This window comes from Xenopus laevis, chromosome 7S, assembly GCF_017654675.1.
Source record: "Xenopus laevis strain J_2021 chromosome 7S, Xenopus_laevis_v10.1, whole genome shotgun sequence".
Lineage (NCBI taxonomy): Eukaryota > Metazoa > Chordata > Amphibia > Anura > Pipidae > Xenopus > Xenopus laevis.
The window spans coordinates 101498588-101570676 of record NC_054384.1 but is presented as its reverse complement, the minus strand read 5'-3'; the positions used below and the strand labels follow the sequence as shown (position 1 = coordinate 101570676).

At 41.1% G+C, this 72089-nt stretch overlaps 1 protein-coding gene across 1 annotated transcript; it reads left to right on the top strand.

Moving 5' to 3' along the window:
* The first annotated feature begins 46782 nt into the window (after nucleotides 1-46782).
* Nucleotides 46783-71661, top strand: emp3.S (epithelial membrane protein 3 S homeolog). The gene is given in 5 exon segments (NM_001095047.2): nucleotides 46783-46901; nucleotides 68444-68529; nucleotides 69108-69210; nucleotides 69835-69975; nucleotides 70790-71661. Coding segments are annotated over 4 exon segments (492 nt in total). The 5' UTR covers nucleotides 46783-46901; nucleotides 68444-68451; the 3' UTR covers nucleotides 70960-71661.
* The last annotated feature ends 428 nt before the right edge of the window (nucleotides 71662-72089 follow it).

Genomic DNA, 72089 nt, shown 5'->3' with positions numbered 1-72089 from the left:
ATACCATGACCTGGATGAATGAGAATCTTCACAAACATACCTAATGTAATGAGACAACTGTGAAGCACAGTACTACCTTTGCTGGCCTATCAAGTAGGATGAAAACTTCAGGAGACTCCATCAACAGAAGGTTTTCCATTGAAGAACAAATAACTATATATCAATATATAAAAGTAGGCCTCTTTTTAGGGTGGCTAAGCCCTCCATAAATCTCCACTATCCTCTGCTGATCTCATATATTGCACAGAGACTTTCTAACAAAAACTGCAGGAACTTTTACATCTCAATGCGTTTTTTCCCTTCTTTGAGAGCAACAAACATCAGAGTGAGCACAAAGAAAAGCAAAAATACAGTATGAAAGAGATAGCTATCAAGAAATGTTAATGAGATCTCTGCAGGTCACTGTGCTCTAAAGAAGAAAAGGTTCCACACTTTGTTGTTTTCCTTTTCTAGACACTACCAATGTAGCCATGAGCAGGCTTCTCCTTCATATCCTTCAATCAAATAACAACTGTCTGCTGTGTGTGCCGGGGCATGGTATATGATCCTGATTTTATTTTGTAGGACCAGTAACACCAAGAAATAAGAGTTTCCTGGCAAACTTCTATACTACGCCACCTGTGAATTTTTTTGGGAAACTGCGGCAAAAATTTGCCACGGAAAAATATACCGCAACAGAAAAGTTGTGTGTGTAAAAATTGTTGCACATAAAAAAAAAAAAATCTGATGCCCATTGACTTTAATGCATTTGGACAAAAATGTTGCCGAGACAAAAAAGTCACCAAGACTAAATTGTCGTTGAGAAAATGTTTTTTGACGCCCCTTGATCTTGAGTGGGAAAAAATTAATTTGATGCCCAATACGCTTCGAGAATTTCGGAGTTTCATAAATTTTTCAGAGAAGCAAACGGGACAGATTAGCTCATCGCTACACCTGGGGGCCCATTCACTAAGTTCGAGTGAAGGAATAGAGGAAAAATAGTTAGGATTTCAAATGGTTTTTTTTTGGCTACTTCGACCATCGAATTGGCTACTTCGACCTTCGACTATGACCTTTGACTTCGAATCGAACGATTCAAACTAAAAAATCATTCGACTATTCGATAGTCGAAGTACTGTCTCTTTAAAAATTTCTTCGACCCCCTAGTTCGCCACCTAAAACCTACCAAGGCCAATGTTAGCCTATGGGGAAGGTCCCCATACATTTGCTAACAATTTTCTGATCGAATGATAATCATTCGATCGATGGATTAAAATCCTTCGAATCGTTCGATCGAACGAATTGCGCAAAATCCTTCGACTTCGATATTCGAAGTCGAAGGATTTTAATTCGGCAGTCGAATATCGAGGGTTAATTAACCCTCGATATTCGACCCATAATACATCTGCCCCCTGTAGTGTTATTGTTTGGTGCCTGCTATCTTAATATTTAAAACAAATTCCTCCATTACTCAGTTGTGCTGCTCCTGTGACAGATACACATACTGTCACACATCAGCTGTTCAACCTCAGCTAGTTGTCTCATGCTGCTCTGGAAAATCAGATTTAAAAAAAAAACAAAAAAAAAACTCCACAATCCATTTTTTAAACAAAATATTATTTCTAATGCAATTAATATCAGAACTGAAAGCCATTCTTCATGTTTCTGTGCGGCACAGACAACTCATTTGTCAGCAGTAAAGTAACGACAATAAAAAGAAATCGGTCAGAAAACAGAAAACTTTGGAGAACTTTATGTTCTTAGTTAATATGAATGCTGGAAAGAGTCAGAAGAGGAAGGCAAATAATTCAAAATCGACAAAAAATCAAAAAAATCAAAGGCAGCTGAAAGTTGCTAAGAATGAGCTATTCTATAGTATATTATACATTAAAATATAGGTGAACCGTCCACTTAATTATGCCAGTAAGCCAATTTAATTGGCAATACCCATTACATGAAGTAATTCAGAGCTTTGCAAATTAGATTTTTTTCCTTTTGAGGGGTCATCAAAGGAGTGGTTCACTTTTAGTATGTTATAGAATGGCTATTTCCAAGCAACTTTTCAATTGGCCTTTCATTTTTAATAGTTTTTGAATTGTCTCCCTTCTTCTTCTTTTGACTCTTTCCAGCTTTCCAATGACCCATAAAAAACAAATGCTCAGGATTCAGTTTGGGATTCGGCCAGGATTTGGCCTTTTTCAGCAGGATTCGGATTCGGCTGAATACTTTTGCCTGGCAGAACCGAATCCTAATTGGCATATGTAAATTAGGGATGGGTAGGGAAATCACCTGACTTTTTCCTTTCCTGCCCCTAATTTGCATATGCATATTAGGATTCGGATTCGGTTCCGTATTCCATATTCGAGCGAATCTTTCACCAAAGTTCGGCTGCATCCCAATTAATGGATTCAGTGCATCCCTACTACAAATTATTCTTATTGCTTCTTTGTATAATGTCCTATTCAGGCCCTCTCATATTCATATTCCAGTCTCTCATTCAACTCAGTGATTGGTTGCTAAGACAATTTGGGCCCTAGCTACCATACTGCTGAACTTGCAAACTGGAGAGCTGCTGAATAAAAATATGGAGGCAGAGACTTATGCAGGTCCATGTCAGATGAAGACATATTGGCCGATGTGGTCATTGGGGAGTCTGAATCTCTATTTTAGACTGGTGTGATCACCGTACAAATACTTGGGGAGCCAACGCGTGGACAAATAATCAGACATTTAAATTGAAAAATAATAAAATGATTGGTCGGTGCATCTCCATCTCAAAGCAGACTGAAATTAGACCAAGGTCTGGTCTCAAAGCAGAGGATGAATTATTTTCCCACCACAGGAAAGGTAAATCCATTGAAGATACAACTGGTAACTACTAATAGCAGCTATTTTTAAAGACATACATAAATCTGTTTCATCTTTAGCAGCCCATGAATTGTGTGTGTGAGTTACTGTGACCTCTGAGGACAGTCTACACATTTTAGTAAAGCCTGTAGTCATTAAAGCGCTTCACTTCCAAATCTAAATAAGGAAATATTACATTATCTAGTTATTGAGGTTTGCTTTTATCTCCAGAGCGTGAGCCATCCTGGTGGAAGGAGTAGATTCATCATTTTTTTACACTTGTACTGTCTGACGTTCAACCCAATACACGTACATCTTGGGTTCCACTCACCTACAAAAACAATGCTGATCATCTGAAACGTCAGAGTAATGTTTGTAAGCTGCCAAAGAGGTTTACTTTCCTCCAAAGGGAATTATTTAAAGGAGGACTAAAGCCTAACTAAAGAAGTAGCTAGAAATGTTGTACATTATGGTTTGTGCTTCTGTACCAGCCCAAGGCAACCACAGCCCTTTAGCAGTAAAGATCTGTGTCTACAAAGATGCCCCAGTAGCTCCCCATCTTCTTTTCTGCTGATTCACTGCACATGCTCTGTGCTGCTGTCACTTACTGAGCTTAGGAAGCCACTCACAATATACAGTACACATAGAATAGAAATGTCACAATATAAGGCTGATTAGTAATTAATACATATAATTACTACATGGCAGCACAGAAACCAGTGCAAATAGCATCAGAATTTAATACTCAGCAAACCTGTAGCATCAGCTTATATTACAGCCAGGGAAGCTCATTTTCTGCTGGATAATTAGTGACGAGCCCTAAGCTTAGCTTCTCAACAGCCAATCAGAGCCCACGGAGCATGTGAGTGTCACAGACACTTTCCAAGATGGTGACCCCCTGTGACAATTTTGAAGTCCTGGATCATTGCTGCTATTGACAAGCTGAAACTTTAGCCTCGTGCAATACTTTCAGTATATAAAATATGGCATTATTGGCCATATTCATTTTTAGGAGGTTTAGTTCTCCTTTATATAATGTATTATACAGGAGTTTAAACTGCTGTCCTGTATCCCTTTTTATTATGACCTTCACAGCCCACCACATGGTTTCTCTTCTATAATCTATGGTCAGAGACCCTTTCTGGTCGGTATATTCAATTTCATCACTTTTGCATGACCCCCTTCTGGATCAGCGCAGTCCGTTCATGTCCAGTTCAGATTAATTTGACACGACAAAGAAATCCCTCTGCTAGCTTTCACTTGGAAACTGTGAATTAGAAACTGAAATGTGATGGAAAGGGAAGGTCTGCGGGTTACTGAATGTAGTTTTATATGATAGTGCACCAAGATACTGTAATTATTAGAGCTAGTCATACTGTATGGGTTAAACACAAGAACTGGGTGTTTTATAAAATCAATGAAATGGCAGTTTAGATTGCAAAAGCGGAATGTTTCTGCCTACTGTCATGTTGTGTAATACTGAAATGATATTAAGAAAAATGAAAATGCATTTACAATTCACCCTAATTCTATGATTTCAAAAAGTTCTTATCATTTTTTTTTTTTAGAAATGATGATCTTATTTAATACCTTTTACTGACAGTTAGCATTTTTCCATGATGATCATGGACCTTGTGTATGGAGTTATGGCATAATGATGTGCTGAGGTGCAACTTGGTACCAAATTCAAAATAAAAAGATGCCCCCCCCACCCCAAGATTCTTACAGGCTCTTACACAAGGGTGTTTGCTTCTGCATCTTTCAAACACACGCTGAGCGCGAAAAAATGCATATGTTCCATTTAAACGGGTACTTTCTTTATGCAGCTAAGCACGTCTTTTTCCGTTCCAAAAGTAACCCTCTATTCTATTGATAGCTGAACATGCGTCAAGCGCAAGAAAAGGCAGCATGCTGTGTCTCCACCTGCGTTTTAACCTGTGTGTCAAACACATTAAAATGCAGGTGTATAATAGTTCTTCTAATTATCTGTTTTGCTGACTTCTTGCCTGTTTCTGATATTCCAGATTGCTGACAGCCTCAGTATAGACCGTACACCGCCTCAGTATAAATCATACACCGCCTCAGTATATAGACTGTACACCGCCTCAGTATAGACCGAACACCATCTCAGTATATAGACTGTACACCGCCTCAGTATAGACCGAACACCGCCTCAGTATAGACTGTACACCGCCTCAGTATAAATCGTACACCGCCTCAGTATATAGACTGTACACCGCCTCAGTATAGACCGAACACCATCTCAGTATATAGACTGTACACCGCCTCAGTATAGACCGAACACCGCCTCAGTATAGACTGTACACCGCCTCAGTATAGACCGAACACCATCTCAGTATAGACCGAACACCATCTCAGTATAGACTGTACACCGCCTCAGTATAAATCGTACACCGCCTCAGTATAGACCGTACACCCCCTCAGTATAGACCATACACCGCCCCAGTATAGACTATACACCACCTCAGTATACACCATACGCCGCCTCAGTATAGACCAAACACCGCCTCAGTATAGACCGTACACCGCCTCAATATAGACCATACACCCCCTCAGTATAGACCGTACAACGCCCCAGTATAGACCGAACACCGCCTCAGTATAGACTGTACACCGCCTGAGTATAGACCGTACAACGCCTCAGTATAGACCGAACACCGCCTCAGTATAGACCATACACCGCCTCAGTATAGACTGTACAACGCCTCAGTATAGACTGTACACCGCCTCAGTATAGACCGAACACCGCCTCAGTATAGACCATACACCGCCTCAGTATAGACTGTACACCGCCTCAGTATAGACCATACACCGCCTCAGTATAGGCTGTACACCGCCTCAGTATAGACCGAACACCGCCTCAGTATAGACCGAACACCGCCTCAGTATAGACTGTACAATGCGTCAGCATAGACTGTAAGCCTATTTATCCCCTTGGATACCATGCTATTGCATTTAGGCCTGTTCCTCAGTGTCATTATGGAAGAGTTGCTGGTCTCCCCTCCCCTGCGGTTTCAGGGCGCTGTTCCCGGACCACTGACTTGGAGTGGTGAGTGACCCATATGAATGAGAAGTCACTAGAAGTTGAAGTAACTGATTTGTTTCAAGCGAGAGGTTTGGGCATGGGCACCTGAAAATTTGGAGCAATTTGGTCAGCACAATTATATATTAAGGGTGCATGAAAATTAACTGCATGAATGTGACTTATAGCAACTGAAAATTTTAAATTAGGATTGGAGCATCTTTGTACTCTGTATGTATTAAGTGATTGTGCATTTAAAGGGCATGTAAAGGCAAAACATTAAAATCCCATTTTTACTTTCTTTAATGAAAAAGAAACCTCCAATATACTTCAATTAAAAAATATGTATAGTTATTATAAGAAACCTGACTGTATGCGGTAAAATTCTCCCTTCATTTACTGCTGTGGATAGGATTTGTCAGACGGTCCCTAACTGTTGAGCAGGGAAACAATCATACTTATGAACAGCAGGGGGAGCCCCCGCCTTACTTCCCAGCCATGCACAACTCAAGCAGCTTTGTTTGTTTCCCTGTAGAGCAGTCGGCGACTGTGCAGAGATTTGTATTGGATTTTATTTTTACCTTTACATCCCCTTTACTGTTTCCAACTCCAGCTGCAGGGACAAAGATCATGGAGCCAGATTAAAACAGATAAACTGGGATTCTATTTGGAGGATTATTTTGCTGCAGCCGCTGGTTCTGCAGAGTTGGAGAAGGTTTGTATTGAACAATACAAAAACTATAAAAGACACATTAGATTACATGACAACACAGGACCCAGTTCAATCTGTATATTCTGATTATTAATCAGTCTTACTGTATCGGCTTCTGGCAGATATTATTTGACTTGTCCTGATTTGATTATGATGATCCCTAAGCAGCCCAGACCACACTGAGCATGTGCACAGTCTTAGTCTTGCAAAGATGTATAACAAAGTTACAAGATGGTGACCCCCTGTGGCCAACTTTGAAAGCATAAATTATTTGTTTGATTAGGCTTGTGGTGCAGTAAGTTCATGTTTATGTTTAGTATACAAAATACAGCATTTCTAGCCATATTATATTCTAGACTTTACTTCCCCTTTAAGTTTGCCACATTTACAGCTTCCATTGCTTTACTGAAACACCGTTTTCTAAAAGCAAACACACATTGAAATGCTCATGAAATATATTACAGCGATAGTAGCTCGGAGCAAATGCTTTCTAACCAAATATTTAATAGGGAGAAATACAAAGCCTGCAACAAATCTGTCAGTTGCAGAAACCACCTGGCACTTCCATTACAACACAGTTTCCATTAAAACTGGCTAATATTTATTGCATGTGAATGATCTGAGATTTATTTAGATGGGATCAGAGATGGCAGCTACAGTATTAAACCCATCATTGCTTGAGTACAAACTGTTTTGTTTATTGCCTTGTAACATGTCAATAAAAGTGAATGGTTGCGGGCAGACAATTTCGGTAGATCCTCCCACGGAATACAGATATCAGAAGTATGTTTTTCAATTCACAGTACGTATTGCTGAAGGTCAGATTGCTTTGTATGCCAGGATTATTCCTCTGGAAGTGTTTCTGTATGAATGCAAATCTATTACCTTACCGCAAAGATGATGTATGAATATTTTTCTTTCAAACACAAATGGCATGTTGACGATCTAATCTTGTCTTTGTGTTGAGTAACAAACATATAGTTATCCCAGGAAGAAACTAACAAAGCACCGGTGCTCTGGGAATCTGCCAACTCTGTTGCTAGTGCTGGACGTTGCTTGGCCATAGACAAGCCAAGAAGATGCCCCAGCTTTTTCCTGAAGAAGCTCAATAAACTCTAGGCTTTAAAGGAGAAGTAATGTCTAACTAAAGAAGTAGCTAGAAATGCTGTACATGATGTTTTGTGCTTCTGTACCAGCCCAAGGCAACCACAGCCCTTTAGCAGTAAAGATCTGTGTCTCCAAAGATGCCCCAGTAGCTCCCCATCTTCTTTTCTGCTGATTCACTGCACATGCTCTGTGCTGCTGTCACTTACTGAGCTTAGGGAGCCACTCACAATATACAGTACACATAGAATAGAAATGTCACAATATAAGGCTGATTAGTAATTAATACAGATAATTACTACATGGCAGCACAGAAACCAGTGCAATTAGCATCAGAATTTAGTTATCAGCAAACCTGTAGCATCAGCTTATATTACAGCCAGGGAAGCTCATTTTCTGCTGGATAATTAGTGACGAGCCCTAAGCTTAGCTTCTCAACAGCCAATCAGAGCCCACTGAGCATGTGAGCGTCACAGACACTTTCCAAGATGGTGACCCCCTGTGACAAGTTTGAAGTCCTGGATCATTGCTGCTATTGACAAGCTGAAACTTTAGGCTGGTGCAGTAAGTTCACTATATAAAATATGCCATTTTTAGCCATATTAATTGTTAGGGTTTAGCTCTACTTTAAATCTCATTTTACAAAGGAAGGATGGTATATATTTTTACTTTACATCAAACATCCTAACTTTTGCTATGCAGATTTTTCTGAATGCCAGTGCTGTTCTAGTTCAGAAACTGGAACAGATGCCTTTTACTTTTCACACAACATGGTAGGGGGGTTAGATAAGCTGTACTGTGATCAAGGCAATATAGAAAACGATTTCTTTTTCTTTTTATACAATTTTATATAAATGGCAATCAAAGCCCTGAAAAAACCCAGGACACAGGGTGGCAGTGTCGCATTACATGGCCAAGAGAATGTTCCTCTTACAAATAAAAAGTATGCAACAGGGATGTTCTAACACAGGGGTGTCCAAACTTTTGGCTTCCCAGGGCCACATTGGAAGAAGAAAAATGTTCTGGGGCCACACTCGAAATACACACAAACAGTAACGCTAGCCTTTGATTTATTTTATTGTAAAAGTAAAAGAAAAGAGGGTATCATAAACCTAGTGGCATTTTTGACATTATGTTTGAGAAACTAATGTATCAATATCTGGTTCAATGGAAGTAGTTGCAATTCTCAGTGAATTCTCAAGGTGCTCATCAGATAATTTGGTTCTAATTTTACTCTTAGGGGTTATTTATAAAAGTCCTAATTTATCTCAATATTTTCTGCTACAAACTTCAATCAAATCTGCTCAGGTTTTTTGCGATTATTTGTGATTATATTTTCCCAAAATTTAGCTTTGTGGGAAAAAATCAGATTTTCACAATTTTTTCTGATTTCGGATTTTATTGCACGAAACCCAGCTCACATCAAAAAAATTGGACTTCTCCCACTGACTTATATGCAACCTCGACAGGTTTAATAGATTCCAAAAATTTGTGATTTTTTAAAAGTCGGATTTCATAAGAAAATTTGGAGTTTAGTAAATAACCCCCAATGTGTGTTCATTCTTGAAAAAAGTTGCTCACAAATGTAGGTGCTGCATATATCCCGATGCCGCTAAAGAATGCTTACCTGCCTTTGTAATTAACCGAACGCTCACTTGTTCACCGCTTTTCCTGCTCTAGGAAGCCAGACACACCGCACACCCCATGTAAAATTTAAAGCACACATGCACACAATTAGCGACCGTGTACATACGCTCTCTGTGCGTGACATTGCATCATGACCTTTCCTGGATTGGCAGAAGTTCAAACTGGGCCGCATTCATATCCATCCTGGGCCGCATGCGGCCCTCGGGCTGCGGGTTGGACACCCCTGTTCTAACATAATCTCTATTCTAAAGGTGATCATAAACTATAAGATCCGCTTGTTTGGCAAGGTCACCAAACGAGCCCCCCCCAATATGCCCACCAACGGCAGGGCGATATCGGGTTAATCCGAACGTTAAGCCTAGGGCCAAACGAACGGATTATATGAAGGAAATGGTAGCCGATGGATTGCTGGAGTGCATCAATTAGCCAATGCGGAAAAATCAAACCTGCCCCATCTACATAAATCCATTTTTGGGCCAGATATCAATCGGGGAGACCCCACACATGGGAAGATAAGATGCCGAATCAGTCTAAAGGACCAATATCAGCAGCTTTAATCTGCCACTTTAACAGGGATGTGCCAATACGTCTCAGGCAATTTTGTGTTTTAAAACTGTGACCCCCTGTTTCCCGGCAACCCCCTAGTTACCCTAACAACCAGACAGGGGTTTGACTAACAGACTGGAAGATGAATAAGGACCCAAAATTAAAGATGCTAAAATTAATTATAACAAATAAAAATACAGCTTCTGCGTGACTTAACAAACTTTATTGGCATTTTCCTCCTGCTCTAATCTCCTGGTTTACTAAATATGTACCTTGCACCCTGGGGCAACACACTGCTCTTCAGTTAAAGGAGAACTAAACCTTAAAAATTAATGTGGCTAAAAAATTCATATTTTATATATTGAACTTGTTGCACGAGGCTAAAGTGTCAGCTTGTCAATAGCAGCAATGATCCAGGACTTCAAACTTGTCACAGGGGGTCACCATCTTGGAAAGTGTCTGTGACACTCACATGCTCAGTGGGCTCTGAGCTGTTGAGAAACTAAGGGGGTTATTTACTAAACTCCGAATGCAAAAATCATAACTTTTAAAAAATCACGAATTTTTGGGAATTTATTAAACGCCCGAGGATGGAAAATTCTGAATCTGTAAATCCGACATCTTAGACCTGTAGAGATTGCATATAAGTCAATGGTAGGAGTCCCAATGATTTTTTGATGTGTGCCGGGTTTTGGGCAATACCCCAAAGTTTTCGGAGTTTTCGGGTGACAATTACAAAAAAATCGTGAAAATTGGATGAAAAAGTCAGAAAAATTTGTGAAAATCTGATTTTTTCCCGCAAGGCAAATTTTCGTGAAAATTTAATAATAAATAAGAGTAAAAAACCCGAGCGGATTTAATCTGAGTTTGTAGCGGAAAATATTCAGATAAATTTGCACTTTGATAAATAACCCCCTAAGCTTAGGGCTCGTCACTAATTATCCAGCAGAAAATTAGGTTGGTCTGTAATATAAGCTGATGCTACAGGTTTGCTGATTATTAAATTCTGATGCTAATTGCACTCGTTTCTGTGCTGCCATGTAGTAATTATGTGTATTAATTACTAATCAGCCTTATATTGTGACATTTCTATTCTATGTGTACTGTATATTGTGAGTGGGTCCCTAAGCTCAGTAAGTGACAGCAGCACAGAGCATGTGCAGTGAATCAGCAGAAAAGAAGATGGGGAGCTACTGGGGCATCTTTGGAGACACAGATCTTTACTGCTAAAGGGCTGTGGTTGCCTTGGGCTGGTACAGAAGCACAAAACATCATGTACAACATTTCTAGCTACTTCTTTATTTAGGCTTTACTTCTCCTTTAAGCCCATTAAAAAAGGAGGGCAATGCAAGAGCAAATCAGAAGGATGGCATTTTGGAGTCTCTATCCTAAGAGGCATAAGGCTGGTGATCATGGGGATAGGCTAAGAATAAACCCTGTTAAACACTGTATTATGTATATTGTTTGGAGAACAATGAAAGTTTGGTGAAGCTCATCTTACCTGCTGGATACAAAGCATTTAAGTACTTTAAAATGACATTTCCCTGAAGCTGTGCTCCCCATAGGGGCCTTTTAAACTGCGTACAAGACTCACTGAAATGTACAAAATTATCTCGTGCTTCCTGGGTGGTTTTAGTCTCTGCATCTATTCTGTAAGGAGTTTTCTTCCCTTTTCATATTTTATAGTAATTGCGTCTGTTGCCAAAACTGCTGCAAGCTGTGTCTTAAAAAGCGCAGAGACAGAACCCTCATGAAGACGGACTATTATGACCCCGTTTAACATTTATGCCATGTGCTTCAGCATCTGAGCCGCAGTTACGCCGGCCAAATACACATGAATTTTTCACACATCTCCACTGAACTGAACGGCTGTCTGTCTGTCTGTGTCTGCTTGATGGAACAACAGGTGATCAGACAAAAGCAGCAGTGAGTTGTCGACTTGATTTTGGTTGGATTTTTATAAAAGCGGCCTTATTGTATTTAATAACTCTCCCCTAGGCCTGTGTGTAACCAGCTAAAGAATGCACAAGGAATGAGTGTTACATTATTTATAACACTTACGGTATACCTATCCTCTTCTGTTAATTCCCACATTCTTACCTGTTTTTAATTGGTCTAATATTTTCATGACACTCTTTAGTTGTTGCTGGCAGCAATCTGCTCGCTGCACGGATTCTTCCTGCTTGTCTTCTATGCTCTTTATTTGCCTGGTGTTCTTTGCCCACTCCTTGAGCTTAGAATTCTTCAATGTCTTTGTTGATCTTTAAAGGAAATGGAAATGTATTGATTTGCTAAATATTAAAAGTGGGCGCAAATCAACCTGCCCAGATACAGACATTTAAGGGAGAAAATACCGGTTTATTTGCAGATATTCTCACCTCTATGTGTTCGATTAGCTTTTCTACTTTGTTATTTTTTTGATTGACGAAATTGAATAAAGCAAAATTAGGGATGCACCCAATCCACTATTTTGGATTCAGCCGAACACCCGAATACTTTGTGAAAGATTCGGCCGAATACCGAACCAAATCCGAATCCTAATTTGCATATACAAATTAGGGGTGGGAAGGGGGAAACATTTGCATATGCAAATTAGGATTCAAATTTGGTTCGGCCAGGCAAAAGGATTCGGCCTGAATCCTGCTAAAAAAGGCCGAATTCTGGATTCGGTGCATCCCCAAAAAAAAATAGATATAGATATTATGGGGGTTATTTATCATTCTGAATTTTTCTGATTATTTATTTAAAAATAGTCAGATCAAACTAGAATTCATGATGTGACCTAATTTATTATTAAAAAGAAGTTAGATTTATTTGGATCGGGGACAAACTCGATAAAATCTGGTGAAAATCAGTGTCTGCGCTGATGTCCGTACCAATATCAGATGAGTTTGTGGTTTCTGCACATAAAAATCCAAAATACAACAAAAAAATCTTAGTTTTTGGGGAAAGCTCCGAAGTTTGCCCGATCCTATGTTTTCGGGCTTTTTTCTTAATAAATAAGGTCCATTCGGGCATTTGGAGTTGATCAGATTTTTATGTTTGAAATACTTAGAAAAATTCAGATCTTGATAACTAACCCCTAAATATTGAATATTTTGAGTTTTTTTGGATTGTATAGTAAAATAACTCGATTTTTTCGAGTTTGTGGCATTCAGACTTTAATAAATAACCCCCCTAAATGTTGCCAAATTGTTTGTTAGTTCGTTAAATTGACGGTTAGTCAGTAGTTTCCTGATACCCCTCCAAAGCTGCACATAACTGAATAACTCAATAACTGAAATGCCCAGAAGCTGTTAGAAGTAGAAGACTCATGGAGAGGCGATGACAAGATGAAAAATCGTTTCTCCGCCGTAGTTATGTCATCTTAACCTATTCTTAGATAAAAAGTCCTTTAATTGCGTGTTCTTGAGTCTACATTTGAGTAGGAAATGGCTGTGGAGACTCTTGTAACGGCGTGACCTGACAGCCTATTGAATTAGAAGAGTCTATGCAAAGCAAAGTTTAGAATGAATGATGATGATTGTGCCATGCCTAAGTTGTTGCAGGTCAGCAGCAAGATGTCCTTGACTGAGCAATGTTCATTTATCAGAGAATGAAATGACATTCACTGTCTGGCACGCTGATAATGTTTCCAGACAAAAAAGCTTGCAATCATTGACAGCTTGCCTTAAAAACCTATTGATCCCAACACATCTTTTCAAATGCTAATGTGTTAAAAAGAAAGACAAATGACAAATCCAATGAAATATTGCCTAAATAATAAAAAATTCTGGTTAAGTATATTTCATGTGTGTTCTTGGAAAAAAAAATAACATTTAAAAGAAAAACCCTTTCAGCCCCTTTTCTTCTTTTCAGGTATGGAATCCGTTATCCGGAAACCCAGTATCCAGAAAACTCCAAATTACAGAAAGGCCGTATCTCATAGACTCCATTTTATCCAAATAATCTAAATGTTTAAAAATAATTTCCCTTTTCTCTGTAATAATAAAACAGTAGCTTGTACATGATCCCAACTAAGATATCATTAATCCTTATAGGAAGCAGAACCAGCCTATTGGGTTTATTTAATGTTTACGTGATTTTATAGTAGACTAATGGTGTGAAGATCCAAATTACAGAAAGATCCGTTATCTGGACAGTTCCAGGTCCCAAGCATTCTGGATACCAGGTCCCATACCTGTATTTGTAAAAAATGAATATTTCTATAGGAAGCTGGTTATGTCTCAGTTGGTAGGAGCATGCTGTGACATCATCAGTGAAGGTGTGAGGACAGAGGCTCCAGTAAAACAGGCAGGCAGACAGCAACAGATTCTCTCCCTGCTTTCTCATAGCTCAGGGTTCAGATGACAGCAAGGAGGGGAGGAGGGAGGGAGAGAGAGAGGAGCAAACTGAGCATGCTCAAGCCCTAGCCCTGGAGGTTTAAGATGAAAACAGGAAGTCTGATACAGAAGCCCATGAGTACACAATAGAAGGAAAGAAATGTTGTGTTTCTTTTGACAGAGGACTCAGAGCAGCATTACTTTGAGGATTTACTGCTTTATTTATATAGACCTTTCTGATAAAGCTTACTTAGTTTTAGCCTTTCCTTCTCCTTTAAAGGGATTATTCATCTTTCAAACATTTTTTTTCAGCTCAATTGTTTTCAGATTGTTTCCCAGAAATATAGACTTTTTCAATGACTTTCCATTATTTATTTTTTACTGTTTTCCCAAAATCTAAGTTTAAAGTTGAATGTTCCTGTCCCTGGTGTTTGAGTCTGTCAGCTCAGTAATTCAGGCGCAGACTCTATACCAGGGGTAGGCAACCTGCGGCTCCGGAGCCTCATGCGGCTCTTCATCCTGCTTGCTGCGGCTCAGTCTTGCGGCTTTGCCCGTCACATTGTCTATGCAGCCCTCGCACCTGCTGGCGGCTTCTTGAGTGGGTGACTGCGGTAAGTTAACGGCTAGTTTACCGCGGTCGCACAATCAGGGAGCCACCAGCAGGTGCGAGGGCTGCATAGACGTCCCAGGAGTGACAGGCAAGACCGAGCCGCAACAAGATGATTTATCATGGTCCTTACTGTGGTCACACACTCAAGACTAGAGATGTCGCGAACTGTTCGCGCGAACATCGGGTGTTCGCGCTCGCCGGAAGTTCGCGAACGTCGCGCGACGTTCGCCATTTTGGGTTCGCCATTGTTGGCGCTTTTTTTTGCCCTCTCACCCCAGACCAGCAGGTACATGGCAGCCAATCAGGAAGCTCTCCCCTGGACCACTCCCCTTCCCTATAAAAACCGAAGCCCTGCAGCGTTTTTTCACTCTGCCTGTGTGTGCTGAAGAGATAGTGTAGGGAGAGAGCTGCTGCCTGTTAGTGATTTCAGGGACAGTTGAAAGTTTGCTGGCTAGTAATCGTTTTGATACTGCTCTGTTATTGGAGGGACAGAAGTCTGCAGGGGTTTGAGGGACATTTAAGCTTAGGTAGCTTTGCTGGCTAGTAATCTACCTTCTACTGCAGTGCTCTGTATGTAGCTGCAGTGGGCAGCTGTCCTGCTTCTGATCTCATCTGCTGACTGCTGCAATAACAGTAGTCCTTGTAAGGACTGCTTTTATTTATTTTTTTGTTGTTTTACTACTACTACTACTACTACTACTACTATAAGAGCCCAGTGCTATTAGTCTAGCAGTGTTGGGGAGTGGGACTGGTGTGCTAATCTGCTGCTCCTAGTAGTTCAGCAGCACCAACTTTAATTTTTTTTTTTTAATATTCATTTTTTTTTTATTTTACTTTTTTTTATTTTACTACCGCTGTAGTAGTGTATAAGTTGACCTTTTAGGCATTATTTGCCCTGTAGGCATTTTTTGCCCAGTGTGTTATTCAACCAACTGCCATCTAGCTGTGTGACCTTGTTCACATTCTGTCTAAATATCCATAATATTACCGTCTCCAGAAAAAACACCGGAGTGACTTTTTTCAAGCAGCCATAATATATTTTACGTAATCCGTATCCATCGCTGTAGTAGTGTATAAATTGACCTTTTAGGCATTATTTGCCCTGTAGGCATTTTTTGCCCAGTGTGTTATTCAACCAACTGCCATCTAGCTGTGTGACCTTGTTCACATTCTGTCTAAATATCCATAATATTACCGTCTCCAGAAAAAACACCGGAGTGACTTTTTTCAAGCAGCCATAATATATTTTACGTAATCCGTATCCATCGCTGTAGTAGTGTATAAGTTGACCTTTTAGGCATTATTTGCCCTGTAGGCATTTTTTGCCCAGTGTGTTATTCAACCAACTGCCATCTAGCTGTGTGACCTTGTTCACATTCTGTCTAAATATCCATAATATTACCGTCTCCAGAAAAAACACCGGAGTGACTTTTTTCAAGCAGCCATAATAAATTTTACGAGATCCGTATCCACCGCTGTAGTAGTGTATACGTTGATCTTGTGGGCAGTATTTGCACAGTGTTTTCTTCAACCCGCCATCTAGCTGTGTGAGCTTGTTCACATTTTGTCTAAATATTGATAATATTATCGTCTCTAGAAAAACCACTTGAGTTACTTTTTTTCAAGCAGCATTCATATATTTTACGTAATCTGTATCCACCGCTGTAGTAGTGTATACGTTGACCTTGTAGGCATTATTTGCACAGTGTTTTCTTCAACCCGCCATCTAGCTGTGTGAGCTTGTTCACATTTTGTCTAAATATTGATAATATTATCGTCTCTAGAAAAACCACTTGAGTTACTTTTTTTCAAGCAGCATTCATATATTTTACGTAATCCGTATCCACCGCTGTAGTAGTGTATACGTTGACCTTGTAGGCATTATTTGCACAGTGTTTTCTTCAACCCGCCATCTAGCTGTGTGAGCTTGTTCACATTTTGTCTAAATATTGATAATATTATCGTCTCTAGAAAAACCACTTGAGTTACTTTTTTTCAAGCAGCATTCATATATTTTACGTAATCCGTATCCACCGCTGTAGTAGTGTATACGTTGACCTTGTAGGCATTATTTGCACAGTGTTTTCTTCAACCCGCCATCTAGCTGTGTGAGCTTGTTCACATTTTGTCTAAATATTGATAATATTATCGTCTCTAGAAAAACCACTTGAGTTACTTTTTTTCAAGCAGCATTCATATATTTTACGTAATCCGTATCCACTGCTGTAGTAGTGTATACGTTGACCTTGTAGGCATTATTTGCACAGTGTTTTCTTCAACCCGCCATCTAGCTGTGTGAGCTTGTTCACATTTTGTCTAAATATTGATAATATTATCGTCTCTAGAAAAACCACTTGAGTTACTTTTTTTCAAGCAGCATTCATATATTTTACGTGATCCGTATCCACCGCTGTAGTAGTGTATACGTTGACCTTGTAGGCATTATTTGCACACTGTTTTCTTCAACCCGCCATCTAGCTGTGTGAGCTTGTTCACATTTTGTCTAAATATTGATAATATTATCGTCTCTAGAAAAACCACTTGAGTTACTTTTTTTCAAGCAGCATTCATATATTTTACGTAATCCGTATCCACCGCTGTAGTAGTGTATACGTTGATCTTGTAGGCATTATTTGCACACTGTTTTCTTCAAACTGCCATCTAGCTGTGTGTATTATCGTTTCCAGAAAAACCAACTGAGTTTTTGTTGTTGTTGTTTTTTAAAAATAATGCCAGGCAAAGGCAGGCCGCCACGCAGAGGCCGTGCTAGGGGCCGTGCTGCTATGCAATCCTGTGGCCCTAGCAAATTGCCCAGTTTTAAAAAGCCAATGACCCTGAACTCCCAAAATGCTGAAGAGGTAGTTGACTGGCTTACACAGCACACCCCATCCTCTACCGTTTCTAACTTTACCACAACATCCTCCTCATCCTCCACTGCTATGGCCACCCCACGTAACACTTCCTCCACCACCGGTGCCCCTTCTTCACTGGAGTCAGAGGAGTTATTTTCCCATGAGTTTCTTGAACTGAGTAATGCGCAACCATTATTGCCAGAAGAAGATGAAGGAGATGAGGACCTTACACCAGATTTAATTCTGGCAGAGAACACGATAGAGATGGACATAATGAGTGATGAGGAGGAGGTCCCCGCTGCTGCTTCCTTCTGTGATGTGTCAGAAGAAATTGATGCATCTGAGGAGAATGATGATGAGGAGATTGATGTTTTGTGGGTGCCTAGTAGAAGAGAGCAAGAGGAGGGTAGTTCAGATGGAGAGACGGAGAGTCAGAGAGGCAGTAGGAGAATAAGACTTAGAAGAAGCAGGGAGGACAGCCCGCAGGGATCAGTAGGGCAACAACATGTATCGGCACCTGTGTTCAGCCGGCCAACGCACCCGCCATTGCCGCCAATGCCGCCAACTTCTACTGTTACCGCCAGATCGCACACTTCCAAAAAGTCAGCAGTGTGGGATTTTTTTAATGTGTGTGCCTCTGACAAAAGCATTGTAATTTGCAATGAGTGCAGTCAGAAACTGAGCCTTGGTAAGCCCAACAGCCACATAGGTACAACTTCTATGCGAAGGCACATGAGCGGCAAGCACAAAGCACTTTGGGAGCAACACCTCAAAGGCAACAGGCAAACTAAAAGCCACACTCCTTCTGGTCCAGCATCTTACTGCTCTACCTCTGCTCTCCTTGACCCGTCTGAACCACCCTCCACTCCGCCTTCCACCTTGACCACCTGTTCCCATTCCCAGTCATCTGCCACCAGCCAAGTTTCTGTGAAGGCCATGTTTGAGCGTAAGAAGCCAATGTCTGACTGTCACCCCCTTGCCCGGCGTCTGACAGCTGGCTTGTCTGCACTCTTAGCCCGCCAGCTTTTACCATACCAGCTGGTGGACTCTGAGGCCTTCCGCAAATTTGTAGCAATTGGGACACCGCAGTGGAAGGTACCCAGCCGCAATTTTTTTTCTAAAAAGGGAATACCACACCTGTACCAACATGTGCAGAGCCAAGTTACCGCATCTCTGTCACTTAGTGTTGGGCCAAAGGTCCATATGACTACTGACGCATGGTCCTCCAAGCATGGTCAGGGCAGGTATGTCACCTACACTGCCCACTGGGTGAACTTGGTAATGGCTGGGAAGCAGGGAATGGGTAGCTCAACAACAACAGTAGAGTTGGTGTCACCGCCACGGATTGCACGCGGTTCTGCCACCACCTCTACTCCTCCATCGCTCTCTACCTCGTCTTCTTCCTCTTCTTCTTCTTACTCTGCTGCTGGGTCCTCCTTCTCCTCCTCCACACCTGTGCACCCCCAGCTCCCCCTAGGCTATTCGACGTGCCAGGTACGCCGTTGTCACGCTGTCTTGGGGATGACGTGCCTGGAAAGCAAAAACCATACCGGATCTGTACTCCTGTCATCTCTGCAGTCACAGGCCGATCGGTGGCTGACCCCACACCAACTGCAGATCGGAAAAGTGGTGTGTGACAATGGAAGCAATCTGTTGGCAGCGTTGAGACTGGGCAATTTAACACATGTGCCCTGCATGGCACATGTGTTAAATTTAATAGTCCAACGTTTTGTCTCCAAGTACCCAGGATTCCAGGACGTTCTCACCCAGTCCAGAAAGGTGTCGGCCCATTTCAGACGTTCCTACACAGCCATGGCACGCCTTGCTGACATTCAGCAGCGCTACAACATGTCAGTCAGGCGTTTGATTTCTGACAGCCAGACTCGCTGGAATTCAACGCTCCTTATGTTGGAACGTCTGCTGCAACAACAAAGGGCCGTCAACGAGTACCTTTTTGAACTGGGTGGTAGGACTGGATCTGCAGAGCTGGGGATTTTTTTCCCCCGTTACTGGGTGCTTATGCGCGATGCCTGCAGGCTCATGCGACCTTTTGAAGAGGTGACAAATATGGTCAGTCGCACCGAAGGCACCATCAGCGACCTAATACCCTTCGCTTTCTTCCTGGAGCGTGCCGTGCGACGAGTGACAGATGAGGCTGTAGACCAGCGTGACGAGGAGCTGGAAGCGCGCGATTTCTGGTCGGAATCACCAGAACGAACCCAGGCACCTGCTGCAACGCAGGGAGAGGTGCCAGAAGTGGAGTCAGAGGAGGAAGGTGGCTTTGTGGAGGAGGAGGAGGAGGACCAACAGGAGCAGGCTTCCCAGGGGGCTAGTGGTGACCTTTTGGGGACCCCTGGTCTTGTACGTGGCTGGGGGGAGGAGACCGTGGATGATGCAGTCCTTGATAATGAGGAAGCGGAGATGGATAGCTCTGCATCCAACCTTGTGAGAATGGGGTCTTTCATGCTGTCATGCCTGTTGAAGGACCCCCGTATCAAGAGGCTTAAGGAGAAGGACCTGTACTGGGTCGCAACGCTACTAGACCCTCGGTACAAGCATAAAGTGTCAGAAATGTTACCAACATACCACAAGTCCGAAAAGATGCGGCATTTACAAACCAGCCTGCAAAACATGTTGTACAATGCTTTTAAGGGTGATGTCACTTCAGGAACTCATCAACATTCCAGGGGCAGAGGTGCCAGTAATCCTGCCACGAGCGCACCTGCAAGGACAAAGCCCTTTGGCCAGTCTGTAACGTCAGACATGCAAATGTTTTTCTGTCCAAGGCAGCGCCACAACCCTTCTGGATCCACCCTCAAAGAACGCCTCGACCGGCAGGTAGCGGACTACCTGGCATTAACTGCAGATATCGACACTCTGAGGAGCGATGAACCCCTGGACTACTGGGTGTGCAGGCTTGATCTGTGGCCAGAGCTGTCACAATTTGCCATGAACTTCTTGTCTTGCCCAGCCTCAAGTGTGCTCTCAGAAAGGACCTTCAGTGCAGCAGGAGGGATTGTAACTGAGAAGAGAACTCGCCTAGGTCACAAAAGTGTCGATTACCTGACCTTTATTAAAATGAATGAGGGGTGGATCTCGGAGGGTTACTGCACGCCGGAAGACTTGTTCTGACTTCTATGCAGCTGTCCTTCTCTTCAAGCCTCATGACTCCACACACAGCTGTCCTTTAGCGTCCTCCTCCCTCCGCCACCGTTACAAACTAGGGTGCAAACCCTACTGGTTTAATTTTTTCTGGCCTCTGTGCTTCAGTGGCTGCAACCAAAAAAACTGGGCAAACAATGTCTACAAGGTCAACGTATGGCAAAAAATGACTATTTTCAGCATTTATATGGCATATTTTTTCTGGCAACTGTGCTTCAGTGGCTGCGACCAAAAAAATGCATATTTTCTGCATTTATATGGCATAATTTTTCTGGCCTCTGTGCTTCAGTGGCTGCAACCAAAAAAATTTATATTTTCAGCATTTATATGGCATAATTTTTCTGGCCTCTGTGCTTCAGTGGCTGCAACCAAAAAAATTTATATTTTCAGCATTTATATGGCATAATTTTTCTGGCAACTGTGCTTCAGTGGCTGCGACCAAAAAAATGACTATTTTCAGCATTTATATGGCATATTTTTTCTGGCCTCTGTGCTTCAGTGGCTGCGGCCAAAAAAACTGGGCAAACAATGCCTACAAGGTCAACGACGTTGACCTTGTAGGCATTGTTTGCCCAGTTTTTTTGGCCGCAGCCACTGAAGCACAGAGGCCAGAAAAAATATGCCATATAAATGCTGAAAATAGTCATTTTTTGCCATACGTTGACTCAACGTATATGGCAAAAAATGACTATTTTCAGCATTTATATGGCATATTTTTTCTGGCAACTGTGCTTCAGTGGCTGCGACCAAAAAAACTGGGCAAACAATGCCTACAAGGTCAACGTATGGCAAAAAATGACTATTTTCAGCATTTATATGGCATACTGTTTCTGGCAACTGTGCTTCAGTGGCTGCAACCAAAAAAACTGGGCAAACAATGTCTACAAGGTCAACGTATGGCGAAAAATTACTATTTTCAGCATTTATATGGCATATTTTTTCTGGCAACTGTGCTTCAGTGGCTGCGTCCAAAAAAACTGGGCAAACAATGCCTACAAGGTCAACGTATGGCAGTTGTTTAAAGAGAACAGTAGATTACTAGCCAGCAAAGCTACCTAAGCTAAAATGTCCCTCAAATCCCTGCAGACTTCTGTCCCTCCAATACAGAGCAGTATCAAGCAGATTACTAGCCAGCAAACTTACTATCATCTGTCCCTGAAATCACTAACAGCTCTCCCCCTACACTATCTCTTCCAAGCACACACAGGCAGATTTTTCAGATACATTTTTGCCCTTGATCCCCCTCTGGCATGCCACTGTCCAGGTCGTTGCACCCTTTAAACAACTTTAAAATCATTTTTCTGGCCAGAAATGTCTTTTTTAGATGTTAAAGTTCGCCTTCCCATTGAAGTCTATGGGGTTCGCGAACCGTTCGCGAACCGCTCGCGTTTTTGCGCAAGTTCGCGAATATGTTCGCAAACTTTTTTTCCGACGTTCGCTACATCCCTACTCAAGACAATAGAGAGCAGAAGTCACATTAAACAGATAAGAACACTAGCATTTAATAGGGCTATTCAGTGTTTATTTATTTCAAAGTAGGCCAACACATACACACTGCACTTCTGTTTGTTGTATTCTGTTGTTTTAAAAAAAGGTTAAAACTTGTAAAGGTGTATAAGCTGTGTTTTATGTTTTGCGGCTCCAGACTATTTTTCTTTAGTGGAAGAGGGGGCAAAATGGCTCTTTTGATAGTAAAGGTTGCTGACCCCTGCTCTAAACTCTTACAATTTTGCAACATTTAGTTGATCCATTTCTCAGCCGCTTCTCTGGAATATTAGCAACTATTGTATCAATTCTAACAGCTGCCTTTAATGAAACTCAGAGATTCTGCTAAGCCAGAGTTCCCCAACCTTTTTTGGACCAGGGACCGGTGCAAAAAAAATTTTTTTTGCAAGGACCAGGGGTGGGGTCTGGGGTGGGCTCGGAGTGGTCAGGGGAGGGGTCGGCGGCAAGTTTGGACATGCCGCATCCAATTTGGGCGCACCAGTGTCCAATTTGGGCATGCCGGCATCCAATTCAGCGCGCCTTGTTTTTGTGGGCTGGGCGGCCCAATGCAGGAGTAACCTCACCCCGGTTCTGGGCCGCGGCCCGGCGATTGGGGACCCCTGTGCTAAGCAGGGACAAAGATAAAAACTGTATCAACTAAATGTATCAATTTAGATCAACTTACAGGGTTGGCGACCCACCCCCTTTGAGAGCTGAAGGTGAAAATTAAAATTTACTCTTCAATATTAGAAAAACGGTGACTAGAAAGTAATTGGAAAAAGTCGTTATTTCTGGTGATCTATCTGAAAACAACTAGTTGTTTGAAGGTGAACAACCCCTTTTAAGACCAGACATTTTGAAAAACTGTTCATGGTGGCATCTAATGGATGTTGATGTCCTTCTCAGGTTCCAAGAATGACATCAACATTTATCTAATGCCTTTATGACATGTCCAGCCTTTAAATCAGCTCAGCTGCATGCCGAATAACTTCATAACCTACAACTTCTACCAAATATTCCAATCCAACTTGTCCAAGATAGTTTTCTCTCCTCCAGGGATCTTCCTTTAACAGAACAAAAGAGATTCAAATAAGCCTAGGGCAAAGCAGTGCAGGAAGAGAAATCTGCCACTTTAAATTAAAAAGACAAGTAAACACATCTCGGCTTTGTGTTCTTCTAAGCCTGGGATTCGGCAATGTTCTTCTAAGAACCTTTTGTCAAATGCATGCTACAAAAGGTAACTGTCATAACATTATAAATAAAATAATTATTTTATTTATTTTAAAAGGCTTTTTAAAAAAAATAAAAATAAAAATCAGTTCTGAGGTCCATTGAATCTGCCGCAAAGCAATGCACTGAAGATATTCGCTCAAACCCTTTAATGTTCCAATTGTCTCCGATATGCTGGATGCTTTTGAAAGCTGAGATTGTAAAGAGCAATTTCTTCACAAAATACGCAAATAGATAATAATGATGCAGATTTGTATCTTTTGACTCGCAATGCTGCATTTCTTAATGATTGAGCCAAACTGCAAAAAAAAAAAAATTTGCATAAAATATTGTAATAGTCTGTAAAATATGGTTGGTAGCATGCTGCTTTGTGCTAATGTTATTTACATAAATGTATTTATTTTATTAAAGTGATAATGTAAGGTTCCCACACACAAACACATATTTGGCTGTCCACTCAGGCACTCTTAAAGGGATACTGTCATGGGAAAAAAATTTTTTCTCAAAATGAATCAGTTAATAGTGGTGCACCAGCAGAATTCTGCACTGAAATCCATTTCTCAGAAGAGCAAACAGATTTTTTTATATTCAATTTTGAAATCTGACATGGGGCTAGACATATTATCAATTTCCCAGCTGCCCCAAGTCATGTGACTTGTGCTCTGATAAACTTCAATCACTCTTTACTGCTGTACTGCAAGTTGCAGTGATATCACCCCCTCCCTTTTCCCCCCCAGCAGCCAAACAACAGAACAATGGGAAGGTAACCAGATAAAAGCTCCCTAACACAAGATAACAGCTGCCTGGTAGATCTAAGAACAACACTCAATAGTAAAAACTCATGTCCCACTGAGACACATTCAGTTACATTGAGAAGGAAAAACAGCAGCCTGCCAGAAAGCATTTCTCTCCTAAAGTGCAGGCACAAGTCACATGACCAGGGGCAGCTGGGAAATTGACAAAATGTCTAGCCCAATGTCGGATTTCAAAATTGAATATAAAAAAATCTGTTTGCTCTTTTGAGAAATGGAGCAGCACTATTAACTGATTCATTTTGAAACAATTTTTTTCCCCATGACAGTATCCCTTTAACAAAGTTGTCAGCCTACTGGCTCACTGATTGGACCAAAATGATCCCCCCTGACCAGGGATGGACTGGACCCTGGGCTGCAAAACAAAGAGCCCTCCTGGCAGTCGCCAGGGCCCCCTCTAGACTTCCAAACTCCTGCCCCATGTGCAACTGTTGGTTTTTATGGGGGAGGGGGAGCAGGTCGGGGGGCCGGCAGGGGCCCATAAGGGCTTTTTTCCCAGCGTCCAGCTGGCCCAGTCCGACCCTGCCCCTGACAGATATGTGACCAAGGCTTGTTGGAAAATCACAACAACCTGGAAATTCCCTCCATGAGATAATTATCACAATAGGCTGTAAATATTGTCTGTGGCCGTTGGGTCTCAAAAATGTGCAAATTGATGTATGTGGCGCCTGTCCAAACAAGCAGCTTTCTATGCAGGCTTCTGTAAAAGGAAAACTATACCCCAAAAAATAAACACTAAGGGGCAGATTTAATATATCAAAGGTCGAAGTGAATTTTCGAATGAAATAACTTCTTATGTCAAAGTAATTTTTGGGTACTTTGACCATCGAATAGGCCAAATTCGACTTCAACTTCGATTCGAATTGAATATTCGACCATTCGAAAATCTAAGTACTTCCTCTTTAAAAAACGTTGCCACCTTAAACCTGCCAAATTGCTATGTTAGCCTATGGGGACCTCCTAGAACCTAGAGCCAACATTTGGCTACGTTTTTAGAAGTCAAAGTTTTTTTGAAAATCGCTCAATTAACCGATTAAATTGTTCGAATCGTTCGATTCGAACGATTTCTACGATCGATCTGACGATTGTAATTCCATCGAAAACAGCTAAATTTAAACAAAACAAAAAAAACTTTGACTATCGAATTTCAATTCGATGGTCGAATTTCGAAGTTTTATCACTTGAATAAATCTGCCCCTAAAAGAGAAACTGAAACCAGAAATCAAACCTTCTTTTACATCTATCATAAAATTGTCTTTGCATGCTATTTATAATTTAACATATTTGCTGATGCTTTTACACTACCTCTGATCCCCCATGTTCCTCTATGAGGGGGCTGCCATATTTGTGCCGTAGTAGTCCATTAGAAATAGAATCTCTAACCGACAGCTTGAGAAGGGACAGTCAGGTTGGCAAAACAGTCAGGTTAAGAACTTCAAGGAACTTCTGTTTCATTTATAATATAATCTTGTGAATTATACAACAGGAGTAAGGAAAACATCATTAATTTAAGGTCCTTGCTAGTAGGGAATACTAGATACATTTGTCTTGGCAAGATTTAAGTTGGCTTTTATTTAAAGAACTGAGCTTATGGTTCTCTGAAGCATCATTCACAAAGTACACTGAAATTTCCCTTTCTTATATAAAGAAAAGATGTAGGTAGGCTATTGTGAGAGGCAAAGAATCGTCATTGAATAGCTGAATGGATGCACGTTGGAAATGTTTGTGGAGTGCAGTAGGCAGGTGCTAGACTAGGGATCAAATGGGAACGGCCCTGAAAATTTAGCAGTTTTCTGCTGATAGGAGCACTGGCCCAGGGTTTCAGGTAAGTAAATACAGTCACTTGGGGGCTGGACCGCCATTAGAAATCGCAGGGCCCCATACGACAAAATTTCTTGGGCCCCCTGGGCTGTGCCCGACGCAAGCCCCACCTACAGGTCCGCCCTCCCCACCCCACAGGTCCGCCCCCCACCACACAATAAAAAAACAAAAAAGTATTGGTGGCTAGGGTTCCCACAAGTTAATAAAAAATAAAAAGATATTGGTGGTCAGAGCCCCCCTTAAAAAAACATTTGCATCAACGCCGCCTGAGGCAGCGTTCGCAATGCTGCCCCCAGGTTACCATAACTTCTCAGACGGGATACGGGCGCATTGCTAGCGCAGAGTGCGAAAGAAAAGCCTCTTAAAGTTATCAGGAGCGGCTTTTTGCCGCCCCTGGTAACTTCTGGGGAGCTGGGGAGCTGCCGCCTGAGGCAAGGTACTCACCTTGCCTCATGGCAGAAACGCCCCTGAGGGCCCCCCCCCATTAAAAAATATTGGTGGCTAGGACCCCACATGAGAAAAAAAATTGGTGACCAAAATTGGTGGCCAGGGCCCCCCCACACACAGACATTATAAGAAAATTGGTGGCCAGGGCCCCTTAAACGTCCATGCCTTCCCAAAGTCAGCAGCTCTCAGAAAGATGGGGGGCCTGGCTAATCAAGTAAGTGTGGCGTGGCTGGGCCCCCCTTACCCTCGGGCCCCCTACAACTCTCCCCCCTGTCCCCTCCCCTGATGGCTGCCCTGCTTGGGCGTGCCTAACATTTGGTACCTTCAAGTGCACGAAGCCTTTCTTTCTCCTTTAAGTGTATGTGTGTGTGTGATGTATTGCTAATCCTCTAGATAAACCACATTTGAATTCTGACAAACACAACATTGCAAAGTGTTTAAATCCTACCAATCCAAAGGCAATTTACAGCATTTGTAGCAATGTACTAAGGAATGGGGCTGTGGGAATATTACTTTAGATAAAAGTAGAAAAGCAAGTAATTGAGGCAGTATAAAAGCCAGCAGGATACAGGGATGCAGCAGAAATGTATTATTGGTAGGAACAGAGGCCTTGTGATATCACTTTACAGATACTGTATCTAGTTGGCTTCACTTACAGTATTGTGTTTCATTACAATGATTGTATTGTCAGTAGCATATTAATAGAGTAAAAAAACTGGAGACTGGGACATAATTACACAATATAGTCTACTGCAGGTCTTGTAAATGCTAAACTTTTAGTCGTCTCCCATTGCAGATGAACATAAGCCCCTGTAGCAATATAGATAAAATCAATACCCATATATATATATATATATATATATATATATATATATATATATATATATATATATATATACATACACACACAATAGTTACATAGTTAAATCGGGTTTAAAAAAGACAAAGTCCATGAAGTCCAACCCCTCCAAATGAAACCCAGAATCCATACACACACCCCTCCCTACTTTCACATAAATTCTATATACCCATACCTATACTAACTATAGAGCTTAGTATCACAATAGCCTTTGATATTATGTCTGTCTAAAAATCATCCAAGTCCCTCTTATAGTCATTAACTGAATCAGCATCACAACATCATCCTGACTGTGAAGAACCCCCTACGTTGCTTCAAATGAAAGTTCTTTTCTTCTAGTCTGAAGGGGGGCCTCTGGTACAGTGATCCACTTTATGGGTAAAAAGGTCCCCTGCCATTTGTCTATAATGTCCTATAATTTATAGGGATGCAGCAAATCCAGGATTCGGTTCGGGATTCAGCCAGGATTCGGCCTTTTTCAGCAGGATTCGGATTCGGCCGAATCCTTCTTCCTGGCCGAACCGAATCCGAATTTGCATATGTAAATTAGGGACGGGGAGGGAAATCACCTGACTTTTTGTCACAAAACAAGGAAGTAAGAAATTTTTCCATTCCCACCCCTAATTTGCATATGCAAATTAGGATTCTGTTCGGTATTCGGCCGAATCTTTCATGAAGGATTCGGGGGTTCGGCCGAATCCAAAATAGTGGATTCGGTACATCCCTACTAATTTACTTGTAAAGTGTAATCATGTCCCCTCGCAAGCGCCTTTTTTCCAGAGAAAACCACCCCAACCTTGACAGTCTCTCCTCATAATTTAACTCTTCCCTCCCTCTAACCAGTTTAGTTGCACTTAGTCTCTGCACTCTCTCCAGCTCATTTATATCCCTCTTAAGGACTGGAGTCCAAAACTGCCCCCATACTCCAGATGAGGCCTCACCAGGGACCTATAAAGAGGCATAATTATGTTTTCATCCCTTGAGTTTATGTCATTTTTTATGCAAGACAGAACTATTATCACTCTTTAGGGTACACAGGCAGATTCAGGGAGATTAGTCGCCCAGTGACAAATCTCCTCTTCTTCGGGGCGACTAATCTCCCTGAACTGCCTTTCTTGCCTTCCTGCTGGCTAAAATGTAAATCAACTGCGGGAACGGCACTCGGCGCGATTTGTTTTCCGAAGTCGCCCGAAGTTTCCTTGTGAGGCAACTTCGGGCGACTTCGGAAAACTAATCATGCCGAGTGCCATCCCGCCTGCAATTTACATTTTAGCCTGCGGGAAGGCAGGGGAAGCAGTTCAGAGAGATTAGTCACCCCGAAGAAGAGGAGATTTGTCGCCGGGCGACTAATCTCTCTGAATCTGCCTGTGTGCCCTGACCCTAAAGAGTGACTGAAGTTTATCAGAGCACAAATCACATGACTGGGGGCACCTGGGAAATTGACAAAATATCTAGCCCCATGTCAGATTTCAAAATTAAATATTAAAAAATCTGTTTGCTCTTTTGAAAAACGGATTTCAGTGCAGAATTCTGCTGGAGCAGCACTATTAACTGATGTGTTTAATATTTAACTATTAACGTGTGATTTAATACAAGTATCATCTGATATGGAGTCTTCCTCGAAAATGGAGTAACTGATAATAAAGCTTAGGTTTTGATAAACTTTATAATTCTGCCTGAAATGGCCCATCTATTTTGTAGGAGCTACTCTTTACCTAATGTGAGATGGCAGAAATGGAAGGTGTATTTTGATGCCTCATGTTTTCAGACAGCACATCCCCAAGTACCTTCTTGTTCTAATAAAATGACATTAAGGAAAGAGAGCTGGAGGCAAAGTACTGTCTGTTAGAGGTACATGTCATACTGCAGATTAGCTGAACAAATGTTCACTAGGAATACTTACCCTTGTCTCCTTATTTTCTGTTTTTCCTTGGTGGTACAGTCTTGATGCACTACCTCCTTCAGGCGAAACATACGCTGCAGTCTGGCCAGTTCACTGTCTGCTGCAAAACAAAGAGTTTTCATAAGAAACAGAAAACATTATAATGAGATGCGATGTGTTTTAGCTCATGCAACAAGTTTGATGCCTTTAAGCTCTGAACAGGGCACGGCAAGACTGGAAGATTTATTTCTGCTGGCAGCAGATAGTGTGCAAAGCCATAAAACTGCCAATGGGGATTCCTTCCCTTGAGGGAAAACGCTGACTATCCTTATATTTAATAGTAGGGTTGATATTGCCTTTTATAGTATGGATGGTTTCTGGTATAGTAAGGTACTGTGGGGAGAGGTGGGAAGCTCCCGTAGAGCCGAAGACCCGAAGTGCCGAGGACCCGTTGTGCTAAAGACCCGAAGCCATGAACGGAGCACAAGCCTAAAATGACACGAAGTTAAAGGAACAGTAACGTCAAAAAATAAAAGTGTTTTAAAGTAATGAAAATATAATGCAGTGTTGCCCTGCACTGGTAAAACTGATGTGTTTGCTTCAGAATCACTACTATTGTTTATATAAATAAGCTGCTGTGTAGCCATGGGGGCAGCCATTGAAAGGAGAAAAGGCTCAGGTTACACAGCAGATAGAAGATAAGCTCTGTCTGTCTAATGGTGTTATCTGTTATCCATTAGTTAACCTGTGCCATATAGCCGTTTTTCAATTTCCGCCATTGCTCCACAGCAGCTTGTTTATATAAACTATAGTCAGTTTTACCAGTGCAGGGCAACAGTACATGATATTTTCATTACTTTAAAACACTTACATTTTTTGGTGTTACTGTTCCTTTAAAGTCCTGATTTTCGGACCGTGTGTGGAGAGTCCCGACATTTTTCGTCCGGCAGAGATCGGTCGTTTGGTCGATCGGACGGGTTTGATTTTGTTCCGACCCTCCCGCCGGAGAGCCCATTGCGCTCTCATCGTAATCTGATCGTTCGACCATAGGGCCGAACATTCAGATTACCCCCGATATAGCCATGCCCGTTAGTGGCATATCGGGGAAAGATCGGCTCTTTGCGTCTATGGCCACCTTTACTCAGATATCAGATATTGTGGCAGATTTCGCTAGTGAAAACAGAAATCCCATTCACAGGGACATCGGCAATTTACTAGCAGGAGTAGAGGACAATTCCCTGCAAAAGAGATCGTCGCTAGTGCAGTTTCGCGCCCTATCGCCAGGTGTATTTTCTCTCAGGTAAACAAACGTTACTCCGCAAAGTGCGAATTTTACTGAACGTTACCTCTTTCGCCAGAGACCTGGCGAACTGATAAGATGAAGCTACATCCTCCTCAATCTTATATCAGTGACATCATATCCTGTATGCCCGAACTTTAAAAAAATGCTGACGTTTTTTAAAATTTTAAAGCGAGATTGGCTTTAAAAATTCGAACTATTACAAATCTTTGTAATTTTTTTTAACCATTTGAGGGGCATTTGTTTTAGGGTGGGCTCATGCCTAGTCCATTAGGGGATCTCTTTTGTCTTTATTTTGCTTCCTTGGACATGTGTAATAATAAGTGACCACTTCAAGCATTCGCACCAACATCTTTAATAAAGACGTATATACAAGGTCGCCAACGGGATACCGGGAAAAAAACTGGTGTGCGCACACGCGCACGCACGGGCAGACGACTGACATGTAGACATATGGTTCTGCCCACTGGATCAGTCAATTTGTCTGATACTTATTTTATTATGATGTATAATCATATTCCTTGTTATGCTGTTATGCAAACTGAATTGTTCCAAGTATTCTCTGAAAAGCGAGGCAGATTTTTGGCAGAAAGGGTTGCATTTCTGTGCTTATAAAGGACAACTATAAGAAGAACAAATTTCCATTAGTGTGGATTAGATTGCAGAATAATTTTTGGAAATATTGAAGCTTAAGCCAGCTCAGCTGCTCTTTTCAGCAGTGGAAATGCCAAGCTGGGATTCTTGCACAACTTTAACAGTCAGTATTTTCTGCTGGTTAAACAAGCAGGGATAGTCTGTGTCCCTGGCCAAGGGCCAAGCCTCTAATGGAAAACTGACTTTCTGTACTCTGTTTACTAAAGTGAAAATTCCTTTGGTCCCTTTATGGGTCGTTGGATATTTGCACTGGAAAATGACACAACCTAAAATCTAAACTTGTTCAATGTGAGCTTTACTATTTAGTGATTGAGAAGAGCAATAGGCAGTGCCATGCAGGTTAATTAATGGGGGAAGATAACTATAGATGCTATATGTAATGCAATGGCTGTCGTTGTGATGATGAGGCACATGAGTTACTGCTGGAGTGACACAAGTTAGTAGTTGTGGCTATTTTTTGCACCTCTACCCAGGGTCGACATCAGGGGGGCACAGGTGGTACATTTATATTGGGCCCAGGCCTAAAGAGGGGGGCAGCTGAAGCTGCAGTCCCGAAGAGCCGAAGTACAGAGGACCCGAAGACCTGAAGACCCGAAGTGCCGAAGACCCGATGTGCTAAAGACCCGAAGCCATGAACGGAGCAGAAGCCTCAAAAAGACCCGAAGTTAAAGTCCTGAAGCCACAAAAAGACCAGAAGCCACGAAAGGAGCCAAAGCTAAAGTCCTGAAGCTTTGTAACAACATAGTACAGGAATGGGACCTGCTATCCAGAATGCTCAGGGCCTGGGGTTTTCCGGATAAAGGGTTTTTTTTTATCATATAAACATGAAATAAAGCCAATAGTCTGGCTCTGCTTCCAATAAGGATTAATTATATCTTAGTTGGGATTAAGTACAAGGTACAGGTATGAGACCTGTTATCCAGAATGCTCAGGACCTGGGGTTTTCCGGATAACAGATTTTTCCGTAATTTGGATTTACATACCTTAAGTCTACTAGAAAATCATGTAAACATTAAATAAACCCAATATGCTGGTTTTGCTTCCAATAAGGATTAATTATATCTTAGTTGGGACCAAGTACAAGCTACTGTTTTATTATTACACAGAAAAAAGAAAAATAATTATTTGGATAAAATGGAGTGTATGGGAGACATTCTTTCCATAATTCGGAGCTTTCTGGATAATGGGTTTCTGGATAACAGATCCCATACCTGCATTGATTCTACTACCAACCAGGGCATAGTCAGTATGGAGTTTCTGAGTAGCAAAGTAATGTACCTTGTTAGCCATTAGGAGAACTATAAAGGAAGTAGACTCATTTTGGTGAATATCATGTTTCTTGACCAAAAATTTTTTGCGGATTTAGCGACCATGTTTGTGTCCTTTTTGACTGATTACAGACCTGAACAACTTCCATGCAATCTTTGTGAACAAATCGCTTTTGCTCACATGTGCAGTGCATGTAATACAATTTCTCAATAGCAAAGTGTTTTTTGTGACAAAATATTTGAAGAAACTCCAGATCAGGTGTTAAAGGAGAAGGAAAGCTAGCAAAGCAGTTTCTTGCCAATAGATTATCCACAATAGTGCGAGCTATAGCACTATTTATTCTGTAGAATGCTTTATCATACCTGAGTATGACAGAGGACTCAGAGCAGCATTACTTTGAGGGTTTACTGGTGTATTATATAGACCTTTCTGATAAATCTTACTTACTTTTAGCCTTTCCTTCTCCTTTAAAGCTAGAGATGCACTGAATCCAGGATTCGGTTTGGGATTTGGCCTTTTTCAGCAGGATTCAGATTCGGCCAAATCCTTGTGCCTGGCTAACCAAATCCTAATTTGCATATGTAAATTAAGGGTGGGAATGGAAATCATTTGTGACTTTTCATCACCAAACATAGAAGTAAAAAAATTATATTCCACTTTTTTCTTTCCCAACCCTAATTTGCATATGCAAATTAGGATTCGGATTTGTTTCGGTATTCGACCGAATCTTTCATGAAGGATTCGGCCGAATTTCAAAAAGTGGATTCAGTGCATCCCTAGTTAAAACTAACCTTTGCTAGCGAAAATGCACACCTAGTATTTATGCAATCAAATGTTAATTCCATCCAGGAATTCAAAAATAAGCACCTGCTTTGTGACCACTGGAAGCGACAGCCAATGGGGTTAGTGAGAAATATGTTGCTCACAAGTCACTGGTTGGGGATCACTGGTCTATAAGATAGGAATCCCCTCTCCCCAGCCGCTCTCCTACCAGAGAAGCAGGGTACAGAGGAGTGGCTCCAGGCAGGGTTGACTGCACATGGTCCCCTCCGAAGACTGTTTTGGGGAGGAAGATTTAGCATTATATGAATAAATAATTATGATGATGATGTGGCTGCAAGTTAATAACTGAATTAGGGAGCATGACTGTTAAGGGACATTGTGTAACCAATTTACATGTATAGTTTATTTTCCAGAGAACTCCCATGTCTAAGAAATGCTTAGATCAAATTCTATTGCTTGGTTAAAAAACAATTAAAAATTCATCCATTTTTTTGACAGTCTACAGAAAGGGTGTCTTTATTAGTCATCAAGGTTTCTTGCACTCAAAGGAATAAATAAACAGGGTTAAAGAAACCTGAATTAAAATGACACATGGCATAAATGAAAGGGGCAGAGAACTCTGAATTAGGCTCAGGAAACAGAGTGACTCTGCGGTTAAGTGACTGGACTCTGGACTGTGCCAACTTCTTGCAGCATCAGTGCAAAAAATGACTCATCTATGGTGAGGGACTGACAATAATTAGCAAAACTGTATAAAAAGTGCTCCATTTACCTGGTGATTGAGCATTAAATTATATCAATAGTTATATCAACAGTCACCATCCTCTGTTTTAAGCAGGGCCTATGCTGTTTTTGTCATGAAGCAAGATGAGAACGATGGCAGCAAAAATAATATTTCTAGGCAAATCCAACCACTTTTTGCAGAGTTCAGGCTCCTTCAAATTGAAGTAGGGATGCACCGAATCTACTATTTTGGATTCAGCCGAACTCCCAAATCCTTTGTGAAAGATTCGGCCAAATACTGAACCGAATCCTAATTTGCATATGTAAATTAAGGGTGGGAAGGGGAAAAAAATTGTATATGCAAATTAGGATTTGGTTCGGCCTGGCAGAAGGATTCAGCCGAATCCTGCTGAACAAGGCAGAATCCTGGGGAATCACGAACCGAGTGAGGGAGCCGGGTGGGGAGACACGTGGCCAGGAGATCGGTTGCTATGTAAACAAAGAACACAGGGAAGTAACTAGGGGAGGTGAAGGCTGAGGAGAGTTGCATGTGGTTAGGCCAGTTCTGCTTTGAATGGAAAAACAGAAAGCAGTGTCAGAGCCCAGCCTGAGTTTTCTCCCCTAAGCATTTATGTGCTGGGCACTGCTCGAAAAGATTCACCCCAAGATTGTCGGGGGTAGGGTTGCCACCTGGCCGGTATTTTAACGGCCTGGCTGGTAAAAATGATGGTTGATCCCAATGTTATTAATAGGGAAAAAAGATAAATATATAGGAAGGCCGGTATTTTTTCCAGGAAAGGTGGCAACCCTAGTTGGGGGAGGAGATATATCGCAGCAATAGGATGGGGGGTTGTTAGGCATTAGCAATGGATAGGGTTGCCACCTTTTCTGGAAAAAAAATAAAAATATCGGCCTTCCTATATATTTATCTTTTTTCCTATTAATAAAATTGGGATCACTGGCCTTCCTATATATTTATCTTTATTCCCTATTAATAACATTGGGATCACTGACCTTCCTATATATTTATCTTTATTCCCTATTAATAACATTGGGATCACTGACCTTCCTATATATTTATCTTTATTCCCTATTAATAACATCGGGATCACTGACCTTCCTATATATTTATCTTTTTTTCCAATTAATAACATTGGGATCACTGACCTTCCTATAGATTTATCTTTTTTTCCAATTAATAACATTGGGATCACTGACCTTCCTATATATTTATCTTTTTTCCCTATTAATAACATTGGGATTAACCATCATTTTTACCGGCCAGGTGGCAACCCTAGCAACGGAGGTGTGGGGGGGAGTTGCAAGTGACCATTGGTGGTGATAAGGTAGAATGGGTGAGCACCTATCAGAGCCAGAGCCAAGCACCCTAAGCAACCTGGCCCACAACGGTGCTGGCTGAGTGCGCGTATGCGTGGAATGAACGGTGTGCGCGCATGCGTGGAATCGCAAAAAGACAGGGAGAGAGGGGAGTAGGCGACAGAGCAGTTACGTGCCTGGTGCCGCCCCAGCTTTGCACCTAGGCACGTGCCTACTCTGCCTACCCCTAGTTCTGGCCCTGGCACCTATAGAATTTGCCCTGACACTGCCCAGAACGGATGAGGGTGGACAGCATCGGGTGTGATCAGGCAGCAGGACCCCCTACCTCTCCCAGCTCTGTTTTTATGGTTTATACCAAAACAGCAAGTGCAGGCTTGTAACCATACAATTGTTAAAGGGGAACTATAGCGACAATGGAAATTTAATATAAGCATCCTCATACTGAAATAATACAACAACCAATTAAATATTCTGCATTGTTTCTGAAATAATCAATTTTATCTTCACTATTCCTGATGTCTTAGAGCTCACTCAAACAACTAATTCCATTACAAACAAAATGACTGCCTTTGGCACAAGAAGTAAAATTTCTGGTGAGTTTAATAGAATGAGCTCTAATACATCTGCTAGGAAAGGAAGCCCCCCTATTAGATATATTGGATCTAACTGTCAATGAATATCTGACACCCAACTGCTGCATGAAGAGAGAATGCAAAAGTGTCAGCAATTCTGCATCTGTAAAAACATTATAAAGGGAGGAAATACCGTTTGCCAGACAAGTCTAACATTCCTATACAAGTGAGATTAGGGGGTTATTTATTAAAGGCCGAATGCTAAAAACTCCAAAAATACTATTTTTTTTTTTTTACTATAAAATCCAGTGGATTTTTTTTAGTGGAAAAAACCCACAAATTTTTCAAGATGTATTAAACCTCGAGGCTGCAAAAAGTCAGAATCCGAAAAAGACTCAATCTTCATCCTGTCAAGGTCTGTAGACGTCAATTTGCAATTTAAAGATATTATTGTGTGCACTGAGTTTCGTATGATAATCCGAACATTTCAGGCTTCTCCGCTGCTTTCATGACTTTTTGGGTGTCAAATATGAGAAATTCCGATTTTTCAAGTGACGATGCTAAAAAGTTGCTGTTTTTGCACGACTCGATCCGTGTCAATCCGATTTTTTCATGGTTTTTATTTGATACATAAGGGTAAATTGTGCATTCTAGTTTGGTTGGATTTTTTTTATTTAAAAAAATCATAAAAATTCCTATTTTGATAAATAACCCCCTAGGAGTTCTCATCTGCCAAATGGTGGCAAACTGTCTGCTCTCTACTAAAGGGGTGGTTCACCTTTAAGTTAACTTTTAGTATGTTATAGAATGGCCAATTCTAAGCAACTTTTCAATTTGTTTTCCTTTTGGATTTTTTTATAGTGTTTTAATTATTTGCCCTCCTCTTCTGACTCTTTCAAATGGGGGTCACTGACCCCATCTAAAAACAAATGCTCTGTAAGGCTGCAAATGTATTGTTATTGTTACTTTTTATTGCTCACCTTTCTACTCAGGCCCTCTGCGATTTATATTCCAGTCTCTTATTCAAATCAATGCATGGTTGCTAGGGCAATTTGGAGACTAGCAACCCGATTGCTAAAATTGCAAACTGGAGAGCCGCTGAATAAAAAGCTAAATAACTCAAAAACCACAAATAATAAACTGAAAACATTACAAATTGTCTCAGAATATCAATCTTTACAACAGCTCTTTTAAGTGTGTCTCAAAGTATTTGCACTCTACCTTGCTAGCATTTATCATCAATTTGCTAGCACCTATAACACAAAGAGCAACACAGACTTGTTTGACACATATGGAGACCCTTGGGATTAGGACCACATCTACTCGCTGATGTAAAAGTAATAAAGAAAAATATATGGATGGAGCTGGGGCGGAGGTCCTAGGTTTGATTCCAGCCATTTATTTATTTTACCATCGAATGGGCTACTTCGACTACGACTTTGAATCGAATGATTCGAACTAAAAATCGTTCGACTATTCGACCATTCGATAGTCGAAGTACTGTCTCTTTAAGAAAAAACTTCGACCCCCTAGTTCGCCACCTAAAAGCTACCGAAGTCAATGTTACCTATGGGGAAGGTCCCCATAGGCTTCCTAAGTATTTTTTGGTCGAACAAAAATGGATTAAAATCCTTCGAATCGAACGATTCAAAGGATTTAATCGTTCGATCGAACGAATAGCGCTTAATCCTTTGACTTCGATATTCGAAGTCGAAGGATTTAACTTCGACAGTCGAATATTGAGGGTTAATTAACCCTCGATATTCGACCTTAAGTAAATTTGCCCCTAAGTCTAGAAAATCATGTGAACATTAAATAAACCCAATAGCCTGGTTTTGTTTCCAATAAGGATTAATTATATCTTAGTTGGGATTGAGTACAATGTTCTGTTTCATTATTACATAGAAAAAGGAAATCTATTTAAAATTTGGATTATTTCATTATAACGGAGTCTATGGGTGACGGCCTTTTTCGGTAATTTGGAGATTTCTGGATAATGGGTTTCTGGATAACAGATCCCATACCTGTATCTCTAAGCTACAAGGACCAGGAATCGCCATCTCTAATACATAATTGTAAGTTTCAAAACCATATAGCAGACTCACATTATGTATTTCATGTAAGTAGTTTAGGGAGAGAGAGTAGAGTTAAAGGTTGTTTAGATATCCTCTCTCTCTTCCTGTCTGATTTCCTGTAATTTATGGGTGTAACATCCCTTGTGTAATACTCCTGTTCCATAGAAGACTACATAAATATTATTTTGTATATTTTTATATTGAGCAGCCATTCAATATGTGTTAGTTTGCCTTCCTGATCCTTCCAGCTTTCAAATGGGGGTCACTGACCCTGTCAGCCAGAAAGCTATTTCTCTTTGAGCTTACAATTTTATTAATATTGTTACTTTTTGTTCCTTATCTTACTTTCTTTTCTATTCAGGTTCTCTCCTATTCATATTCCAGTCCCTCGTTCAGGTCACTCAGTGCTAAGATAAACAACACCCTAGCACCCAGATAGCTGCTGAAATTCCAAACTTGAGAACTAAAAGGGAAGTAACTGGAAAAATCACAAAAAAATTAAATCAATTGCAAAGTATCTCAGAATATCAATGTCTATGTCATAATAGAAATAAGTTTATAGTGCCACTGTACAGAGGTCTGAAATGTTTATTAGTATAGTATCTTTAAAGGGATGCCTTATGTTCTGGACTGAAATGTAACCAACAGATAATTCATATCACAAAAGTCATCTATGAAAGAATATTTTCAAACTGATATTGTAACGCTTACAGCCGGGAGCCGCTGTAACTGCAGTTAGCGACACATTGGGAAGTGGGTATAGCAGAAGCCCAGGGGGATACTCATAGACAATTGGAGACGACATAGTGAATACTGCTGAGATTTAATGGCAACAGAAGATAGTAACAAGCAAAAATCAATAAACAGGTTCAAGCTAAGGTCGTTACCAGGAAATCCATGAGGGTCAGGAGAAGATGGGGAACAAAGGCCAAGAACCAGGATAGCAGGAACAAAGAATGCTGGAACAAGGCATGCAGGAACAAGGCATGCAGGAACAAGGCATGCAGGAACAAGGCATGCAGGAACAAGGCATGCAGGAACAAGGCATGCAGGGGGTACAAGAACACAATAACTCAGCCCTGAGCAAGGCTCAGGGCTGGGTTTATAAAGGGATTATGATGAGGAATGGGAAACACATGAGGGAAATGAGGTGGGTGGAGAACAGGAAGGAGAAAACTATAGACACGGTGAACACCTGAACATATAGCAAAGGGAACAGGACCAGACCTAAGAGACCCCAGTGGCTCATGGAATAAGTGAAGCACACAGGGAGCGCACCTTCTAGAGTTCAAGTCCTGGGCTGGTCCTGACAGACATGAATAATGATTTGTATTTGCCTAATCAAATAATAATAGGGATGGACATCATTTTGGAACTTTGCATGGTCCAGTGGACAAGCTTGGGCAAAAATATCGAAGTGGAAGGATTTTGCGCAATTCGTTCGATCAAACGAATAATTGTTCGATCAAACGATTAAATCCTTTGAATTGAACGATTCGAAGGATTTTAATCCATCGATCGAAGGATTATCCTTCGATCAGAAAAAACTTGGAAAGCCTATGGGGACCTTCCCCATAGGCTAACATGGACTTCGGTAGCTTTTAGGTGGCGAACTAGGGGGTCGAAGTTTTTTCTAAAAGAGACAGTACTTCGACTATTGAATGGTCGAATAGTCAAATGAATTTTAGTTCGAATCGTTCGTTTCGAAGTCGTAGTCGAAGGTCGAAGTAGCCCATTCGATGGTTGAAGTACCCAAAAAAATACTTCTAAATTCGAAGTATTTTTGATTCTGTTCCTTCACTTGAACTAAGTGAATGGGCCCCTTAGTGATTTTAAAGTTTAATATGCATTGGTGTGTTTTTTTCATAGCATACTAACGGATTTTTTAAACACATTTTTTGCTGTTACTGGTCCTTTAAGGACCTCTCAAGTGACCACCATTATTGGGACCAACCTCAACCATCTGATCTATGGTGTTTATTCATTTATTTACACATGTAGCTTGTTCCTAACTCAGTCCACTCTATGGCCCTGGACTTATTCACCATATATTTAGCCAAGATCAAATTATTTCTGCGATGAAAGTAAAATCAAGAAGCAGTAGAATTAAACACTGGAGCATTTTCAGCAAATGGGTACAGTAGAAACAAAAGATAATCCTATTATTCTTCTTTCCTAAAACACCAGTAATTATAAGGCAGATTCATTAAAGTCAGGGCTGATTGATGTGAGCAGTTTGGTGTAAGCGGAGCGACCAAGGAAATGCTCTTAATGATCACATGTCAGTGTGAGACTGATTAGAGAACTCAGAAATAACTTAGTATATCCCCATGGTATGACTTTGAAGGGAATGTCATTTGGAAATTACAGCTCGTTAAAAGCAGCAATTTTGTGAGTTGTTAGATATGTAACTGATATGCTGGGGCAGATTTATCAAGGGTCGAATTTCGAATTTAAAAAACTTCGAAATTTTAATTAAAAAAGACCAACCGAAATTAAACCAAAGGGTTTTTTAGGCCGAATAAGTCCTTTTTCGATCGAATTCGAATCGTACGAATCAAAGTTATATGCACATTCGAACGAATTTGATTCCCAGTTTTTCCAAAAATACCCTTAGAATTTCCAAATAGGTTCTAGGAGGTCCCCCATAGGCTAAAACAGCAATTCGACAGGTTTTAGATAGTGAATGGTCAATGTCAAATGTTTAAAGAGACAGTACATGATAAATTTCGATATATGAATTTTCACATTTTTATTCAAATCGAATTTGGACTATTCCCTAGTCGAAGTTCTAATTCAAATTTTCACCTAGACCCTTGATAAATGTGCCCCATAGGGGCAGATTGATCAAGGGTCGAAGTGAAAATTAGAATGAAAGAATTTCGAATTTCGAGCTATTTTTTGTGTATTTTGACTAAGCAATAGTCCAAATTTGATTAGAATTTGAAAAAAAATGTAGTCTCTTTAAAAATCCTACTTTAACCATTTGCCATCTAAAACCTTCCAAATTGCTGTTTTAGCCTGTGGGGGACCTCCTAGAACCTATTTGGAGTCAATTGGTGGACTTTGAAAAATCAAAATCGATTGAATTGGCTGTTACTTCAATTCGTACGATTTGAATTTGATCGAAAACGAACCTATTCACCCCAAAAAAAAACTTTTTATTTTTTGAATTTCGAAGTTATGGGAGTTAAAAAAAAAAAAAACTCCCATTACTTTAAAATTCGACCTTTGATAAATCTGCCCCTAGTGTCTCGAACCCAGAACAAACCCTAAGGTCCCAGTCTCGGCTCACTCTTCTGCCTATAACCACCGCCTTTTGCTTTGGGAGGAGCCCTTCGCAACTCGAATGTTGCCAGGTCTTAAACGGGTGGTTAACCTTTCAGTTAACTTTTAGTATGTTATAGAATAGCCAAGTCTAAGCAACTTTTCAATTGGCCTTCATTATTTATTTTTTATTGTTTTTTAATTCTGATAATTTCCAGCTTTCAAATGGTGGTCATCTAAAAACACATATTCTGTAAAAGCTCCAAATGTATTGTTATTACTACTTTTATTACTCATATTTCTTTTCAGACCTCTCCTATTCCCATTCCAGTCTTTTATTTAAATCAGTGCATGGTTGCTAAAGTAATTTGGACCCTAGCAACCAGTTTACTGAAATTGCAAAATGCTGTAATCTGAGCCCAGAGCTATAAGTGAGCAGAGAGAAACTCAGGCAGGAAGTGATGTCACACCAAGCTAATACTGCAGCTGCTATCCTAAACAAACAGAGAGCTTCTAGAGCCGCTTATTCAGGTATGGTAATGCATTCTACAGAATAAATATAGTGTTATAGCTTGCACTATTGCAGCTAATCTATTGGCAATAGCATGCTTCATTATCTTTCCTTCTCCTTTAAAGGAGAATCTAACAATAGAAATGCTACCGTTTATGTTTTGTGCTTCTGTACCAGCCCAAGGCAACCACAGCCCTTCAGCATGTGAAAATATGTACCTCCAAAGATGCCCCAGTAGCTCCCCATCTTCTTTTCTGCTGATTCACTGCACATGCTCTGGGCTGTGAACCTCAAAAGATATTTAGTATATAAAATAAAGCATTTCTAGACATATTTCTTCAGTTTTCTATGTGTTGCTCTTTGCATGTTAACTTTTAGGGGGTTATTTGTTATTATTAAAATCCAAAATCCAAATTTTTAGTGGGGAAAAAAAACCCTCTATTTTTTCTGGATTTAATAAAGCCCGATGCTGCAAAAAGTCAGAACCTGAAAATCCGGCATCTCAGACCTACCGAGATTGTAAATAAATCAATGGGAGAGGTCCCTGTCGTATTTGGACGTTTCTGTGGTCTGCGCTGGAATTAGCCTGGAAATCTGACTATTTCCGACTTTTCAGACAAAAATCCGAAAAATTCTGGATTTTCAGGGAAAAAGCCTTAAAAAATAGAGTGATTCGGGAAAAAACCCGTATGATTGGGTTTTTCACTTAATTTTCTGATCTGATTAAATCGTGCCTCTTATATAGTAAATAAGGTATAACCGTGAATTCTAGTTCGGTTGGACTTTTTTCATTTATATATACATTCAGAATTTGATAAATAAGCCCCTGATATGTTGTAGAATTGCTAATTCTAAGCAACTTTTCATTTGGCCTTCATTTTTTTTTAATAGTTTTGAATTATTTACCGCCTTCTCCTGACTTTCTGTCTGACCCCATCTAAAAACAAATGCTCTGTAAGGCTACACATTTAATGTTATTGCTACTTTTTATTACTCATCTTTCTATTCAGGCCTCTCCTTTTCCATATTCTCTTATTCAAATCAATGCATGGTTGCTAGGGTAACAGATCCTACCAACCGGATTGCTCAAATTGCAAACTGGAGAGCTGCTGAATAAAAAGCGAAATAACTCAAAAACAGAACATCATAAAAAATCAAACCCAATTGCAAATTGACTCAGAATATCGCTCTCTATATCATACTAAAAGTTAACTCAAAGGTGAACAAGCCCTTTAATTGTTTTAATATTTCTAATACATGGGAAATAGGTGCTATGATTAATGTAGATGACGTACCTTTTCAATTAATGCAAGTTATTTTTTATAGTTGAAAATAATCTTTTTGATCGGAGCAAGTGTTCAAATTAACTATCATTAATAGTGATGTGCAAATTTGTCACGTTTTGCTTCGCCCCAAAAATTCGCGAATTTCCCGCAAAATGGGGAAAAATTCGCGATACGTGACTTTTTGTGCCGGCGTCAATTCAGTGACAATTCCGAGGCCAGCAACAATTTGACGCACATTTACTGGCTACGGAATTGTCACCAGCGTCGGAATTGTTGCCGGAGAATTTTTGCAGCACATTTTGCGAATGTATTCGCCATCAGTGGAACGAGGAAATTCGCTGCAAATTCGCGACTGGCGAATAAATTCGCCCATCATTAATCATTAAGACATTTTCATTCCCAGAATGCTGGGACACAGCTACGGCTTTAGCACTTTAGGCAACTCAAAAAGAAATAATGTGCTTGAGGATATAGTTTGTCCCTTATGTCAAATTGATGGAAATTTTGGAACACGCTCGGTGTGTTTATTTAAAATTTCGTTTGTGAGTCATGAAAGTCATGAAGTTTTACTGACTCATATCGACTGGTTGTGGAACATCAATATACTCGCCCCGTGTTTCTCCTTAGGCAGAACTATAGGCTCAGCGTGTGTTTCATTTGTTACTGTCTGAACTCCCACCCGCCTGGTTTATTAGCAAGTGCCACTGAATGAGCCAAAATCCTTATATAACACGTTCCCAATAACAACATGTCATTTATTGAAGAATATGAATGTACAGTATATATTACCCTTTAGCTGTAGAATGCTCTTGTGTGTATTTCTTTTGTTGTAGAATTATGAAGATGGGCACAGGGTGTGTGTAATTATATGTGGGTAATGTCTTCTAACAAGATGCAGAAATATTTAACATTGGGGCAAATTCAGTAAAGGGCTAATTTTTCACCTGCAAAGGTTCCGCCACACTTTCGCCACCACTTCGCTAATTCACTATAATGTTGAATTAGCTGCCGGATGCTGGAGAAGTTTCGCTTGCGTTAATTCGTTAGCACGAGCATTTCATAACGAACTTTAATTTCATAGCAAACTTTCACATTAATTTCTGCCTATTGAAACTTCATAAGTATTCTTATGCTTAGGTCAATTTGAATAGGGCGGGTACATATAGGTCATATATTTGTCTTTATTAGAGATGTTGGTGCAAAGGCTTGCACTTATTATTACACATGTCCAAGGAAGCAAAATAAAGACAAAAGAGATCCTCTAATGTTCTAGACATGAGCCCACCCTAAAACAAATGTGGCATGCCCCTCAAATGTCTAATCAGTTCGCCAGGTCTGAAGTGTCGAAGGAAACTCTGGTGTAAGAGGTAACGTTCTGTAAAATTCACACTTTAGTGAATTTGTGGAGTAACGATCGTTCGCCTGAGCGAAAATTCGGCTGGCAATAGGGAGCGAAACTGCACTAGCGACGGTCTCTTTCACTATGTAATTTTTTTTTTTATATTTCAGGATATTAGAAGTTCTTAAGCTGCTAATATTATAATATCTGACTTAAAGGAGAACTAAACCCTAAGGTTAAAAAACCCCTACCCTACATAGAAGCCCAGAACACTCAGCGCCTGCACTTCAATACATTTGTAACAATTTAAGATAAACAAAGATACAAATGTAACTATTTAAAATAAGCAGCTGTCTTGGGAGAAATCAGATTTACAGATTAAAGAGGTCGTTCACCTTCAAACACTTTTTTCAGTTCAGTTGGTTTCAGACAGTTCACCAGAAATCAAGACTTTCTCCAATTACTTTCTATTTTCTATCTGTGATTGTTTTTGTAATACTGGAGTGTAAAATTTCGTTTGTCACCTTCTAAAGCAGCTCTGGGAGTGGGGGTCGCCGACTCTGTAACTCTTCTTAATTGATACATACATACAAGATACATATTTAGTTGATACATTTATTATGTTTGTCCCTGCTGAGCAGAATCCCTGAGTTTCATTACAGGCAGCTGTTAGAATTGATACAATAGTTGCTGATATTCCACAGATACTGCTGAGAAATGGATCAACTCATGTAGCCACTAAGGGGTTATTTATTCAAAATTTGAATTTTAACTTTTTCATATTGTCACGTGAAAAACCTGAATTTTATGCGTTTTAAGCCTGAAAACCACAAAAAATCAATTGTTTTTTTTTTTTTTGCTGAAAAACCAGCGTCAAAACCCCGAAAACTCTGACCATTTTGTGTGAGCTCTAATACATCTTCTAGGCAAAAGGAGCCCCCCTATAAGATATATTGGATCATTCATCTGACACTAGGGTTGCCACCTTTTCTGAAAATAAATACCAGCCTTCCTATATTCTTGCCTTTTTTTCCTATGAATAACATTGGCCTCAAGCATCATTTTTACTGGGCCAAGTGGCAAACCTATCTGACAGCCATCTCCTGAATGAAGAAAGAATGAGGAAAAACAGATGCTGAGAGAGGAATAGTGAAGATAAACTTGATTATTTCAGAAAAAGTACTGCATTTTTAATGGATTGTATTTAGAAAGTATCTTTTTTCAGTATGCTGAAGCTTATATTACATTTTTATTTTCGTGATAGTTCCCCTTTAGGGCAGAGACAGGCGTGAAGATTCGGGGAGATTAGTCGCCCGGCGACAAATCTCCTTTTCTTCGGGCGACTGATCTCCCCGAACTGCCTCCCCGCCGGCTAGAATCTAAATCGCCTGTGGGATGGCACTAGTGTTGCCACCCGGCCGGTATTAAAAATTTACCGGCAATGTAGCTGCCGGTAAATTCGTAATACACCTAAATAAAGCCCGTGGCCTGCCCCCAGCCTGCTCCAAACTTACCTTTTTTCCTGGGCTTCTTGCCAAATTTGCGAGTTTGGCTCTGCCCCTTTGACGTCACGACCCGGCCAGCCAACAGCGCGTCACGGCCCCACCCTTTTATCCCCGCCCCTTCCACCTGCCGGTAAAGATAATTTTAAAAGGTGGCAACCCTAGATGGCACTCGGAGAGCTTTGTTTTCCAAAGTCGTTTCCTGGTGAGGCAACTTCGGACGACTTCAGAAAACGAAGCTCTCCGAGTGCCATCCTGCCGGCAATTTATATTCTAGCAGGCGGGGAGGTAGTTCGGGAAGATTAGTTGCCCAAAGATGAGGCGATTTGTCGCTGGGTGACTAAATCTTCTCGAATCTTCTCGCCTGTCTCTGCCCTTAAGCAATATACTTTGAATGTGTGAGGTCACTTTGTTCTACAATGACACATGTATTTATTCGGGGAGAAGCGTCAGAATCCCACTAGTCTTTCGCACATTGGTTCAGCCTGTAGGCTTTGCCTCTCCTGTATACTATTGACTTAACTGTATGCGTTCCTTATTTAAGCAAAAACATCTGTCAGAGACAGGAATGGGGGAATGGACAAGATGTAGAAACCAGAGCTGGACAGCTGCCGAGTTTAAAAGGGGGAAGTTGGGCCCTGGGTGGGGGGTGGGAGAGGGGACATGATTTATATGGTTTGCAAAAGTTCTCTTGGACTGGTGTTTTCTGTGGGTGTGGGCTGGGCGGGTGTGTTTGTGCTCCTTCAATTTGGGGAGAGGGGAGGAGTGCGATGGTACAAACATCTCAATGTGAACTCCCACTCAATGCATCACTTATACTGAACAGAGAGACTACACAGAGCAAAGGGGGACAACAGAGAGGCCGGTGGGCTCTAATATTAGCCATCAGGGGCTGCTACTTTATGCTGGACTTCAATCAAAGGTAAGTCAGATCTCTGCCTTTATGAGATTTAATCTCAGCTAAAGATTTGTGTCTTTGAAAGAGTTTGCAACATGACATCTGCTGCCTGACTCCAGTCTGTCTTATACATGTATCTTATAATTTATTAATAATCCCATCAGACAACAATGTCCACCCAAATGTCCAAGTCTAAGCCACTTTGTACATTCATTACACTTTTCATGGTTTTAATAACTTGTTTATACCTTTCTCTTCTCCATCCTGACTCTTGTGGCATTAGCTGTCTTGTTTCGGGAGTCAGAATCAGCAGTGCAGAGCTTGAGAGAGAGAGAGAGAGACTGTTTTACATAGCAACCACTTTTACAAATGACTTTAAGACCACTCATAATGTTTCATTCGAGTAAACTGGGCATATTCTTAGAATTACATTTGCTTTCATTATGCATTCAACTATTTATGGGTGGAGATCCCTTTTTTTTTTTTTTAGAAACTCTATAAAACCCCATAATGTGTATGACCTGTGAGGTTATGTTGAACTACAACTGCCGCAGTTGTCAGTGGGCTGCCGGGAGTTGTACTCAAACAGCTGAAGGGTCTTAATTAAGCCTGTAGTAAAATACAATAGGGAGTATATGGCAGAGTGTTTAGTAAATTCTTGATTAACAGATTAGCTATGAAGCACTCGAGCATTAGTTTTCCTTCTTTAAGATCCAGAAGTATATAAATATATATATATATATATATATATATATATATATATATATATATATATAATTCAGTCCATGTTCCCATGCGGTTGCATTAAACAGTCACATGGTTTAGCCCTGAAGAGAGAGAAGAAAGTGCTAGGGATTTGTGCCAGACAAGAGATGGGAACCAATTAACCATGTTCCTTCCCAAAATTATGGTGAACACCCTCCATTCATATGAACGTCAATCAGATTTTCCAGTTAATCATTAGAAGCGTATGACTCTGTGCCCTACGTACGTTATTTATCAAAATCCGAAAAGTTCTCAGTTTTAATTAAAAGCGAATCCGACCAAATCTGCACAGAATTTTTCCCCCTATTTATTAATAAATTTTCCGGAAAATCTCTTGTGCGGGAAAAACTCGATTAAATAGTGGAAAAAATCAGAATACCGCAGCTTTTTCTTTTCGCTGCCGAATACCGCAATTTTTTCGGAAACCCAGTGCAGATCAGGATATCTGCGGGACATCTGCCATTGACATCTACATGAAGTCGGCAGGTCTGAGTTGGAGTACTTTTTTATTCAGACTTTTAACCTTCAGGGTTAATAAATCATGAAAATTGTGAGGGTTTTTTTCCACTAAAAAATTGGGTTTTTCCTCTTTAAAAGTACAGAAAAAATGGAACATTAGTAAATAACCCCCTGAATGGAATGAATTGTAACTTATTGACATCAATAGAACTATTATTGGGAACATTTATATGCCCTGTACAAAGGCCTGATGCCTTCATGGGTGGGTCCTGCAGTGACTCAGGTATTGGGGGTGTATAAGGTGTGAAATGTGGGCGCAGGTTGGGCATCACTCAGAACAGCTTTCCCCCTTCACTTTCATCTGCCCAACCCTTGTGTTTAGGATGATGTTACTGGATTTGAGGACATATGGCAGATACAGAAGCTTTCAAGGCTGCAAACTGTTTTGCGTCCAGGTCTAATGTGCATCAACCCATTTATTGGTCATTACCCATTTCTGAGATGGATGAGTATCAGCCATTTATACAGACGTGTCAGCTGGCCCATATTTGTCGGGAGTCTCCCTGGTTTAATACCCTCTGCCCCAGTCTCCTGGGGGAAACAGGTCCGTCTCCCGCTATCAGTAATTGCCACCCAAAAATAACTTACCCGCTGAATTGAAATGCTTAGAATGGTCCTCTGAAAGCAGTGGAGATACATCCATGATTCCCCTCAGTCACTTTGGATCTGGGCTGGCATGTGTTGTTTTGGTTTTATGAAGTCTGTTCTGCCCCAATTCAATTTTAATCCAAACTGTCTGCCTGTCCAAAGGGACCCGGCCCCCAAAAATGAACAAAATAACAGCAATCCTATTAATCTGGGATTATGAACATATGGGCTAGAACCTAAAACTGGATTCCCATGTTGTTTTGGAAGAGTCTAAAGGCAGATTTACTAAAGGGCGAAGTGGCTAACGTTAGCAGGGACATTGCCGACTTACTAATGGGTGTAGGCGCCAATTCGCTAGCGAATAAGATTGGCGCTAGCGATCATTGGCACTTCATCGCCAGGCGACTTTTCACTCTGGTTAATGCTAGTGACTTTTCGTCAGCGTTGCCACCAGCAGGGACATCGGCAAATCACTAGCAGGCGCCAATCAATCGCCAGGCAACTTTTCGCTCCGGTGAACGATTGTTACTCCACACATTCACTAAGAACGTTACCTCTTTCCCCAGACTTGCCTTTGCCATCTCATACCAGACGAAGTGCTATAAAGTAGTTAGATCTTCCTCAATCTTCTGTCACTTACATTATATTCTGTGAGCCAAAAATGCATCAAAGTCCAAAAAAATGCTGGCGACTTTTCTTTTTTTTCATCGTGATTGCCTGCAAAAGTCCTAACTTGAAGTATTTTTGGGTAACCGTTTTTTTCCATACATTTGCAAACATATGGAACATTGATTTTACAGTGGGCTCATGTGTAGGGCATTATATTAACTCTTTTGTCTTTATTAAGGTTCCCTGGACATGTGTTTTTAAAAGTGTAACTTGTAAGTATATGCACCAACGTTTAAAATAAAGACGTCCATACAACTTTAAATATCCCGCCCTATGCAAATTGACTTGAGCACAAAATCCCTAGCGAAGTTTCGCTAGGCAGAAATGAACGCTAGAGCATCTTCATTATCAAATGTTTGCATTGCTGAAGTAACACTAGCAAAAAGTCGCCAGCGTTCAGCGCCCACAATGAAAAGTGTAGCGATGGTTGAGAAGCGGTCGCTGGCGACAATTCGCCCTTTAGTAGATCTGCCTCTCAGTGAGACTGCTAAAGCTGTGAAATTTCTTTATACAATAAATAAAAAACAACTAATATGAGGTGCACAGGAATTTCTACACTAACATTTGGGTCAGAAAGCTAACGGCCAGACTTTGGTTACTTTTATATGCTGCTCCTATAGACATCCTACTTGCACTAGTGCAGACGCTATTGATGCACAGTAACATTACTGAGACTTGTGCCCCTATTTACCAAAGGGGTGCTAGATTTGTGTCTGATGAATCTGGCGCATGTTGCACTTTTTTGCGAAGTGCAATAATGCCTGGAAGCTGGGTACGAATGCTGCATTGTGGGTAAAAATGTTGCTGGATTAGGAAATGCCTCTTCTGGCTGATTGTGGATAATCTAATTCACCCCATACCAAATGTGGAGCAAAAAATTGAAGATTTATTTTGAAATGAAATGGTAGAAGTGGATAAAGGCATTGAAGCTTTGAAAACGATCTTCCAGCTTTGCCCAAACCTGAAATGGAAATGCTGACTGTTTCTAGGGTCAGTGACAATAAACAAAAGATACATGTGTTAGAAATCTTCCGAGTGTGTTTAATAGTAGCCAGAAAAGCATCCCAGGGTTCCTTCTGCTTGTTATACATTTTATGCGCCTTCCCAAGGGCAACATGAAGATGATCCAAACAACATTGTCCAACATGATGCCATCAATAATCCTGTGTAAAATAAATAGAGCAGAACCACCACCAATTGGCCCACTCCCTACACAGTGTCGGACCAACTCACCAGGAAAACTCCCGGTGGGCCCTCATGCTGCTAAATATTTGGCCTATTTCATGACCATTCCCTATTTCTATGTTCTCTATGGGAACAAATAGATGGAATAATAGATTATAGTTTGTAAAGATAAGAGACTAGGAGAATAGAGGTTGAGTGAGGAGAGGAAGATTAATAGTACTGAGTGTGGGTCCTTGGTCTAAGGTTTTTTGGTGGGCCCCTAGTCTAAGGTTTTTGGGTGGGCCCCTAGTCTAAGGTTTTTGGGTGGGTCCCTGGTGTCCCAGGGACCCTAAACAATAAACACGATGTTTGCCTTTACAGACCACAAGGTCTATCCTTCCATATTCTTATTTCTCCTGTGCTTAGACTGGGAAAGGGTTATTCTTGCCTTACCAATCATGGGCACCCGGCCCCCCCAAAGCATCTAGTTCCCAGTGCCTGTGATTTGTAATGTCCAATATTCATCTTAGGCATGGGATCTATTATCCACAATGCTCCATGTTCATTTGATGTAAACTTCATATGTCACTACTGAGATAGACTGTTTTAAGGAGGATAAACCAAGAAGACTAAGAATAAATACTGTGAAACCTATGGATCCAGGGACCGTCTAGTTACTCCGTTGTCTCCCTCTCACTGTTCCAGTAACTTTATCTTCTCAAGATGTTGTAGACTCTAAGGGGCAAATTTACTAAAGGGCGAAGTGACTAACGCTGGCGAAAATTCACCAGTGTGACGTCATTTTGGAACTTCGCTAATTTAACAGGCGCAGACGTAACTTTGCTAGCGAAAGAGACTGACACTGGCGCTCATTCGCACTCAATCGCCAGGTAAAGTTGCGCTCTGGCAAAGGGACGAAAATTCACTAAGACGCGGATTTTACTGAATGTTACCACTTGCACCAGACTTGCCTTCACCACCTCAGACCAGACGAAGTGCAATAGAGTAGATAGGAGTTCCTCAGAATTTAGTTGAAAAAAAAGTCCCAAAAACGCTGGAGTCTTTTCTTTTTTTCAGGGTGATAGGCTGCAAAAGAGCGTATATTTTTTTGGGGTAACTGGCTTCCCCCCTACATTTCCTAACATATGGCACATAAACTATACACTGGGCTCATGTGTAGGGCAATATAACAACTTTATTTTATTAAGGTTCCCTGGACTTGTGTAGTGTAATGTATTTGCTGCAACATATACGTCCATTCAACTTTAACTTCCCGCCGTATGCAAAATAGCCAACGCTAGCGTAACTTCGCTCTGCTTGCCGAATTAACTCTAATGCAACTTCACCAGCATTCGGTGCCCTGGATGCAACTTCGCATGTTAGTGAATTAGCGTTGTCTGAGCGAATTTTCGCCTGGCGAAGTGTTGAGCTGCCTTTGAAGCAGTCGCTGGCGAATTTTCGCCGCTTAGTAAATTTGTCCCCAAGGCTTTAAAAGCCCCAACCATTGTCAGTTATTTGGGGCTACATTTCAACACAAGGAGATTGTGTCCAGCCCTACACCAAGAGGCACAATCAGGCCACCCACCAAGACATTCTAATGTGGCATAGACTTCATGGTCTTCTCCTATAACTCCCTCCATTCCAACTTCACACACTGTAACAGCTCTTTTACATTAACTGGAGACAGCCAACTTGTGAAAGGAGATATAGTCTTTGAAACAAGAACACTCCCAAAGGAGAATTCAATCAAGAACATTAACTACAGTAAAACCACATGCGGATATATATTTTTTTCATTTTCGCTTTCATAACCACCGCCATTTGTATAAATACAGAGGAGCTCCTATTCCTTCAGAAGATCATTTACAGATATAAAAGCACCCACAGAGTGAGTTCTAGGAACTGGTCTACTTTTAAGAAGGAGTCACTAGTCTGCTAACAATAACTGGTGAAGCGAGTGACTTTTCAGACGTGCGTCCAAAAAATTTTGACGCTGGGGAATTTTCGCGGGTGAATTTTCATGGCGAAACGTGGACATTCGCTGCAAATTTGCGTCTGGAGATTTAATTCGCCCATCACTAGTTGAAGCCCTACAGACCAACACAGAAAGGGTTTTTAAAAAGCTAGACTTAAAGGAAGCCTTTTCAGCTCTTTGACAAAGTCCAGCTTAGCCCGCCTGTAATTTACCATCTGAACTCCCTGTCCAATTACCACTGATCCTTTTTATGAAAAGGGCTCCAGAGACTCCAATAAAGCATTTTGATAGCTGACTGATTAAAGAACCAAGTAGTATGTATGGCGAGAGGAGAGTCAGCTGATGGATCTGGTGTTTAAAAGGAATTTAAGTTGTCACGTTGCTATTTGCTTATTATCACCCAATCAATGCCGAGCTACATTATGGAGCTTAATGAATTGTACGAGCTGCTAATATTATAATCACAATTAGACCTTTAATTCTGATGTATATCTGCTACACTTGCAGATTTCTCAGGTCGAGGTAATTTTTCAAATGAAAAAATTCAAATTTCAAGCAATTTTTTGTGTACTTTGTGGACTAGGGAATAGTCCAAATTTGATTCGAATTTGCAAAAAAAAAATCAAAAATGAGAATATCGGAATTTATCTTGTGCTGTCTCTTTAAAAGTTCAACTTCGACCATTCGCCATCTAAAACCTGCCGAATTGCTGTTTTAGCCTATGGGGGACCTCCTAGAACCTACTTGGAGTCAATTGGTGGACTTGGAAAAATCAAAGTTTGTTTGGGAAAAACTTTGAATCGAATGCGCTATTCCTTCGATTTGAACGATTCGAATTTGGCCGAATATGGACCTATTTTATCGAAAAAGGACCTATTCGACCCAAAAAAAAACTTCCAACTTCATTTTGGTTGGTCTTTAAAATTAAAATGTCAAAGTTTTTTTCAATTCGAAATTGGAGGACCCTTGATAAATATGCCCCTAGATCAGGGATCCCCAACCTTTTGAACCCGTGAGCAACATTCAGAAAAAAAAGCAGTTGGGGAGCAACACAAACATGAAAAATGTTCTTGGGGTGCCAAATAAGGGCTGTGATTGGCCATTTAGTAGCCCCTTTGTGGATTGTCAACCTACACCTGGTTTTTATACAACCAAAACTTGTCTCCAAGACTGGAATTAAAAAACAAGCACCTGCTTTGAGGCCACTGGGAGCAACATCCAAGGGGTTGGAGAGCAACATGTTGCTCATGAGCTACTGGTTGGGGATAACTGCCCTAGATATTGCCATGGCCATTACAGTATATTTATCTACTGCTGTAGCTTTCAGGCTTGATGAAAAGTCTTATCACTGAGGGAGTGTATGACCCAGGGGGAACGGCTCCACTTGTGAGATTTATAGTCCCTAATAGCAAAGAGCAAAGTGCACCTGTTATTCAGCATCTCAGCGCCTTTACCGCTTGTATTTAATGTAACAGTCTTTTCCTTTTTCCTGTATGGGAAGAGATAAGCTGCATTGTATAAGAAAACAGTTAAAAATAGCAGAAAAACTAAGAAGAAATATAGATTTTCCAGTTTTAATATGTTTAACATTGTATGTTCTCTCTCTCTCTCTCTCTCTATTTACTCCATATATATATATGATCCTTTATCCAGAAACCCGATATCCAGAAAGCTCAGAATTACAGAATGACTGTCTCCCATTGATTCCATTTTATCCAAATAATCCAAATTTTTAAAAATGATTTCCTTTTTCTCTGTAATAATAAAACAGTAGCTTGTACTTGATCCCAAATAAGATATAATTAATCCTTATTGGAAGCAAAACCAGCCTATTGGCTTTATTTAATGTTTAAATGATTTTCTAATAGACATAAGGCAAAAAAAAATTTGCGGAACAGCAAAAAATTTAAATTAAAATAATGTTGACGCGCAATGGTTTTGACACAAGCGACTTTTCCGGCAGGCGTCCAAAATTTTTTGACGCCGGCAAATTTTCACGGGAGTTTTGTGAATTTAACGGCCGGCAGAGAAACACAGAAATTCGGCGCAAATTTGAGCCTGCCGAATTTATTCGCCATCAGTAATAATGGGACATTATCTTACTACGATATGTTATTTATGTGAGCTTCTCTTGTTGTGTAGTAACATAATGGGTCCAGCTTCTCACATACGTTGGTGTATTAGGCGATGGGAATAGTGAAAATTTACCTGTATTGACCTTTTTGAATGTAAAATGGTAAATTGCTCTTTTTCCATGAAATCTGCACATTAATGGGAATATTTATTAAAGTCTGATTTTTTTCTGGTCCGAATTTCAAAGGGGAAAAGGAGTTCATGTGGCAGATGTTCCGTTGATATCCTGATCTGCCCTGGGTTTCATTCCGAAAGGATTGAGGTTCGGGGATCAAATCCGAAAAAGGCACAGTTTTCAGCATCAAATCCGAAAAATTTGTAAGACTCGGTTTTTTCATGATTTTATCAAGTTTTTCCGAAAAATGTACTCATAAATGGGGAAGGGGGGAGTCCGTGCACATCTGGTCGGAATAGTTTTCAGAAAATAGTGAGAATTTTTCGGATTTTGATCAATAACCTCCCTAGTGTTTTAACACTCAGTGGGTATTAAAAGAAACACTGAGCAGGCCTGGGCTGACCCTGGCTTTTAGGGGTAGAGTCACTTATGGGTGAATTTTCACCAGCGTCAGCTTCACACAGCTCGGACCAGTTCGCCAGGCGCAAATGCGATACGACTCTGCCAATTCACTAATATGCGGAGTTTTGTCTTGGGCACCGAACACCGGTGACTTTTCAGTAGTGTTACATCGGCAGGGCGAGTATTTCTTAGCAAAGATGCGCTAGCATTCGTTTGTGCCTAGCGAAAATTAGCTAGTGATCTTGCGCTTAGGTCAATTTGCATACGGCGGGAAATTTATAGTTGTATGGACGTCTTTATTATAAATGCTGTGCCCAGGAGATTTGGGAGGGAACAAGTCAGCCTACGCAGGAGCAGATTGGTTGAAAATGGGTGGGTATCACTCCACTTAAAATATGAGAATATTAGAATTCACTGCGACACTAAACAATTATAAAGCCATAGAAGAAGTGCTTTCCCAATTATTTACAATGAGACGCCAATTATTTGTAGGATACTATGGATTGGAGCAATGTCATTAATCAGATTAGAGGAATGTGCGTTTGGAGCAGCCTGAAGCTTATCACTTAGGGCAGGGACAGATTCGGGTAGATTTAGTCGCCCGGTGACTAATCGCCTCTTCTTCGGGGCGTCAATCTCCCCGAACTGCCTTCCGCCTGCTAAAATGAAAAATCGCCTGCGCCAATGCACTTGCGGCACTTTGATTTCCAAATTCGTCCAAAGTTTCCCCATGAGGAAACTTCGGAAATCGAAACGTTTTCTCATTATAGCGGGCGGAAAGCAGGGGGAAGGCAGTTCGGGGAGATTGTCGCCCCGCAGAAGAGGCGATTAGTCGCCAGTTGACTTAAACTACCCAAATCTGCCCGTGTGCCCCTGCCCTTAAGTTCTGCAACACTATGGAATGGAACCATGTCATTGGCCATATATGATGCCTAGGATTCCTGGCAGAGAGACCCATTGCAGGCTTTGCTTATGTGTGTCCCACCGCTATGTCATGTTTTAGACTTGTCTAACTCAGTGAGTGCACTGGGACCTACCAGAGGTTATTTACTGATCCATTCAAAGGGGAACACTGCAGTCACAGGTTAGAAATTAGAGAGCATTCTAAAAAAAAAATAAAAAAAATAGAAAAGCATTTTTCTTGCTTGGATTTAGCTTTGTTTTTCCATTCGGTTGTTGATGTTGTTTCACCGTTTCTGATTTTTTGATGAATACACTTTTGTCTCCTATTGATTTCTCTTCTGCTCTGCCAAACGACTCTACCAATTCCCTCCCTTGTAGCAATAATGTACACAAACAAATCCATGTATCTGCCCTCCAGAGATCATCAAGTCTTCTCTCTGAGGCCAAGTCTCTATGGGAGAAGCTCTAGACAAAGGCCAAGGCAGACAGTGTTTGATCAGTGGCTCGTGGATACAAATCCCATGATCAATGGGAAATATCAATGGGATATAAGGTCACCATACAGACAAGGAAGAGAGAGAGGCGACCAATAGAAAAGGAACGTGACCATTTAAGACAAGATAGTGTCTCATCACATAGATGTGTTTGTTAGGCCTGTTGCTCTGCTGGAAGGGGAGATACAATTCCTATCAAAGTCTTCATAACTAACTGTTAATATTTGAGCTCTTATATAATAATCTAATGGAGGTTACAAAGAAAAAGCCTTGGAATTTTTTGATTATGTTGACATCTACACTATACCTAGACACATAGACACATTCGCTTCTCATCTGTTATTATCCATTATTTATATAGATTATTTATATAGATTCAACCCCAAGGTCTGAATTTATCTCAGTATTTCTAAATTAGAAATCTGAGCAACTCCAATTGCCCGAATGGACCTTATTTAAACACTTATTTAAAACACGAAATTGTTCTGAGTTTTGCGCAAAAACGACTATTATTTCATAGTTTTCCGAGTTTTTTGCGCAGAAACCACAAACTCATCGGATATCGGTACGGACATCAACGCAGACACTGGGACCTTCCCCATTGACTTATACAGGAACTTTTAGATGCCGGAGTTTTGGATTCAGAGTTTTTAGACCATCGGACTTTCGAACAATTTGTAGATTTGTTTCTTCCGAAAACTATGAATTATTCGAGGTTCGGAAATTCGGAGCTTGATAAATAACAATTTGCAGGCCATTTTGTATCAGCTCTGGTTGGTTTTGATACTGTCTCATAAAGTCATCCACATGGATATCCAAGTAGCATTTATCCAGCTAATGGTGAATGAATATGAAATTATGTTAATATTATGATTGGGTTGATCTGGATCTGTGATTGCTTAAGTGTTGGAACCTTCCCCATTGACTTATACGGGACCTCGAGAGCTTTTAGATGCAGGGTTTTGGATTCTGAGTTTTTAGACCATCGGACTTTAATAAATCTAGAAAAATTCGTAGTTTTGTTTCCTCCAAAAACTAGGAATTATTCGAGGTTCGGATATTCGGAGCTTGATAAATAACCCCCTTAATTTGCAGGCCATTTTGTATCAGCTTGGTTGGTTTTGATGCTTTAAAAATGGTCTAACCAAGTAAAGGTGACCATACACTGTACTGCGGGCAGTCCTGAAACCCATGGGACCTGTTTACCTGTAGGTCAGAAGGGTTTGGGATAAGGATGCACCGAATCCAGGATTTGGTTTGGGATTTGGCCAGGATTCTGCCTTTTTCTGCAGGATTCGGATTCGGGCCGAATCCTTCTGCCCGGTCGAACCGAATGTGAATACTAATTTGCATATGCAAATTAGGTTTCAGTTCGGTATTCTGCCGAATCTTTCGCAATGGATTATGTGGTTCGGCCGAATCCTAAATAGTGGATTCGGTGCATCCCTGGTTTGGGCCGACTTCCGCACAAGATTGTGTTGGCTTCTGCCTCCAGTTGGTGCTTTCTATAGACTTACATCTACCTCAGACCAGGGCGAGTTGGTGCAGGTCTATAAACAAACTAAATCTTTTGTGATTTACTTAGCCCATATACAAAAAAGGACAACGTTTCTGGCCCTCCTGGGCCCTTTATCAAGCCTGATATCGAGAGATAAAGTGCCCAGAAGGGCCGGAAATGTATGAATATGGGCTAAATAAATAACAAAAGATTTTGTTCACCAACTACAGTGTTCTACTGGATTTCTCCTCCTGTATGTACAAGTTGACCCAAAGCTAGGGTTGCCACTTGCCTGGTATTTTCCCCAGACTGGCCGGTAAAAATAATTTTGATCCCAATGTTATTAATAGGGAAAAAAGATAAATATATAGGAAGGCCGGTATTTTTTTCTAGAAAAGGTGGCAACCCTACCTGAAGCAGGTGAGGGTCTTCCAGCACCTGAGACATACACAGGTGTATTACAAGATGGTTGAGCTCTCCAAACTATAAACATAAATACTGAGACACGCTGGGTTAGGGTTGGGTACGGATGGTACAGCTTAGGGTGGGGTGTAGGTTAACTTTTGGCTACCCGCACATCAGTAATACACCGGGAGATTTAAGCTGTTGATTTAGCCCCATAACACCTAATAGCCAGCTTATCTGTATATATATATATATATATATATATATATATATATATATATATATATATATATATATATATATATATATATATAGACACTCTCACTCTCCAAGAGCCAGACAGTTTTAAAAATCCTGTTGGGATGAAGGCCAGATTGACTGATTGATGAGGTTCTCTCCTGACATCATGCATAGGGGCCTATTATCTATTATCGTCCAACTGAGAGCCAAACAATTGGATCTGCCTGTGCAAGGTGACCAGGCAAAGACATACCTCCCAACAATCTGGAAACGGAGCACGGCAAAATAATTTGACCACACCCCCTTTTGCAGCCACACCCCCTAATTACCATGCCCATTTTACAAAATTTGCCAGGTTATGAAAGTTTGAACTCATTTCTGTAGTCGTTATGTTTAAAGGGCATGTAAAGTCTAAAATAGAATAAGGCTAGAAATGCTGTATTTTGTATACTAAATATAAATATGAACTTACTGCACCACAAGCCTAATATACAAATAATTTATGCTTTCAAAGTTGGCTACAGGGGGGTCACCATCTTGTAACTGTGTTATACATCTTTGCAAGACTAAGACTGTGCACATGCTCAGTGGGGTCTTGGCTGCTTAGGGATCGTCATAAACAAAGCTGCTTGAGTTCTGCATGGCTGGGAAGTAAGGCGGGGGCTCCCCCTGCTGTTCATAAGTATGATTGTTTCCCTGCAGAGCAGTTAGGGACCGTCTGACAATTCCTATCCACGGCAGTAAATGAAGGGAGAATTTCACTGCATACAGTCAGGTTTCTTATAAAAACTATACACATTTTTTGATTAAATTATATTGGAGATAGGTTTCTTTTTCATTATTGAAAGTAAAAATGGGATTTTATTTTTTTGCCTTTACATGCCCTTTAATTACAGTTGTAATGAAGGTGAATTGCCCTTTCAGCTGTGAGTCTAACGTCTCTCAAGGGACAAAACTGTTACAAGTATCTATTCTGGACTCTCTGCCTAGAGCCAATTAAGTTAGAAACATTGTATCGTTTTTGGCTGCTCAGTGCAGAGAAATCAGGACTTTCCAGTACAAACGCAGAGCAGTCAAAAGAGGGACTGTCCCGCTCAAAACAGGACAGTCGGGAGATACATTGATGCCAAAATTTGGTGACTTTGCGAAATGAGCGACCACGGTGGGCCTCATTTTAAAAGATTATGACACCTCCGACATAAGCTAACTAATACTGTACTATTCTACTTGCTTGTACACAGGGGCTTCACATCTGAGCTTTACCATTGCAACACCTACTGCATATTTATATGTCTGACGCACGTTCAGAATATGTAGGAATAGATCAATTCTGGTTGAATATGATTACTTGCGTAACAAGAGCCCATATAATAGCAATATACGTGTTCAGCATGCATGTACTGTAAGTATAAGCACACTGAAGCACCCGTGTAGAGAGGACACAAGCCGTCAGAAGAAGGAGCCACTAGAAGACAATGGAGAATGTTATTAAGCATTTAATGTAGAAAGAAGTACAAGGTTTTGGAGGGGGTAAGGTTTAGGAGTCAAATGACTCACATCTGTTTCCAATAAAATGTGAAACACGAGGATATATTTGTAAAAAGCTGCAAGGAATCAGAAAATAAGATTACATTTTTAAGTATCAAGTGATTTTTTTTTTTGTAGGTTTACAAGTCACTAGAAATAATCCTGTAGCCTCTTGCAGGATTCCTGAGTGCTTCCCAGGATACACTGGTGACCCCTCTGGCATTCCTTCTAATTTAAAGGGGGGAAAACTGAATATAGCAACAACAACAACAACTGTGCGATTGTAAGAAAACCTCCTGCCGAGGGGGGGGGCGGGGCCAGAACTACTTGGTGCTACAATGAATTCCAGATCATTCCTTTATTCAGTTTACAACCATTACTCATCAGTAACACCCAGTTGAATCTCAGTGCCGTGGCTTCCCTTCTTCCTGATTGTAGTGGCCATGCACACGATGTACAATAATGGATTTATATATTGAACATACAGACGCACTACACCTCTTACCTTATCATCTCCTGACTTCATAATGAGTTCATAATCATTGTTGGTAAGGAAAAGCTCCATAGACTTTCCCTAGTTTTCCTATAGCCTGTGCCGAAATAACTGCTAGTGCTGTTGTCTGGTAATGAACAAAATGTTCGGTAAATGTTGGAAAACCAGGGCAGGTCCATTTTAAATATCCATTTGATACTTCCTTACTTGTTAACATTCAATACTGTTAGTTATTGGACAAATTAGCACATTATACTTGCTAAATTAACAGTTACTTGTTCAGCTGCATAAATGGTGATCTTCTAGGCATCTGTAGTTATGCACAATGATAATGTATAGTTTGCAACTGAGTTGCCTGCTCTGTTATTTGCTTATCACTAGTTCATTCCAATTATATTGTTTGCAGTAGCCCCAGGGCCGGAACTAGGGGTAGGCAGAGTAAGCACGTGCCTAGGGCACAAAACTTAGGGGGCACCAGGCACGTACCTAGCACTGCTGCCTACCCTCTGTCCGGCCTGCAAAGTCTGGCAAATTTTGGATGTTTGTGCGCCAGCACGCGCGAACCAGAGGTAAGGGTAACGATCCTAGCGGTCAGTACGTGCACTGACGTACAAGCTCACGCTGACGTACATGCACTCCTGCGCGCGCTCGGGTATGCGAGGGCTGCAGAGGGGGCGATGGTGCAGACTGGGTTGCCTGGGGTGCCCGGCTGGCTTGGTTCGGCCCTGAGTGGCCCACTAATTTTCCAGTGGTTTCAATGAATAATCTTTAGCTAATGAAGATTAAGTACAAGCATATCCTTCCATAAAGCTGTAGTTCAACTATGGCTCTCGCACACCCTTAGTAAATTAGAGTAACGACACCTGGTGCACGAAGGTAGAGGATCGGCCGTCTCCCAAACAGTCCAGCAGAAAGAATCCCAAGGCACACAGGATAATTGCAAGCAAGCTGCCTTGCGTGTTTATTGCGAAGTGCAACGTTTCGGGGTCACGCCCGTTTCTCAAGCATCATCTCATGCTTGAGAAAGGGGCGTGACCCCGAAACGTTGCACTTCGCAATAAACACGCAAGGCAGCTTGCTTGCAATTATCCTGTGTGCCTTGGGATTCTTTCTGCTGGAGGTGAGAGCACTGGGGGAGGGGAGTAAGACTGAGGGGTGCGGACTAGGGGTAGGCAGAAGACAATTTTAGAGGTAGCTGCCCAGCGCCCCCTATCATTGTAACCTAGGCAGTTGCCTCTTCTGCCTACCCCTAGTTCTGGCCCTGATACATACAGTCTGGCAAGTGTCCCACTGGAAACCCTTACTTTCTCTGCACTCTGTATTAAGGGTAATCGTAGGCAGTCATTGTTGCCCAGGTGTTTTGTAGTCTGGTGGGAGGGGTGCTAATTCTGGAAATTAATCCCCATTCTAAAAGAATGGGAATGGTCACCAAGCAATAACTATATTGGAACCACAGGCCCTGTGGTCACCAGGTTCCCATCTGACCCCAGTTCTCTAAGGGTCAGGGCACACAGGCAGATTCGGGGAGATTAGTCACCCCGCAACAAATCTCCTCTTCTTTGGGGTGACTAATCTCCCCGAAATGCCTTCCCCTAACTTTCCTCGTCAGGCGACTTCAGAAAACGAAGCGCTCCGAGTGCCATCCCACCGGCAATTTACATTTTAGCCAACGAGAAGGCAGGGGAAGGCATTTCGGGGAGATTAGTTGCCCAGAAGAAGAGGAGATTTGTCGCCGGGCGACTTATCTCCCTGAATCTGCCTGTGTGTCCTGACCCTAAAGGGGAGGCTCAATACCCTAAAATGTGACCTGCCCACAGCATTTATATATATAATATATATATATATATATATATATATATACCCAGGTATATGTGACAGATGCAAATACCTCTTAATGTTTTAAGTATTCGTATTGCCAAGTTATATGCGTCTGTCACTAGATCAGCACCATTCAATTTGAAGGGAGGGCAATTTAGAGTATTTGGTCCCATCCGAAGGCATAGAAACAACTGCAGATCCACCTGAAACCTTACCCACGTTCTCTTAAGCCTCCGCTGTATTTTGGGGTCTGCAAATAAGAACTGTCCCACTGAAATGGAAACAACTTTGCATGTCTGCTGTCATCTCCCAAAAATGCTTCATTCGAACCCCATTACTGATAAAAACTCACCATTCAGCAATTCCAGTGATCTGGGTGTCTATTTTACTGGAGTGTTTAGATGATATTTCAACATTCCTTGGCATTATTGCAACTCTCATCTGAGAAAGATAAAGACAAACATTGTATATAGACAAGATTCTCTAGGCAGAATAACAAATGGCCTCAGTTTAAAGGAGCCAAAGCCTATAAATAGCATATACTGTATGTTCCACTTAAGACCAATTATGTTTGGATAAAGCCCACCCGAGGCAGTTTCTTTCTGTACTCTGAGTATTACTTTGCGTAATCCCATTTTACTATTTTCTAGCACCTGCTCCAGGCTATTATAATAATGACAATGTATTGCCAAACATAGTGAACTGCTTCAAAAGAATCCAAGAACCCACTGCGACGGCCACACGGAATGCAAACCCACGAGTTCCTTTTGTGCAGAGGAAGAAGTAGAAGAGTTATTTCCTTTTTTAGAAATTACAGCCATGAAAAAATAACACCAGATTAGCCAAACTCCCTCCTTTTCACAGTCTGTTTAGCAGAGAGCTCAGTACAAGTCTTATTTATGCCGTCTGTAGGATAATGACACTTGTTATCCTGTTAGAGCTGAGCATATTAAAGCTCAGTATAAATGGATCTGTAAATATCCATCCATCACTTATATTACACTGGAAAATGTGTTTCTAAGCAGTTTCGCTTCAACTGCAATAAAATTCCCCATTTTTAACCCAAAGATGTTTATTTATGAGCATTATGCGGCTGCTTTTTATAGAGGATTCTATACAAATGACAGCACAACCAATGAAACAAAAGGGATAGAGTAGAAACAAGAAGTGTAGCAGTGGCAGCTAGTGATGGGCGAATAAATTCGCTAGGCGCAAATTTGCAGCAAATTTTTGCGTTTCGCCGATGTCGAATAAATTTGCAAAACTCCTGTGAAAATTCGTCTGCGTCAAAAAAATTTGGTCGCATGTCGGAAAAGTCGCTCGCATGAAAACCGTTGCGTGTCAACACTATACGGACGCCCATTGACTTTAAGACGGCGTCAAAATTCAAATTTCCTGAATTTTGTGACGTTTACCTGAATTTTGCGCAAAGTTTGTGAATTTTCCGGCAAAACGGGAGAAATCACGGGGCCCGTACAACAAAATCTTCTTGGCTCTCTTGGTCCCCACCCACTCCAACCCAAACCACACCCCAGATTCCGACCAACCCACAGTAAAAAGGCCACACAGACATCAGCGCTAAAAATGGTAAACCCCCCCTCACACACAATTTGTAAAAGCCATTGGTGGTCAGGACCCCATTATAAGTTTAAAAATCAATGGTGACCAGGGTCCCAAATACAAGTTTTTTTTAAAAAAAAAATTGGTGGCCAAGGGTTTAATAAAAAAAAAACACACATTGGTGTTCAGTGGAACTTACTTTAAGCTCCTTTTGTGGCTTTGGGTCTTTTCGCGGCTTTGGGACTTCAAATTTGGGTCTTTTCATGGCTTCAGGGACTTCTGATCTTCGGAAATTCGGCAACCAATACGATTTTATCTTTTTAAACAGGTGACCTGTAAATGCTGTTGATTGGTTGCTATGGGTTACTGCTCTTGAGCGAACTTTTAGTATATAAGCCCACAAGTGTTTGAACAGGGAGGCTGTGTGATCAGACCCCTATATCACTGAGATAATAAAACAACCCAAAGTTATTTTTCCTGTAAAAGGAACTAGAAATAGTCAACATATCTGTCAAGTTTGTAGAAAGGATCAGAATGCACCGAATATCCCACCAAATTATCTGCATATTTGGGAAGCTGCCCTACTCTTCGTGTCAGAACAGCCCAGGGGTTCCCATTAAAGACCCAATGCAGTACAAAGAGAGGAGCCAGTGTATGGCCAAACTTGGTGAGATATGGGGCTCAATGCTTGTTTACAGTCTATCCCCATAATGGAATGACTATTCCTATTACCCATAAATGATTCAATTATCCATACACCCAACAGATAGCAGATATATTTTGTCATGTCTGGATAAAACAGAATGGAAGAGAGAACAGAACATTACTAAAGGGGCAATCTTGGGAATCTGTGACCCCCTCTCCTCTTTACACTAAGCAGATGGTGTTTCGTAGCCAGAACAAAGGTTGCGTAGAGTGCAAATATTTCAACTGTTCGAGGAAGGAGTCGACAATAAAAAAACAAAGTCTTGTAGGCGAAATACAAACCTACAGTTTCTTCCATTCAGTCATTGGGAATTATGCACTAAACAGGGATAAGCCTTTAATAAGCCGATTTTTTTTTACCAGTGATCCACATGTAAAAAGATACATATAAATAAGGACTGTGATTGGCTATTTGGTAGCCCCTGTTTGGACTGGCAACCTACAGGAGGCTCTTTTTTAGGCAGAAGCTCTGGTTTTTATGCAGCCAAAACTTGCCTCCAAAGCAGGAATTCACAAATAAGCACCTGGCCACTGAGAGCAACATCCAAGGTTGGGGAGCAACATGTTGCTAATGAGCCATTAGTTGGGGATCACTGTATTAGAGGGAGGTTTTGATTCCCAGTAGTTGAAGTGGCACCTGATTAAAGAAGAACTCAATTCTGACGTTTTACTCTTAGGATCAATAGTCCGTCTCCTACTTTTGTCTTTGTCAAACCATGAATTCTGAAAGCAACATCCAGTAGTTATACGTCACATAGTAAAGGCCCCCAATTTCACTTTAATTCCATTTACTTTCTAAGAGAAGAAAAAACCACAAATGTTGTTTTAGCTCGAGGGAACAAAATATCAATCTCATCTTGTCTCCAAATGTGACAATCGGATATTATCACCGGCTCAACGTCCCTCTCTGGTTTAATTAAAGAAGAGCAATTATCATAGCCAGATCGTTAGAATATTCATGACTACTTGTTATTGCTATTCAGTTATCCGATGGCCTCAGGTTTAGAGACTGAGACATTCGAACGCAAGTGCCAGAATAAATGTAATTTGCTGGCTCTCGCTAAGTATGGGATCAACAGAGATCCTATGGGGGGGGGGGTCTACAGGAAAAAACTGAGCACTCTTGTAGGTTATAAAAAGATGCAGTTAGGTGTAAATAATGTTATTAGCATACACATAAATATATACTTTAGCTAAGGATGCACCAAATCTATAATTTTTGGATCTATGGAGCACTTCCAAACAAAACACATTCAGATGTCCAAGGCAGCGATGATCACCCAAACCTCCCAAGAGCCAGGCCTATCACCCAATAAAGCCACTGGTCAGGCCGATTTGGCCAACACTAGTCCAGAGTGCTGAAGTCACATATGTCTTGAAGGCCTCCGATCTTGTTCAGCGGAACACTTCACATTCAGATAAAAAAGAATTCTGCATAAAGTGCTGGAAGTCAGGATCCCAAACCAACTCCTGCATTCCTATGCCCATATCCTATTCACATTTTGCTATGTCCATGTTTATTATAATAGAGCAATAAGGGTAAACCGCACTTTTTAGAATGAGAGGAACAGGACAAAATTACCCCAAGGTTTTTGTAATTACAGATAAGTGTCAATGCACTCTTAACCCCAAAAGATTAAAATATATATAACCCCATATGTAATAAAATACACTGGGGGTTATTTATAAACACTGGGCATATTTGCATCAGTAACCCATGGCAACATCAGATGATTGCTTTCAGCGTTCAACCTACAGTTGGCTGAAAAAATGTAATCATTGATTGGTTTGGATTGGCGATGGGTTACTGCTCAGGTGCAAATTTGCCCAGTGTTTATAAATGAGGCCCACTAAGTTTGCCAAGGATCAGCAAGCAAAAACCAGAGCGACGGAGGGGAGGGGAAAGTGATGGAGGGGAGAGTATTGTAGGGAATGGTGACAGAGGGCAGAATGACTGTCACGATCGCCGCCCGGAGCTCCGGGCGGCGCGTCCCTCCTTGCCGGCGTCGCTCCCAAAATGGCGGCGCCCATGGCCACCACGTGGGTAGCGGCGCCGGCGCGATGACGTCAGCGCGTCGACGTCGGCGCAAGAGCGTCAATGACGTCAGAATGGCGCCAAATTTGAAAATAAAAGCGCCAACTAGACGCCAGAATGGCGCCCAAGAATAGGAATACTTTCCCTAAAGTGTATCCTGGGTTTCCTGTGTGCCTTATTGCCAAATCTTGTTCCTGATCTGTTTCCTGACCCTTTGCCTGGACTTTGGACTTTGTTTGTATTCTGCCTGCCTGTGAACTCTTGCCTGATCCTGACTATTCTTCGTTTAACCCTTTGGACACCGCGACCTTGTTCCCTCAAGAGGGCTTCCTCCTTGATCCTGACAACCTCCCTGGAGGGAGCTCCCGGCTCCCTGACAATGACGGAGTGTTGGGTGACAGAGGGAAGAAAGGGGAGTAAGACTGAGGGGTGTGAACACTGACTAGGGGTAGACTAGGGGTCTGCCTACTCCTGCTTTTGGCCCTGGCAGCCAATCAGCAGGAAGCTTTTAAAGGGCATGTAAAGGCAAAAAAATAAAATCCCATTTTTACTTTCTTTAATGAAAAAGAAACCGATCTCCAATATACTTTAATTAAAAAATGTCTACCGTTTTTATAAGAAACCCAACTGTATGCAGTGAAATTCTCCCTTCATTTACTGCTGTGGATAGGAATTGTCAGAGGGTCCCTAACTGCTCTGCAGGGAAACAATCATACTTATGAACAGCAGGGGGAGCCCCCGCTTTACTTCCCAGCCATGCAGAACTCAAGCAGCTTTGTTTATGACAATCCCTAAGCAGCCCAGACCCCACTGAGCATGTGCACAGTCTTGGTCTTGCAAAGATGTATAACAAAGCTACAAGTTGGTGACTCCCTGTAGCCAACTTTGAAAGCATAAATTATTTGTTCGATTAAGCTGGCCATAGATGCAAAGACTTTCCCATCTCCCGACCCGCCACTAACCATTCAGATCAAAGTCTTACCAGTCAGATTAGTTAAAGAACAGATCAGCAATGTTCTGCCCCTGACAGCAATCGTACGATATCTATGTCCAACCAAAGCTAGTGACAGTCTCCCACTGAAAATCGTACGATCGCCAATACACGCAGAGATATTATCGGCAGCCGACAGAAATTTTCTAACCTGTCCTATCGACCAAACGACCGATCTCCGCCGGACGAAAAATGTCTGGACTCTCCACACACGTTCCGAAAATCGTACGAATCCTCGATTCGTACGATCAGATCTTTGCTTCTATGGCCAGCTTTAGGCTTGTGGTTCAGTAAGTTCATGTTTATATTTAGTATACAAAATACAGCACTTCTAGTCTTATTCTATTTTAGACTTTACATGCCTTTTAATGTTCAAACATTGGTTGGTATGGGTTACTACTGCTGGGCAAACTTTGAGCCTTTAATTAGATATGGTAAATAATATATTAAAAAAGGTTTACAGAAAAGGATACAGGAACGGAGGAGGTTGAACTGGAATTTCCCCGTCATTGTAAAAACTATTACTAACTGTATGTAGTAATCCTATATATACTTTCCTTCTTCTAGGCCTGAAGATGAGCTTTCTACTCTTTGGTGTCACAGCCTTTCACCTTATTATACTGGTGATCCTCTTTGTTGCCACACTTGACAATGTAAGTAAAAATTTAACAAAGACTAGGGATAATTATATGATGTGGGGGGCATCTTCTTATTTATACTGCATGTACACAATTACACTTGTGATGCCAGGAATGTGTACTTCTAAGCTATGACAGTTGTGGAAAGGTTTTCTGTGCACACACAAAAATAAAACACATTGGATTCAAAGTTGATCCAATGTGCAGCAATGACCGACCCAGCATGTTGGTCAGTGTTGTCGTTTTTAAAAGATGTGCAGAAAACATGTAGGTTTTTGTATCTACAGTCTACAAGAAGGGAATTTAGCCTGGTGGACAGGGTTATGAGCATGATATTGACTCAACCATGGGGCAAGAAGTGCACTATACAAGTGCATTATACAACACTCTGTGCCAAATATGTGCCTGGTGGTGTGGTTTAAATTGGCCATGTATCCCTTTAGCTTTTGTAAAACACATACTGTATATCCACTTCTTTAATGGTTTCAGGTTGTAGGATTATCTTATCTCGACTAGTTTCTCCTTTTATTAGCCTCAGTGACGTAAGAATAAAAAAAATTAAGTCCTGAAATAACCCTCTCCTCTTTGTCTAGTCATGGTGGATATTCTCTGAAGAGGAGACCGTGAACCTCTGGTACGACTGTCTTCTTGACAACAACACTGGAGTCTGGTTGTGTTCTTCTGTGTCTACTAATGGTAAGGAACCGCCATTTATAAAAGATACAACCAGGTGTATCAAAGCTATTTGTTCCTCCTATCCATCCAATAGGGAGAGTCAGCAGTTCTACACCTCTAATTTAGACATAGTTGGTAACTCACTGAAAAAATAATAGTAACTATAATTAGGATTGGCATTAGTGATGTGTGGGTTAAAAACCGACCCAACCCAGTGAGCTGTGATTATTTATATACCTGCACCAAACCTACCAACCCCTGAGGGAATAGAGCAGGTGCGGGTATATCAATAAGCATCTAACAGATGGTTGGAGGAGAAACAGCAGTATGTTGATGTCATGGGTGGGGAATGCTGCTAAAGTGTTTGGCAATCTCAAAGCCGCCCGACGCATGGGTTTTGGGCTGACCTGTGCATCACTAGTTGACATATATGAAAACATTTGTATTAATATTCACAGACTACAAATCAGCTTTTAATACAGTCCCACATTAATGCAGTATTTCAGCAGACTGTCTGATTCTGAGCCACATCATTTAAACCCAGTTCTCCTTGACGTGGCAGACATGTCCCTCAAGCTCTTCATCTGCAACCAATGAACTATTGTCTGCAAGAACATTGCCTGATATTCCACTTTCTTTCCTCAGAATGGTTCCATGCTGTCCAGGCGCTCATGGTACTTGCAGTCTTGTTCTCCAGCTTTTCCTTTATGCTCTTCATGTGTCAGCTCTACACTATGGAACGAGGAGGACTATTTTATGCCACTGGTGTTTTCCAGATTCTTGCCAGTAAGTTGCATCTGCATTTTTAAATTCAGGGCCGGGAACTAGGGGTAGGTAGAAGAGCCAGAAGAGGCAGCTGCCTAGGGTGCAATGATAGCGGCACTGGGCAGGTACCTCTGAATTTGTCTTCTGCCTCCCCTAGTCCATCTTCACACCCCTCAGCCTTATTCCTTTTCCTTCCCTCTGTCACCAACCCTTCTGTAGTTCTCCCCTTCCTCCTGTCACCCTCCCCTCCATCACTCTTCCCCTCCTTCCCTCCATCGCTCAGCCCACCTGCCCTCCCCTCCATCATGCTCTCCTCCCTCCCTTCCACTCTGTCGCTCCCCCACTCTTCTCCATTGCTCACCCCTCCCTCCCCTCCATTGCTCACCCCTCCCTTCCCTCCGTCACGCTCTCCTCCCTTCCCTTTTTTTCCCCATAATAGAATAATTTGCAATAACTGCTAAAAATAGCTATTAATCTAACCCCAGAACAATGCACATGACACAGAACCATCCATTGTCACCAGAGGAGACTTCAGCACTAGGTCAATAAAGGTTAGAGAATAAATTGCTCTGCACTCCATGTTGTGTATCCCCTGGTGAAATACAGTGCTGCCTGCATTTGGCAATATCAATGAGAGGCGGGTATGGGCAGGCATGTAGGTGAAGTCATCATTTCGATTCTCAAGTTAGGGAGTGACCAATATTGTTTTTTTTGTCTGCCTTCCACTAGATTATTATAAATACAGTATAATCTTTGCACGTAAACTATAATCAAAAACAACCATTTCCATAGTGAAGCTAAATATGTGACTCAATGTCTTTCTTTCTCTGTGCAGGTCTTGCTGTATTCTCTGGAGCCGTCATCTACGCAACCCATGTAACAGAATTCCACCCAGACCGGGCAAAATCAGGATACTTTGGCCACTGTTTTATATTAGCTTGGGTGGCCTTCCCCCTGAGCATGTTGAGCGGAATCATATACATCCACCTCCGGAAACGGGAATAAGACAGTCTGGTATTTTATTTTCCAAACATCAGGGAACATAATACAGGCAAGTGGATACCAAAAAAAAAGATTTTGAGAACCTCGGTGCCAACCCTGGGAATCTTTCATCTTCATCATAAGTTTACGGAGCAGCCATCACTAAGATCTTCTTGGCTGAGGAGCAGCAGCTTAGCCCAACTCAGTGAATATGACACAGAAAGATTAACTTGGAAATTACTTTAAAATGTGTCATGCAATATAACAGTCTGTTTGCATAGAGACTGTCCCATGCAATTTATATAATGCAGATGAGCCGCTAAATCACATCACTTTTACATTGAAAACCAGAATGAGTCACTGGGATTCCCCTTGATAGTTTCCTTTCTAGAGCCGAGCTTTTCATACTGTCACTTTTGCAAAATATTTGTTTTTCTGTATTGAGGACAATGGCAGCAATGGATTTTCCAGCAGAGGCACATTCATTTCTTCCTGATGGAACTATTTGTCTTCATCCACTACCGCTGATATTCTCCATTCTATTCCTACATCGCTTTTTGGATTAGGTTGGACCAATGCTAGTTATCAGCACCCACAACAGGACAATGTTTCCCACCAGCATAATATTGTATATGTCACCAATTACTTCCGCAAAATAGCCGCATCTGAAAAGAGTATATTGCAAAAAGGTTTTGCCGATTCCAATAAAGGACCAGTGAGAATTGATATAAAATGCTCATGTTGACGGCAAGACGTTCAGCTGTAGACACCTTGCCATTTTATTTCATCCATGCTCCACCCTTATAAGAGGGTCCTCTGGCAAAAAATTTCAATTTAAAGGAGAAGGAAAGGCTAAAACTAAGTAAGCTTTATCAGAAAGGTCTATATAAATACACCAGTAAACCCTCAAAGTAATGCTGCTCTGAGTCCTCTGTCAAAAGAAACACCACATTTCTTTCCTTCTATTGTGTACTCATGGGCTTCTGTAGCTGTATCCAGGGCTGGGGCTTGAGCATGCTCAGTTTGCTCCTCTCTCCCTTCTCTGCTGTAATCTGAGCCCACAGCTATAAGTGAGCAGGGAGAGAGCTTCTAGAGCTTTTTACTGGTATGGTAAAGCATTCTACAGAATAAATATAGCATTCTAGCTTGCACTA